Source organism: Cannabis sativa, chromosome 7 (assembly GCF_029168945.1).
Source record: "Cannabis sativa cultivar Pink pepper isolate KNU-18-1 chromosome 7, ASM2916894v1, whole genome shotgun sequence".
In the NCBI taxonomy this organism is placed as follows: Eukaryota; Viridiplantae; Streptophyta; class Magnoliopsida; order Rosales; family Cannabaceae; genus Cannabis; species Cannabis sativa.
In genome coordinates this window covers 27,355,638-27,427,417 of record NC_083607.1, presented here as the reverse complement: position 1 = coordinate 27,427,417, position 71,780 = coordinate 27,355,638, and positions in this window count along the sequence as shown.

Genomic DNA, 71,780 nt, shown 5'->3' with positions numbered 1-71,780 from the left:
AAGGCTACCGATCCTCACTGTCCGAGTCGGAGTCGTCTCCCTTCTGCCTCCGGGAGACTCGAGCAATATCTTTTCGAAGTATGGCAAGTTCCGCCATAATCCCTTCGTTTACAGTACCCGAGGAGACCACGGGCCTGTATCTTTTTTGGTCAAGGCGATCCCGGAGGTCACCTTGATTCCCATTGATTTGATTTCTCAGATCAATGGGTGGACATCTCTGTCCTCTTCTTCCTCTACCCCCTGGTTCCTGGTGCACGGAAACGCTTTTCCGGTCCCCTCGAGGGCCAAGACTCCCTCTTTGGGGCTTGCCCCTCTGCGGACCTTTCCCTTTAGGGAAATCCGAGCGGACCCTTCGCGGATCCTGCACCTTTTTCTTCCGACCAGGGGTAGAAGTAGGGTTTTTTGTTTGGTTTTCCTCAGCAAGGTGCCTTATAGGGCTAGGTTCCCTAGGCCTTTGCTGCTGGGAATTAGGCGAAGACGTCGCTGGCTCCCCATCGAGCCCAGCGGCCATCGCCTTGGGATGCACGTGAATACCAGCTGCCTCCATGGCTTTCTGCATGGCTAGCATCACTTCCTGCATTTTTTGATTGTGCGCTTTCTGAGCTTCGATCTCAGCTTCATGATCGATAGCTTTTTGTCTAAGGAGCACCAACTCCGAGTAGCTTCCTCCGTCATAGGCATACTCGTCGAGGTGTTCCTCGTAGTTTTCGTCGGGAACTATTTCTTCTTCTTCTTCCTCGGACTCCTCTGCTGCCCTTGAGGCTACATCTTCCTCATTGGGGTCTTGAGCGTCTTCTAGAGGGCGAGGATGACGTGTAGCTCTTGTCTCCACCATTGTCGTGATGTTAAATGCTTGTTGTGAAGCAGCTTTCCTCAGCTCTCAATGAAAGCACCAAAATGTTGACCGAGGTTTTCGGCAACTATTAAAATATGATTATAATAAAGAGCTGTAAGAAAGTGAGATGAAGATTTTTTACGTGGTTGGGGCGTTAATGAGCCTTAGTCCACGAGCCACAGTTATTAATGGATGTATTTAATAAAGATTCTACACTTGAGAGAATGTCTTTCTCATAAATACAGAGAATGTTCTTGGTGAGTATTTTCTCTTCTTGCTCTTTTGCAACCCAAGATTCTCGACCCCATTAAATGAGCTTTGAGGGGGTATTTATAGTGTTTTGGTGGGGTAATCCCTAGAATTGTTCTTACACATGTGTCTGTAAGTATCCATAAAGTTGGGCATTTCCGATGAATATACCATGGGTGATGCATGGTCAAATCCCTAGGTGCTGTAGGGCTTTTATGGAGAAAGTCCTTTTTGCCTTGTGATTGACGTGACTCTTCGCAGAGTAGCCGTCGCTAGACTTAAATGATCATTACTGTAGCGCTTCTGTTTGGGGGTTGTGCCGTCAGACTTTATTGCGTGTTACAGTCCCAACACGCTTCCTCCCATGCAGCATTAAATGCGACTTGATTGCTCGGGAGAGACCTGACATATCCCGGAGAGCCTTCACGCTATACTAGCTTCCTGGAGTACCTTGTACTTCGGGTGCCTCCTCCGGGACCCATGCTAACAGCGCTTCCTGGTGGCGCACAAAGACAGCAAATCTTTCCAAGTTATCTGATCCACGTGTCCCCTCTCGACTGGTCCACATATTTTGGGCGAATTCTGGAGCAACAGTAAGGTTTTCTAACTTTATATGTGTTTATTTTCATTGTTTTAGAATTCATATTAGGTTGTTAATCCAACATACTTGTTAGTAAATCTAGATCCTGGTAAAATAATTTCCAACAACTGGCACCAGAGCCAAGGTAATGATTTACTTTCATGTAATATGAATTAAAACGATGATTGCATGTTTCTGTGTTGATTTGGATGGCTTCATGTTGGTTTATGTGTTGTTTGATGAATGTTGATGTTGTACAGTTTCGTTTTCCATGAAAAATATTTTTTCAATTTTTGAAAATATTTTATTTGGATTTCTTGTGAAAAATTAAGCAATTTTGTTTCTTACGGAACTCAATTCCGATAAAAATTGAGAAAGATATGAATTTTGGAAAATCGGGAATGATGGCTGTCGAAGCTAGGTGCACACGTGCACCAGATGCTTCGGACAACCTCCCATCCGCGAGCGTACCTCGGTCAAACACCCAGGAGCACGCCCGTGCGTCTCGCCTGGGAACACTGCAGCCCGCCGAGTTTTCTCGGCAGATGGGACTGCAATTCCCCTCATCCGCGCGAGTTTTGGGTGTCATGCAACCTATTTTGGCTGCAGTTGCAGCCTACTGGCAGCAAAAACCCAAAATTGCGATTTTTGGGATTTTTTCCCAAAAATCCAATTTTTTCATGGGTTTGTTTCTCAAAAATTTATTTTTCCTTTTTTAAGTATTTCTAAATTGAAATGTTTCCAATTTTAAATATTTTTAATTTGGAATTTTTCCAATTTTTAAATATTTCTATTTTGGATTGTTTCCAATTTTAAATATTTCCTATTATGGTCAGATTTAAAAATTTGTTAACTTCTTTAATATTCATTTATTATTTAATTATAAGATTAGATATTTTGATATTTAAGATATTTTAAATTAAAAGATAACTTTGTCTTTTTATTTAAAATATTATATTAAAATTATCTTATATGACAAATTAAATAATTAATAAATTTGAAATTAACATAGATATTTTTATAGATATACTTACCATAATGTTTTTCAAATTCAAAAATTTGTTATTTTGTTAAATATTTAATTATTTATAAATTATAAGTTTAAAAATGATATTTTTTCTATATATATATATCATTTTTTCCTTATTAGAAATTTATAAATCATATCTTAAATATTTAAATAACATAGATATTTTTGTAAAGATTTGAATATTGCTTAATTTGAGATATTTTGACATATAATTATGGTAATTATTTATTCATTTATTATTTTATTCCTAAAATAATAATTATCTAACCAGATCTATTTTAAAATTGGTTTATTTTATTAAATTATAAGATCTGAAAGTGATTGAAGATTCTTTCCTTTCAAATCATTGATCTTATTAGATATTTAATTTAATTTGATTCAAATAAACCTAGATATTTTAAAATTAGTTTCCTTTATTATGTTAGTTTAAGAATAATAATTTAATTATATTAATATCTTAATTCACATCTGTTACATGGACAATGTTTGTTTATTTATATTGTTTATTCAAAAATCTTTTTAACAAACCTATTATCTATCTGATCTAAATTGCTATGATTAACTTGTTGACAGATCATGATCCAATGATCTGATTTTAATCATAGTCCAATTGACGATAGATCTTATAAATAATTTGTAACAGTTAAATTTTGTACTTCTTTCATCTGTGTAAACCAAGTAACATGATAGGGCCCATCCAAATCACTTGACCTGTGTGAGCCTATATGCTTGCTTTTGGGCTTAGATGCATATAGGAAGCCCATTTAAATTTTTACTAAGTAAATGGACTAGGTTGCTAAAATAAATTTTGACATAAGGAAATTTATTTAGGCCCAATTAGATTTGGGCTTATTCAATGAATAACAATTGTTTATTTTAAGGTTAAATTCCTCTCTTTTGGGCCTTGGGTGAGAGTTGGGGGCCATAGAAGTGGGTACGACATACTGAACCCAGCTCCCCCTCACATGAACTACCCCAATTGTGAAGGCCCATTTGCCTTATTTAAATAATTGTATTAGGTTAATTATATTAGTCTAACCTAATTAAAATTGAATTAGCAACATAATTAACTTTTAAAATATATGAAATTTATTTTTCATGTAATATTTTAAAGTTAATTTTAGAAAAACACTTAGTCAAAGATATATTCTAGATAGTTATTTCTAGTACTAGTTATTATTTCTAATATTAAATAGGAAAATATCATTGATTGTGAAATTAATTGTCTCATAATTAATTTTGGTACAATCTAAGTTTAGAATATTTTCCTAGTATTAAACTAGAATTAATAATTAAGTTTTCTCTTTACTTAATTATTTATTTCTTGAATTTAATACATTTAATTAAATTGAAAATTCCAATATCTAAGTTGATTTTTAAATCATGATACTTAAATATTGTTATTTTCATGTTATTTAATTAAAGTTGAAAATTATTTTAAGTTTGGAATCTTATTTCAGAATAACTTAAGTTTGAATAATTTTCAAAATATATTTTATTTTATTTTATTAATCATTTCCCAAAATTTCGAAATTGCATTTCTTTAATGCAGAAATTTCGAATTTTATTTGAAAAATAGATTAAAGTTGAAAATTATTTATTTAATTTTGGACCAACTTAAATCATTGTTTTTTTCATTTAATGATTAATTGAAATAAATGAACTAAAATATATTATAATTAGAAATTGAATTAATTAGTCCATGAAAGTCTAGATAGATATTATCTGTTTTGCTTGAAGTATTTTTCTAGTGTATTTAATTAAATAGAAAATTAATATTTAAGTTGATTTTTTAATCATGATACTTAAATATTTGAAATTTTTCTTAGATATTAAATTAAATAGGAAAATTATATTTTTTGTTGAAAATTAATTTTTATTAATTTTGGGCCAACATAAAATTAGAGTAATTTTCCAGGATTTATTTTATTTTATTTTAAAGCATTTTCGAAATGCAATATATATTTATAGAAAATTCAATTTGAGTTGTAAATTAATTCAAATTCATTTTGAAACAACTTAAATTGAATAATTTTCTAAATATTTATGGAAATTATTACTAAGATTGAAATAATTCACGTTATTTTTTATCCATCTAAGTATAATTTATAAATATTAAATTAAAATTTATATTTAGAATTTTTCATTCTAAATTGGAAATTTTAATTAAATAAATATATATTTAAAATAAATGGATTAAAATAAATATTAGAAGAAAATACAACCCTTCATTAAATAATGAGCTTTATTATTATAAGGATATTCATTCTCCATTGTTGGTTTTACATAGATATTGTTTTAGTGAGTAATCCTCCCTAATGGAGGAACGCTCATTAGGAAGTTAGCACCGTTTAATCTCGAAAGATAAGTAATCTTGTAAGTTTTTTTATATAGTTTATGCTCACCCTAATGGTGGCGACTGTATAAGACTTGCAAGAATATGAAACAATGGTGGAAGCTCATAAGATAGAATAGCCTTGACTCTCGCCGAAACGGGACAACGCGGATTCACATCTTGATCGAATAAAAGGTTGCTAGAATGTTTGACATTTTAGATGAGCTGACAACTCTATTCAATGGATGGTAGCTTTGACTCTCGCCTAAACGGGACACTGATATCAGTTTGTTGAAAACCTTGGAAATTATTTAGGATTGTATGTTTTAGTATTTTAACTTGTCATTCCTACTTGCTATGTGCTTCATAATTTCTGAATTGTGTATGAATTTGTATTGAACCATGTTATTTTCTGTTATTAAATTGTATTTTAATTTCGAATCTTCATTGTTGGTCTAACTTGATTTGTTTTTCTAATGAGATAAATCCCTAATGGATTTTCACCATTAGACTGACATAATAGTGTTAGATCTCGAAAGATAAATATTGTATATGCAACATCTAGCTGTTCATCAATTGATGACACCTTAGACTAGTATTTTACAATATGAAACAAGAAGATTGTATAAATAAGATTACTTTGACTCTCGCTAATTGGAGCATCGTTGGATTCTTATTTAAAACGAAATTATCCTAATTCCTCTTAGCTTATTCATTTCGAATTAGCTTAATGACATATCTTTGGATGAATGGTCTATAAATCATATAAAATCTTATTTTCTCTTAAGAAATTAGATGACACATATGATTATATTCCCGGAATTCTATCCCAAAATGATATAAATCCTCAATCTTAGATATCTCCTACTTGTATAGGCAAATCATAGAGTTAGATTAGTAGTGGTGGTCCAAGAAAGAATGACTAATTATAAAGTTACACTTTCACAAGTGTTTAATAACTATTTTCTTTCAATGGATTTAAACTATATGAGTTTAGTATTCTGTGACCAGAATCCACTTGCACTATTCTAAGTACTCTTTGATGTAACTCAAGTCATCAAAAGATACAACCACAATTTTTATAAATCTATGGCATTTGTATCTTGTTCATAGTGGTTTTGAAAAGATCATTCTCTGCAAAGAGTTAATATGCCTATATCCACTGAAATTAAGTTCATCTCATTCGCAGATGGATGTACATTCAGGGGTGGATATGAGTTTTCGTTGTATTCTTAAAACGATTACTCTAGATTTTACCTTACGCAAAAGAAATTTGAAATGTTTGAAAAATTTCATGAATTTCTAGCAATGGTAAGTGGTTAAAGATCTTGCGAACTGATAGGGGTGGAGAAAAAGTTAGTAGATATGCAGTTCAAAGATCATTAATTTGATTTTGAATTATATCCAAACTTACCTCCCCAGAAATTCGAGTTGCATATTGATGATTAGTTACTAGTCGTTGCCTAAATCCTTCTATGGAAATAAAATTTCAGAATGATGCAATGGTTGTATACTTAATGTAAATCATTACTAGATTCATGGATGACCTAATCGAAATCTTAAGAAAAGCTAGAACTGCTAACCCTGGTTTGCATGTTTGTTAGCTATTCTAAGTGATTAGGGGTGGAGCATCCCATAGTCATTAGATAAGAAAGTGTTTTGTTTAAACAAATACCACTTTTTCTAAGAAAATGACTAAGTCTGAAAGTAAAGTAGCAAATAAAGGAGATATTTTTTCTTGATTCCAAAAGTGTTCTATCATCTTATTCATTACATATGATGATCCCACTGCCTCTGTTGTCTTAACACAACCGAAGAGGTCAATACCATTTAGTTTTCTTTGACAAAGTTCACGGTACCTTGTCATAGTGGGAGAGTTTCTAGGAACTCACCTTCTTATGACTTGGAAGACACTAGTGATTAAAATCTATTGTGAGTTTAAACAAGTAATGGATTGTCAAGATAAGAAACTAAGAAGAAAGCCAAGAGAACTATGGTTTGATCCATTCACATGGAGTAACCTAAAGTTTTCTGTTACAAGGACATGAAAGGAAATTTTCGTTCATAAGTCTATTCAATGGACTTAACAAAACTTCTTGTTCCTAGTATTATAGGTTTGAGTTTATCTAAACCTATGGCTTGTGGTATACCTGGTAATTACTTACTCTAATGCAAGCATGAGATGCTGAAGCATTTTCTTTCCAATGGCAATCTATAGAAGCTTCACAACTTCTTAGATATAGATTTTATTTATCTAAGGAAAAGTCTCGACTACTCTAGAGAAGATAAAGCCATGAAAGAATATCTTGAATCAATAGTGAGATGTCTTAGGTATGCTTTTGTATGCCTTAGACCAGACACCTACTGTTGAGTGGGAGTAATGAGTAACTATCAGATTAATCCAGGAGAGGAACATTGGAAGACAATCAAGTAAATCTTAAGATTAAGAAGAGGAACTATATGTTAGTCAATAAGGGTGGTTGTTTAAAACTCTTAGACTACACCACATCAGATTTCGAGACTTGCCTGTGTGCTAGAAAGTCTGCTGATGAGATGGTGATTACTTTGGGGGTGGAGTAGCGATTTTGGAGAAGTGTAAAAACCTATCTGAAATCTCTTGGTCTACCAGAGAGAGACTGAATGTTAAAAGTTGCAGGAAAGATACTTATTCAGTCTAAGGAAAGTTCTATACATTTGTGCCACTGTTCCAACTTGCCTTAACTACTAGGGTTATTTCCTGAATAACCAAAGAGTAGTTGCCCAAAAGTATAGAATCCAGCATCCCAAGAAAGTAGACATATAGAGAGGAATTTCACATTATCAAGGATTTTGTGATTAAGGAAGAGTAATAGTGGAGAAGAGGTCGTGTGGAATTCAACCTGTCAGATCCTATTACGAGGAGTTTACTACTATTACACTTGATTGGAATATCAAGGTGTTAATGATTATTTGAAATGCATTTTTTGTTTTATATTAGTGCAAGTGGGAGTTTGTTGGGTTTTATGCCCTAAATAAAACTCATTTCATATAATCAGATTTACTTATTAATAAAGATCAGAAATAACATTTTATGTTGCATGGTTCACATGATTTATTTCATGATTATATGTATATAATGTATGAATTCTTTTTAAGTCCAGAACATATGAGTTGGTTAAAGATTATAGTGTTGTCAGCATAGTGGAATATAATCTTTATTATATGTTCAAAAGTTTATTCCCTGATTTGTCAGAACACTGGATTTAGACTGACATGGTATAATCAGCGATAGGTATTCTTACACCTTGGAAAAGTGTTATGTCCTTTCCAGGACATTGGCAGAGTTTACCAGTATCGGATGTATGGAGTATACATCGGAAGGGACCGATATTGAACTTTGATTAGATATGTTAAAACTTACCGTAATATCTATTCAATTCAATATCACCTATTGATCCTAGATCAAATGATCTCAATCCTGATATGGTTAGGCTCAATCTCAAGAGTGTTACTCGTGTTCTTTGATTTGTTAGTTAAGCCTAGTTTTGTGTCAGGGTGATATGTACATTTTGGGAACACGGTAATGAAATTGAGTGCGAGCGCTAACATAAATATGGAATCTATAGCTTCTATTTGGCAAATAGAAGTAAAGGATGATTTCCTTCGAGCTTAACCAAACGAAGATAAATGGTGGAGATCTCATTTCACTTAGGTGAAATATCATTTATACAGGGTTAAGTGTTTTAAGGATAAAATACATTGTATGGTGTTACGGTAACAGTAGTGCCTGTTCAATGTAGATCATCTATATAGAGGATCAATGATCACATTAGGGTTGTAACAATGGATAACTAATGACGTGTCTATATCGTGGAACATATAGAGCGTTTCTATATGACTGAGACTGCAATTCCAAGTTCTAAGTGTGGATTCAATGAGGAATTAATAAGTTAGGGAATTTACTTGGTAAATTCAGTTCGACTTATTGCAAGCTCGGTTATATAGACCCATGGTCCCCATACTAGTTGAGACCATACTGCTTGTAAGACTCAGTTAATTGATTTTAATTAATCAATTAAAATTCTAAAAGTTAGACTATGTCTACTTTATGAATTTTCACTAAGCAAGGGCGAAATTGTAAAAAAAAGAGATTTTAGGTTTATTTATTGATTAAGAGACTTTATATGTCTAAATTAATAAATATATTAAATGGAAATATTATTTGATAATTATTTCCAAGTTATTAAATAATTAGAATTGGCATTTAAGAGGTTAAATTGGAAAATTGGCATTTTTGAGAAAATGGGAATGGAAAATAAAAAAATGGGAAAGTTGCAAAGTGAGGCCCAATACCCTTTGTATGACCAGCCCTATGCATAGGAAATTCCATTTGTAGTTTCCATTATTTTAATGCCATGCAATTCTAACCTAAACCTAGAGGGTTTTCTATAAATAGAAAGTGTTGGCTTGAGGAAACTAAGACACACATCTTTGATCACTTTGTTTCTCTCAGCAAAAGCCTCACACGCCTCTCTCTCTTTTCATCTCTCTAAATTTCGAAACTTCGAGTGAATGAGTAGTGCCCACACACATCAAGTGGTATCTCAATATAGTATGGAAGACTATGGAATTTCTGCATCAAAGAAGGAGAAAAGAAGATCCAGGTTCAGATCTTGGTGATGCTCTGCTACAGAAAGGAATCAAGGGCTAGAGATCTGAACGGAAGGAGTCATATTATTCCCCTGCACCCACTGTAAGGTTTTCTAACTTTATATGTGTTTATTTTCATTGTTTTATAATTCATATTAGGTTGTTAATCCAACATACTTCTTAGTAAATCTAGATCCTGGTAAAATAATTTCCAACACTCTCTTCTTCAGAGCATCGAGCATCTTTTGAGACATGTCTGCACGAAACAAAAACAGCATGGTTAGAGGAAAAAGACATCAGAAGCATAAAGCATAGAGCTACTTTTTGTTGATGGGCTATCAACTTTAAGTTTGCAGTGGCTCATTTTTCTTCGATTTCATCAAGTGATTCTGCTAGGAGTGTGTGATTGGTACCTTGATTGTACGTCAATCTTCTATGGGATAATGGCTCAAGTTTGACGGGCAGCATAGCTTCATATCCGTACGCCATTGCGAATGGTGTCTGTCCGGTTGCCGTTTTCTCAGTTGTACGGTATGTTGGAAATTATTTTACCAAGATCTAGATTTACCAATAAGTAAATTCCCTAACTTATTAATTCCTCATTGAATCCACACTTAGAACTTGGAATTGCACTCTCAGTCATATAGAACGCTCTATATGTTCCACGATATAGACACGTCATTAGTTATCCATTGTTACAACCCTAATGTGATCATTGATCCTCTATATAGATGATCTACATTGAACAGTGTAACACCCTAACTATCTTAGGCGTATTACGTGATTTTTAAACGTACTGTGCAGCTCGTTGCTAATCAACGAGGTTTATGGAAAAACGTGATTAATTAAAATTTTGCTTTTTAATTAAACTTATAAACCATATTATAAAAGTCTCGGGATCCCGATTTATAAAATCATTTACAAACGTTTAAACTGTTTAACTTTTACATCAAAATGAAAGTCGTCTAACGACAGTTACAAAAATCTCAGCCTTGCTGTCCCGAGGATCGTACGCTCCAGGCCTAACCGCCCCGACATGTACAATCTCATAAGCTCGCTCACGGTCCATCAGCTACAGCCTTGCCTTTACCTACACATGAACATAAACTGTGAGTCGACAGACTCAGTAAGAAAAGCATAATAATATCATACATAATACTAACTGTCGTGTCCAACACGATACTGAGTCCCGCTACTGCCATGTCCAACATGGTACTGAGCCACTACTGCCATGTCCAACATGGTACTGAGTTTTGAACGTTCAGGGGACGGTACTATTGACAAGTATCCTCCTGATCGGTCGAACCTGTCATACTCCGGCTGCTGGTCATACTCCAGCCTGTACCGACGGGATAGGTCAATAGCACTGAACCACCAACCAAGTGTCGGCTGATCGGTCGAGCCGGTCATACTCATTCTTGGTCATACTCCAGCCTGTACCGACGTGACAGGGTTGGATGGTTCGAAGCCTAAATACATAACTAATGTAATCTAGCAGGCTTCCTACATGCACGCTAAACATGTAATCTACATATGCATACTGTTATACTAATCTTACTTGGATTCCGATTTCAGGTGTGCTTAGGTCAACTGGCCGGCCCGAAGCCGACGGCGGATTACTGGCTCCTAAACCATAAAAATCACAACGCTATAAGTGACACGCTAAATCACTTCCCGGGGACTAAAACTTGAAACTAAAAGTTTCCCTATCGATAAAAAGCATGGCAATACCCCTAAAAACCTAAAAACGAGAAAAACTAGGGTTCGGAAAAATTCCCCAACCGTGACAGGTTGCCCAACCGGAATTCCGATTCTGGGAATTACTGGACACCCATCCGGAATTCCGGTTGCACAACCGGAATTCCGGTTCCTCGCAGGAATTTTTCAAAAATTCATAACTCGATCAAATCTAACCCAAATCATGCAAGACCTTCCAGACCTGATCTATATACCCCAAATAACCATTCAAAGGCAACAAAATCACCCAGAACTCACAGAATCACAAAATGCCATTAAAGACCAAGCTTTGAGTTCCAAAACTCAAACTTGATTAAAATCCACTAACATGCAATCAAGCTAGATCAAACCTACATAAATATGCATAACTAAGCCTCTGAAAATGAAAATGATCAACCACAGCCAGCAATTTACAGATTCACATACATTTTCAAAAATCATGCTCTTGAACTAAAAACTCCCAAAACATAATTCCAAGTAATCAACATGCATACACTAGCTCTAAATTACTTAAAACATAGCAAGATAAACTTTAGAAAACAACAACAATTCACAGCAGCAAGAACTTCAAATAAAAATGCATTTACTCATAATTTCACCATTTTTATTCAAGAAAATAAAGGGAAAGAGTTAGAATCACCTACCACAATCAAGAGCTCACAAATTAAGGTTGAATCAAGCTTGAAATTCAAAGAAAAACCCAGCCCTTGAACCCCAAGCAACAGTAGAAAGAGAGAAAAAAAGAGAGAGAGTGCTTTGAAAATTCTAATTTTTCTCTAAGTGTTGAAAAATGAAGGAAATTAAAAGAGTAAGGCCACTTAACCCAAAACCATTTCAGCCAACAATTAACAATTAAAATAAACATTTAACATTTATTTTCCATTAATAATTTCACTAGAAAACAAAATACTAATGGGGCAAAAAGACCATTTTGCCCCTCCACCATAAAACCACATAAATCAAACTAAAAGGGTATTTTTGGGAAACTCTAAATTCCCGGCCATTCCCGACATTCCCAATGTCTAAAACCCGTCCCCAAATTACTAACATACTAAGTTGTGATTTCTACTGAGCCAAACGCCGAGTTCCAAAATACCGGACACCGGAAATGCGAAATATAAAAACTACTGATGACATAATCATGCATTTCTGAATTCCATAAATAACAGTAATAAATTATTTAAATAGCTATAAATAATTTCATAATTAAACATAAACAACTGCTAATTTCCAAATTAACTAAGCGGGCTTTACAACTATCCCCCCCTTAAAAGGATTTCGTCCCCGAAATCTAACCTGAATAACTCTGGATATTGAGCTCTCATATCTGACTCTAGCTCCCAGGTGGCTTCCTCCACCTTGCTGTTTCTCCAGAGAACCTTGACCAATGCTATGGTCTTATTCCGAAGGACTTTATCCTTTCTATCTAGGATCTGCACTGGTTGTTCTTCATATGACATGTCTGGCTGAAGCTGAAGACTCTCATAACTGAGTATATGAGAGGGGTCTGAAACGTATTTTCTCAACATTGAGACATGGAATACGTTGTGCACTGCTGATAAGGCTGGAGGCAATGCTAACCGATATGCCACTTGACCTATCTTCTCGAGAATCTCGAAAGGTCCTGTAAATCTAGGGCATAACTTGCCTCTTTTCCCGAAACGTTTAATCCCCTTCATCGGAGATACTCGCAAAAACACATGGTCCCCTACTCGGAACTCAACATCTCTACGTTTCGGATCTGCGTAACTCTTCTGTCTGCTCTGTGAGGCAAGCATTCTAGCTTTTATCTTTTCTATTGCCTCATTGGTCCGCTGAACTGACTCTGGACCTAGGTATTTCCTCTCCCCCGTCTCATCCCAGTGGATAGGGGATCTACATTTCTTACCGTACAACAGTTCATAGGGAGCCATCCCTATCGTACTCTGATAACTGTTGTTGTACGAAAATTCTATCAACGGTAGATATTTACTCCATGAACCCTCAAAGTCCATAACACAGGCTCTCAACATATCCTCCAATATCTGAATTGTCCTTTCGGACTGACCATCTGTCTGAGGATGGAATGCTGTACTGAATTTTAGCTTTGTACCCATTGCCCGTTGCAAACCTTGCCAAAATTTGGAGGTGAATTTCGGATCCCTGTCCGAAACTATAGACTTCGGTACCCCGTGAAGTCTCACTATCTCCCTGACATATAACTCTGCCAACTGATCCACCGTAAATGTTGTTCTGACCGGCAGAAAATGAGCAGATTTCGTAAATCGGTCCACCACTACCCAGATGGAATCATACATACCCGTGGTCCTAGGTAACCCGACCACAAAATCCATCGTAATATCCTCCCATTTCCATTCTGGTAGGGTTAGAGGCTGCAACAACCCTGCTGGTCTCTGATGTTCAGCCTTGATCTGCTGACAAGTGAGGCATCTCGATACGAATTCTACCAAATTCTTCTTCATACCGTTCCACCAGAAGTACGGTTTCAAATCTTGGTACATCTTGGTGGTACCGGGATGCAGAGAATATGGAGTAGAATGAGCCTCCTTAAAGATCTCATTTCTAAGTTCCGCACTGTCCGGAACACAAACCCTGGCTTTATACAAAAGCATCCCACTATCTGACATCGAAAAGTCTTTGGCTTGACCAGCCAATACCTCATCTCGGATCTTCACTAACTCCGGATCTGTCATCTGAGCGACTTTTATTCTTTCTAACAGATCAGATTGCAGCGTTAAGTTGTGAAGCTGACCTACCACAAACTCAATGCTGGATCTAACCATATCCTCTGCTGGGCGAGGTGAGATGCGAACCATGCTAGCTACTTGCCGGGACCCTTCGCTCGGGGCATCGGCCACTACATTGGCTTTTCCGGGATGATAGAGGATCTCGCAATCGTAGTCCTTCACTAATTCCAACCAACGCCTTTGTCTCATGTTCAAATCTTTCTGAGTAAAGAAATACTTGAGACTCTTATGGTCGGTATAGATCTCACACTTCTCTCCATACAGGTAATGCCGCCAAATCTTCAGTGCAAAAACCACTGCGGCTAATTCTAAATCATGAGTCGAGTATCGCTGTTCATAATCCTTTAACTGACGGGAGGCATAAGCGATGACCCGATCGGCTTGCATCAATACACACCCCAAACCCTGTTTGGATGCGTCACAGTAGACTACGAACTTTTCCTTGTCCGAAGGCAAAGCTAGTACCGGTGCAGTAATCAATCTCTGCTTCAGCTCCTGAAAACTAGCTTCGCATTTATCTGACCAGATAAATCGCTGATTCTTCTTTGTAAGCTCGGTTAGGGGCATTGAAATTTTGGAGAACCCCTCCACAAACCTACGGTAGTACCCAGCTAATCCCAAGAAGCTTCTGATCTCTGTCACTGTCTTCGGTCTCGGCCAATCCCTGACGGATTCAATCTTCCCGGGATCCACCTTGATCCCATCCTTACTCACAATGTGCCCTAGGAAGGACACCTGAGACAACCAGAACTCACATTTCTTGAACTTGGCGTAGAGCTTATGTTCTCGAAGTCGTTGCAGTACCATCTGAAGATGTAACTCATGCTCCTCTTCTGACTGAGAGTACACGAGGATGTCGTCGATAAACACAATCACACAGATATCGAGGAAATCCTTGAATACTCTATTCATCAGGTCCATGAATGCTGCAGGAGCATTGGTTAGTCCAAATGACATAACCAGAAACTCGTAGTGTCCATACCTAGTGCGGAAAGCCGTCTTTGGAATGTCCTCCTCTCGGATTCTCAACTGATGATAACCCGAGCGGAGATCAATCTTAGAAAAGACCGTCTTCCCCTGAAGCTGATCGAACAAGTCATCGATCCTAGGTAATGGATATTTATTCTTCACCGTCAACTTGTTCAACTCTCTGTAGTCAATGCACATCCTCATAGATCCATCCTTCTTCTTGACGAACAAAACCGGGGCTCCCCAAGGTGACACACTGGGCCGAATGAACCCTATGTCAAGCAACCCTTGGAGCTGAATCTTTAATTCCTTAAGTTCAGCTGGAGCCATCCTATACGGGGCTTTGGAAACCGGATCCACCCCTGGTGCTAAGTGAATCACAAAGTCAATCTCCCGCTGAGGTGGTAACCCTGGAAGTTCTTCGGGAAAAACGTCCAAAAATTCCCGAACCACACTGATGTCCTCTGGCCGAATGGTGTCTGGCCGAGTGGTGTCCACCACCACGGCCAGAAACCCTAAGCACCCGCCGTGCAATAATTCTCTCACTGACATAGCCGAGATCACCGGGATCCGAGATCCCTGAACCGAACCCACAAATACAAATGGTTCTTCACTTTCCGGTTGGAAGACCACCATCTTCCTCTTACAGTCAATGCTCGCCGAATATTTAGATAGGAAATCCATTCCTAAAATAATATCAAATTCGACTAAGCTCATCTCTATCAGATCAGCGCTTAACTCTCTACCATCTATCCTGATCGGCATAGACCTAATCCACCTATTGGAGATAACCAATTCTCCGCCAGGTAACAGGGTTCCAAACCCTGATTCATATCTATCAAAGGGTCTACCCAATTTACTAAAGACTCTGGCCGCCACATAAGAATGTGTAGCCCCAGAATCAAACAACACTGAATAAAGCGAGTTGTTAATAAAAAGCTGACCTGTAACAACTGATGGGCTGGCATCTGCATCAGCCTGCATGATAGCGAACACCCTGGCTGGAGTGGGTATCGCTGGAGCTCTCGGTGCCTCAGGTCGGAGCTGGGGACATTCCCTCTTGAAGTGTCCGGGCATGCCACAATGGAAGCACCCCTGACCTTTGCACTCACCCCGATGGTGCCTCTTGCAGCTAGGGCACTCGGGGTAGGAGAATCGGGTCTCAGTACCACCAGGACGACTCCCTCTGTTCTGGTTCCCCCGGAACCTCTTGTTCTGACTCGAGCCGCCGTGCTGTGCTGGGTGCCCTCTTCCTCTGATCAATGGCCGAACCACTACTCCCCCTGCTATAGCCTGATGCAGGAGGGGTAGGAGCTCCGCCACTCACCGGAGTACTGGCTGATTCTGACATACACCCCACTGCACCCTCAGCTCGCAGTGCCTTCTCCACCATCTGAGCGTAGGTGGTGCTGTCGTCGGTGGTGATCATCAGGTCATGCCTGATCTTGGGATTCAACCCGTCCAGATACTTCTCCTTTTTGCTGAAGTCGGTCGGCACAATTCCCGAGGCTAACCTCGCCAACCGATCAAACTGAGTAGTATACTCAGTGACGCTCATGTTCTCCCGCTAGGTCAGGTGAACGAACTCTTTCCTCTTGGCGCTTCTAACCGCCTCATTGTAGTACTTTGCATTAAAGAGTTCCTGAAACCTTTCCCAGGTCATGGTGGTGACATCATGGATCTGAGACACCATGTCCCACCATACCAGGGCATCCTCCTGGAACTGAAACGTGGCGCACACCACTCTGTCGTTACCGGTGACACCCATGAAATTCAGAATCCTGGTGATCACCGTCAGCCACTGCTCGGCTTTCATTACATCCGGACCTCCCAGGAATACCGGAGGTGCCTGCTTCCGGAACCGCTCATACAATGGTTCCAATCTATGAGCCGCCACCACTATCTCGGCCTGGGCAGCAGGGGCAGGTGCCACTGGAACTACGGGCACAGGAACTGCAGGAGCACCCTGCTGTCTCAACCTCTGAATCTCGAGGTCATGTTCTTCGATCCGGGCTTGCATCTCCGCAAACCGTAACTCCCAATTCGGGGCTCCCTGATCGGCTGGGGGAGCCTGGGCAGCCTGTGGCGGGTTCTCATCACCCCGGCCACGAGCCCTGCCTCGGGGACCTCTGCCTCGGCCCCTAGCAGGTGGGGGAAACTGAGCTCCCTCTCCCTGATTCGACCCTACGGAGTTGCCCTGACTCCTGGTAGTCCGCCTGGCGTCCATCTAGTTAGAACCGCCTGCGAAACCAAGAGTTTGCATATCAGGTCGCATTCAAGGCGAGCTTACTAATGCCGCTTAATTTGGAAATTAGAAATGAAACATGCGCCTATTCTACTATCAGGCTACTAACATGCTTCCTAACAGGCTTTTCTTTTTTTTTTTTTATAACTGAATAAAATAAACTACTAAAGCAATAAAGGCTTACTGAACCGTGAACCGAGCTAACTGCTGATGATGATTGTACATGTCGTGACGATCTTCGGAAGACAACCTGGCGGCTCTGATACCAAATTGTAACACCCTAACTATCTTAGGCGTATTACGTGATTTTTAAACGTACTGTGCAGCTCGTTGCTAATCAACGAGGTTTATGGAAAAACGTGATTAATTAAAATTTTTCTTTTTAATTAAACTTATAAACCATATTATAAAAGTCTCGGGATCCCGATTTATAAAATCATTTACAAACGTTTAAACTGTTTAACTTTTACAACAAAATGAAAGTCGTCTAACGACAGTTACAAAAATCTCAGCCTTACTGTCCCGAGGATCGTACGCTCCAGGCCTAACCGCCCCGACATGTACAATCTCATAAGCTCGCTCACGGTCCATCAGCTACAGCCTTGCCTTTACCTACACATGAACATAAACTGTGAGTCGACAGACTCAGTAAGAAAAGCATAATAATATCATACATAATACTAACTGCCGTGTCCAACACGATACTGAGTCCCGCTACTGCCATGTCCAACATGGTACTGAGCCACTACTGCCATGTCCAACATGGTACTGAGTTTTGAACGTTCAGGGGACGGTACTATTGACAAGTATCCTCCTGATCGGTCGAACCGGTCATACTCCGGTTGCTGGTCATACTCCAGCCTGTACCGACGGGATAGGTCAATAGCACTGAACCACCAACCAAGTGTCAGCCTGATCGGTCGAACCGGTCATACTCCGGCTGCTGGTCATACTCCAGCCTGTACCGACGTGACAGGGTTGGATGGTTCGAAGCCTAAATACATAACTAATGTAATCTAGCAGGCTTCCTACATGCACGCTAAACATGTAATCTACATATGCATACTGTTATACTAATCTTACCTGGATTCCGATTTCAGGTGTGCCGGTCAACCTGACTGGAACTGAAGCTGAGCGGCGGATTACTGGCTCCTAAACCATAAAAATCACAACGTTATAAGTGACACGCTAAATCACTTCCCGGGGACTAAAACTTGAAACTAAAAGTTTCCCTATCGATAAAAAGCATGGCAATACCCCTAAAAACCTAAAAACGAGAAAAACTAGGGTTTGGAAAAATTCCCCAACCGGCAGACCGGTTGCCCAACCGGAATTCCGGTTCTGGGAATTACTGGACACCCATCCGGAATTCCGGTTGCACAACCGGAATTCCGGTTCCTCGCAGGAATTTTTCAAAAATTCATAACTCGATCAAATCTAACCCAAATCATGCAAGACCTTCCAGACCTGATCTATATACCCCAAATAACCATTCAAAGGCAACAAAATCACCCAGAACTCACAGAATCACAAAATGCCATTAAAGACCAAGCTTTGAGTTCCAAAACTCAAACTTGATTAAAATCGACTAACATGCAATCAAGCTAGATCAAACATACATAAATATGCATAACTAAGCCTCTGAAAATGAAAATGATCAACCACAGCCAGCAATTTACAGATTCACATACATTTTTAAAAATCATGCTCTTGAACTAAAAACTCCCAAAACATAATTCCAAGTAATCAACATGCATACACTAGCTCTAAATTACTTAAAACATAGCAAGATAAACTTTAGAAAACAACAACAATTCACAGCAGCAAGAACTTCAAATAAACATGCATTTACTCATAATTTCACCATTTTTATTCAAGAAAATAAAGGGAAAGAGTTAGAATCACCTACCACAATCAAGAGCTCACAAATTAAGGTTGAATCAAGCTTGAAATTCAAAGAAAAACCCAGCCCTTGAACCCCAAGCAGCCAGCCGAAAAGAGATAAAAAAAGAGAGAGAGTGCTTTGAAAATTCTAATTTTTCTCTAAGTGTTGAAAAATGAAGGAAATTAAAAGAGTAAGGCCACTTAACCCAAAACCATTTTAGCCAACAATTAACAATTAAAATAAACATTTAACATTTATTTTCCATTAATAATTTCACTAGAAAACAAAATACTAATGGGGCAAAAAGACCATTTTGCCCCTCCACCATAAAACCACATAAATCAAACTAAAAGGGTATTTTTGGGAAACTCTAAATTCCCGGCCATTCCCGAAATTCCCAATGTCTAAAACCCGTCCCCAAATTTCTAACATACTAAGTTGTGATTTCTACTGAGCCAAACGCCGAGTTCCAAAATACCGGACACCGGAAATGCGAAATATAAAAACTACTGATGACATAATCATGCATTTCTGAATTCCATAAATAACAGTAATAAATTATTTAAATAGCTATAAATAATTTCATAATTAAACATAAACAACTGCTAATTTCCAAATTAACTAAGCGGGCTTTACAAACAGGCCCTACTGTTACCGCTACACCTTCAATGTATTTTCTCCTTAAAACACTTAACCCTGTATAAATGATATTTCACCTAAGTGAAATGAGATCTCAACCATTTATCTTCGTTTGGTTAAGCTCGAAGGATATCATCCTTTACTTCTATTTGCCAAATAGAAGCTATAGATTCCATATTTATGTTAGCGCTCCCACTCAATTGCACTACCGTGTTCCCAAAATGTAAGTATCACCCTAACCCAAAAGTAAGCTTAACTTACAAATCAAAGAACACGAATAACACTCTTGAGATTGAACCTAACCATATCAGGATTGAGATTATTTGATCTAGGATCAATAGGTGATATTGAATTGAATAGATATTACGGTAAATTTTAATATATCTAATCAAAGTTCAATATCGGTCCCTTCCGATGTATACTCCATACATCCGATACTGGTAAACTTTGCCAATGTGCTGGAAAGGACATAACACTTTTCCAAGGTGTAAGAATACCTATCGTTGATTATACCATGTCAGTCTAAATCCAGTGTTCTGACAAATCAGGGAATAAACTTTTGAACATATAATTAAGATTATATTCCACTGTGCTGACAACACTATAATCTTTAGCCAACTCATATATCTGGGCTTAAAAAGAATTCATACATTATATACACATATAATCATGAAATAAATCATGTGAACCATGCAACATAAAATGTTATTTCTGATCTTTATTAATAAGTAAATCTGATTATATGAAATGAGTTTTATTTAGGGCATAAAACCCAACACGGTATGACCATAGAACTTCAGGAAGCTCTTCTGGCCAGTTTCCTTTGGCATCTTCAAGTTTTTTCTTCAGTATATCCTTCAAGGTTTTGAAAATCTCTGGCATTTGTCACACTTCTTAACATGGGCTTTTGAATCTTCAATCATCGTAGGCCAGAAGTAACATTGCCTTAGAATTTTCTTAGATAAGCTCTGTTTGGCAGCATGATTTCCAGAGAATCTGTTGTGAACTTCAGATTAGAGTCGTGCACCTTCGTCTTGAGTGACACATTTGAGGAATGGCATCGAGAATCCTCTTTTGTACATAATTCCCTCTACTATGATATACTGTGCAGCTTTTCTCCTCATTTTCCGAGCTTCATATTGGTTATCTGGGAGTTTCCTAGATTCGAGGTAGGATGCTATTGGTGTCATGCAGTTTGGGGATGTATCAATCATTTCGATTTCTTCTGTGCCGGTGATGCTAGGCTCTTCAAGGAATTGGATAGGAACCAAGTTTGCTTTGTCACTTACATTGCTGCTTGCCAATCGAGATAACGCATTTGTAGTTGTATTTTCTTCTCTTGGATTTGACGAGCATATCATCCATATTTTGCCCGATTTGATCTTTAAACATTTTGTTTACCAATCTTTGGTATGTAGCTCCAGCGTTTTCCAGACCAAACGACATTACTTTGTAGCAATATAGACCCATATCTGTTCAGAAACTTCTATGTTCTTGCTCTGGTGGATGCATTTTGATTTGATTGTAGCCTGAGTAAGTGTCCATGAGGCTTAGTATTTCATGCCCTGCTGTTGCATCTACGAGATGATCGATTCCTTGGAAGTGGAAAACAGTCATTAGAGCATGCTTTGTTGAAGTCTGTGAAATCAATACAGACTCGCCATTTCTTGTTTGGCTTAGATACTAGTACGGGATTCGCGACCAAGCTGGGTAGAAAGCTTCAATTATTAAGTTGTTGCTGCGCGCCTTTTCAACTTCATCCTTCAGGGCTACTGCTCGTTCTTTGTTCAACAACCTTCGTTTTTGTTGACCTGACCGAAAGTTAAGATCGATATTCAGAACATGTGAGATGATACAAGCATTGATTCTGACCATATCCGCATGTGACCATGAAAAAACGTCTAGGTTTGATTCTGACCATACCATTGCTGAGCGGCTGATTTGCTGAGCAATGGTATTTCAAGTTGGCCCCTCGAAAGTTTAGTTCATGGAAAACCTTCTCTTCGGATTTCCATGCACAATTCTCCTCCTCACGCCAACTTCCATTGCATCTAGGAGACTTGGTCAAAGTTAAGCAAAGACCAGGCGAGCCTCTCCGGGAATATATCAGTAGATTCATGACGGAAGCGACCAAAGTTTTCTGAGAGCAAACCTAGACGTTTTTTCCTGGTCACATGTGGATATGGTTGGAATTGATCCTTCTATCATTTCACATGTTCTGAATATCGATCCCAACTTTCGGCCAGTTCAACAAAAAGAAGGTTGTTGGACAAAGAACGAGCAGTAGCCCTGAAGGAAGAAGTTGAAAAGCTACGCAACAATAACTTTATAATTGAAGCTTTCTACCTGGCTTGGGTCGCGAATCCCGTATTAGTGCCCAAGACGAACAAGAAATGGCGAGTTTGTATTGATTTCACAGACCTCAACAAAGCATGTCCTCAAGACTCTTTTCCACTACCAAGGATCGATCACCTCGTAGATGCAACAGCAGGGCATGAAATACTAAGCTTCATGGATGCTTACTCAGGCTACAATCAAATCAAAATGCATCCACCAGACGAAGAACATACAAGTTTTCGAATAGATATGGGTCTATATTGCTACAAAGTAATGTCGTTTGGTATGAAAAATGCTGGAGCTACATACAAAAGATTGGTAAACAAAATGATTAAAGACCAGATCGGGCAAAATATGGAAGTGTACGTGGATGATATGCTCGTCAAATCCAGAAAGGATGGGGGGCACATAGACGACCTGGACGAATGCTTCAAAGTCCTCAGAAAGTACAATATGAAACTAAATCGCTTAAAGTGTGCCTTTAGAGTTAGCTCGGGAAAGTTTCTAAACTTCATCGTCAATGCCCGAGGAATTGAAGCTAATCCAGAGAAGATTCAAGCATTCCAAGATATGAACTCGCCAACAAAAACCAAAGAAGTGCAAAGCTTGACTCGTTGGATAGCCGAGCTCAGCAGATTTGTTTCAAAATCAACAAATAAGTGTGTCCCATTCTTCAACATCCTGCAAGGAAACAAGCAGTTCGAGTGGACGGAGGAGTGTGAAAAAGCTTTCCAAGAGCTAAAAGTAGAACTTGCAAAACCTCCCGTAATCTCAAAACCTCTGGACGGAGAAGAACTTGGAATATACTTAGCTGTCACGGAACATGTCGTGAGTGCCGTGCTAATCAGAGAAGAGAACACCGTACAACACCTAGTCTATTAATTCAGTAAAAGACTGATTGAGGCCGAGTGCCGATACCCATTGATAAAGAAACTCGCTTACTGCCTTATTCTAGCAACAAGGAAGTTGAGGCCTTATTTTCAAGCTCATCCTGTTCTAGGCTCCTGGTTCGGCGATTCTTGTTCAGGTTCTAATTTTGGGTCCCATGTCTAGGTCTGGGTTCGAGCTTAGTTCTATGTCTGGGTTCTGGTCCTAGTCTGAGTCCCAGATCTAGACATCGACTACTAGTCTGTTCCAGGCCCCGTTACCCGAATCCCGAGTCAAGATCTAGATCACTGTCGCGGGTCTAAGACTGCTTCTGATTCAGCTCCCAGGTCCCATTTCTAAATTTGGGTTTGGCATCGAGACTGGGGTGCGGTTCTAGGTCTCAACCCTGGTTTTGTGTCCCTAGTCTGGTTCCATGTTTGGGTGTGAGTTCAGGTTCGGGTTCGCGTCCCGAGTCAAAGTTTGGGTGGGGATCCAGGTCCGGCTCCCAATTCGGGTCTAGGTTCGATTTGGAGTCTGGGTCCTGGTCTGGTTACGGTTCTGGATCTAGGTCAAGTTTCAGTTATGATTCCAAGTCCAAGTCCTAGTTCTAGTCCCGGTCAACTTCTGGTTTTGGTTCCAATTTTGGGTCACAGGGTACGGGTTCGGGTCCAATTTTGGGTTTGAGACTGGGTTCAAGTCTGGGTGTGGGTTCGGGTCCTTGTCAGGGTTCGGGTCCAGAGCTGGGTCCCAAATCCAGACACCGAGTACGGGTTTTGTCCAAGCCCTGGGTCCAGATGTGGATCCCAATCTCAGGTCCAAGTCTTGTTCCGTTTCTGGTGCCGGGTCACGAGCTGGGTCCCAGGTTCAAGTTCGGGTTTGGGTCAGGTACTAGGTCCTGATCCTTGTTTTGTTTCCCAGGTCCCTATCCTTATTCTGGGTCCATTTCTCGGTTATTGTGTGGGTCTGGGTCACGGTCTATGTTCGGGTTTGAGTCCTAGTCTCGTTCGGGTTTAGGTCTCTGTCTTGGTTTTGATTTGGGTTCGGGTTTGGGTTTAGGTCCTTGTCCTAGTCCTAGTTCGGTTCTAGTTCCATTCGCGATTCTGAGTTCGAGGTTGGGTTTGAGTTCGGGTCGGAATTCGAGTCCCTGTCTGAGTTTGGGTTTGGGTCTGGATTTCAGTCTAGGTTTTGATCAGGTTACGAGTGTGGGTTCGCCTCCTTGGGTCTTTGTTATGGTTGGGTCCGAGTCCCAAGTTCCAATCCCGATCTGAGTGTGGATTCAGTTCTAGGTCTAAGTCGTTAGTTCTGATCCTGCTCTGGGTTCGAGTTTGGGTCCGTGTCCGAGTCTAGCTTTGGGTCTGCTTCTAGGTGTGGGGGTTTGAGTTCGCGTCCGAGTTTGTGTCCAGGTTTGTGTCCAGGTCTGGACCCCGATCTAGGTCTAGGTTCAGGTCCAGGTCCAAGTTCGGGTCCTGAGTGCGGGTCGAAGTTTGGGTCTGGGTCAGGATCTCGGTCCAAATCTAGGTTCAGCATTTCCATCACAGTGTGGGTCTTGGTCCGAGTCCAGGTTCGTATGCGGATCCCTATCTAGGTCCAAGTCTCTATTTGGGATCGGGTCCTAGATTTAGGTCCAGGTCCGAGTCTCAGTTTCGGTCTGTGTACACGACCGTGTCAGGGCACGAGTTTCAGTCTCAGTTTAGGTCTGAGGCAAGGTCTGTATTCGGTTCTAGGTCTGGGTCCAAGTCCTACTCACGGTCCTCGTCTTGTTCTAGGGTCCTGGTTCAATGATTCTTGTTCAGGTTCTAATTTTGGGTCCCAAGTCTAGGTCTGGGTTTGGGTTTGGTTCATCGTCTGGGTTCTGGTCCTAGTCTGATTCCCAGATCTAGACACCGACTACTGGTCTGTTCCAGGCCTAGTTACTCGAATCCCAAGTCAAGATCTCGATCACTGTCACGGGTCTCGGTCTGGTTCTGGTTCAGGTCCAAAGTCCCATTTCTGAGTTTGGGTTCGCGATCGAGACTGGGGTGCAGTTCTAGGTCCCGAACCTGGTTCTGTGTCCCTACTCTGGTTCCATGTTTGGGTCTGAGTTCAGGTTCGGGTTCGGGTCCCGAGTCCAGGTTTGGTTTAAGATCAGGGTCTTGCTCCCAATTCGGGTCAAGGTTTGATTTGGAGTCCGGGTCCTGGTCCGTTTACGGTTCTGGATCTAGGTCCAATTTCAGTTATGATTCCAAGTCCAAGTCCTAGTTCCAGTCCCGGTTAACTTCTGGTTTTGGTTCCAATTTTGGGTCAAACGGTACGGGTTCGGGTCCACTTTTGGGTTTGGGACTTGGTTCAGGTCTGGGTGTGGGTTTAGATCATTGTTACAGTTCGGGTCCAGGGCTGGATCCCAATCTGAAGTCCCATTCTTGCTCCATTTCATGTGCCGGGTCACGAGCTGGGTCCTAGGTTCAAGTTCGGGTCTGGGTTAGGTACTAGGTCCCGATCCTAGTTCTGTTTCCCAGGTCCCTATCCTGATTCTGGGTCTAGGTCCTGATTATTGTGTGTGTTTGGGTCCCAGTCTAGGTTTGGGTTCGAGTCCTAGTCTCGGTTCGGGTTTAGGTCTCTGTCTATGTTTTGATCTGGGTTCGGGTTTAGGTTTAGGTCCTTGTTCTGGTCCTAGTCCTAGTTCGGTTCTAGTTCCATTTGCGATTCTGAGTTCGAGTTTCGGTTTGAGTTCGGGTTGAAGTTCGAGTTTTGGTCTGAGTTAGGTCCAGATCAGGTTCTGGGTGTGGGTTCGCGTCCTGGGTCTTGGTCTAGGTTGGGTCCAAGAACCCAGTTCCAATCCTGATATGAGTCTGGATATAGTTCTGGGTCTAAGTCCTTGCTTCTGATCCTGGTCTGGGTTCGAGTTTGGGTCTGATTCTAGGTGTGGGTGTTTTAGTTCGTGTCTGAGTCTGTGTCCGGGTTTGTGTCGAGGTCTAAACCCCGATCTCGGTCTAGGTTGGAGTTTAGGTCCATGTTCGGGTCCCAAGTTCGGGTCCAAGTTTGGGTCTTGGTCAGGATCTCGGTCCAGATCTATGTAAAGAATTTCCATCTTAGTCTGGGTCTTAGTCCGAGTCTAGGTGTATCTGGATCCTTATCTAGGTCCAAGTCTCTGTTTGGGATCGGGCCCGAGATTGAGGTCCAGGTCCGGATCTTAGTTCCGGTCTGGTACACGACCGTGTCCGGGCAAGAATTCATGTCTCAGTTTGGGTCTGAGGCTAGGTCTGTGTTAGGTTCTAGGTCTGGGTTTGGGTCATGGTCACGGTCCTAGTCTTATTCTAGGTTCCTAGTTTGGCGATTCTTGTCCAGATTCTAATTTTGGGTCCCATGTCTAAGTCTGGGTTCGGGTTTGGTTCTTTGTCTGGGTTCGGGTCCTAGTCTGAGTCCCATATCTCGACACCGACTATTGGTCTGTTCCGATCCCCGTTATCCGAATCCCAGTCAAGATCTGGATCACTGTCACGGTTCTCGGTCTGGTTCTGGTTTAGGTCCAGGTCCCATTTTGTGAGTTTGGGGTCAGGATCAAGACTGGGGTGCGGTTCTAGGTCCTGACCCTGGTTTCGTGTCCCTAGTCTGGTTCCATATTTTTGTCTGAGTTCAAGTTCGGGTTCGCGTCCCGGTCTAGGTTTGGGTTGGGATCCAAGTCCGGCTCTTGATTCGGGGCTAGGTTTGATTTGGAGTCCGCGTCCTGGTCCGGTTACGGTTCTGGATCTAGGTCCAATTTCAGTTATGATTCCAAGTCAAAGTCCTAGTTCCAATCCCGGTCAACTTCCAGTTTTGGTTCCAATTTTGGGTCACAGGGTACGGGTTTGGGTCCACTTTTAGGTTTGGGACTGGGTTCAGTTCCAGGTGTGGGTTCGGGTCCAAGGCTGGGTCCCAAATCAAGAAAACGACCACGGGTTTTGTCCAAGCCCTGGGTCGAGATCCGGATCCCAATCTCGGGTCCTTCTCTGGTTCCATTTCTGGTGCTGGGTCACGAGCTGGGTCCTTGGTTCAGGTTCGGGTCTGCGTCGGGTACTAGGTCATGGTCCTAGTAGTTGTTTCCCAGGGCCCTATCCTAATTCTGGTTCCAGGTCCTGGTTATTGTGTGGGTTTGGGTCCCGGTATGGGTTCGAGTTCGAGTCCTAGTCTCGGTTCGGGTTTAGGTCTCTGTCTGGGTTTTGATCTGGGTTCGGGTTTGGGTTTAGTTCCTTGTCCTCGTCCTAGTCCTAGTTCGGTTCTAGTTACATTTGTGATTCTGAGTTCGAGTTTCGGTTTGAGTTCGGGTCGGAGTTTGAGTCCTGGTCTGAGTTTAGGTTCTGCTCCGGATTTGAGTCTAGTTCCAGATCAGTGGCTGGGTGTGGGTTCACGTCCTGGGTCTTGGTCTAGGTTGGGTTCGAGTCCTATGTTCCAATCCCAATCTGAGTCTGGATTCAGTTCTGGGTCTAAGTTTGGGTTCGAGTTTTGGTACGGGTTTGTGTCGAGGTCTAAACCCCCATCTGGGTCTAGGTTCGAGTCTAGGTCCACGTTCGGGTCCTGAGTGCGGGTCCAAGTTTGGGTCTTGGTCAGGATTTGGTCCAAATCTAGGTCCAGCATTTCCATCCTAGTCTTGGTCCTTTTCCGAGTCCACGTTCGTATCTGGATCCCTATCTAGGTCCAAGTCTATGTTTGGGATCGGGTCCCAGATTTAGGTCCAGGTCCGGGTCTTAGTTCCGGTCTGGGTACACGACTGTGTCCGGGCACGAGTTCCAGTCTCAGTTTGGGTCTGAGGCTACGTCTGTGTTCGGTTCTAGGTCTGGGTCCGGGTCCTGGTCACGGTCCTAGTCTTGTTCTAGGGTCCTGGTTCGGCGATTCTTGTTCAGGTTCTAATTTTTGGTCCTAGGTCTAGGTCTGGTTCGGGTTTGGTTCTTCGTCTAGGTTCTGGTCCTAGTCTGAGTCCCAGATCTAGACACTGACTACTGGTCTGTTTTAGGCCCTGTTACCCGAATCCCGAGTAAAGATCTAGATCACTATCACGGGTCTCGGTCTGGTTCTAGTTCAAGTCCCAGGTCCCATTTAGGAGTTTGGGTTCGGGATCGAGACTGGGGGTGCAGTTCTAGGTCCCGACCCTGGTTCTATGACCCTAGTCTGTTTCCATGTTTGGGTCTGAGTTTAGGTTCGGGTTCGGGTCCCGAGTCTAGGTTTGGGTTGGGATCTAGGTCCGGCTCCCGATTCGGGTCTAGGTTTTATTTGGAGTCCAGGTCCTAGTCCGGTTACGGTTCTGGATCAAGCTCTATTGTGGACATTGTCCCACATAGAATAAATGGTAGAGAAGTGAGCCATATATAAGAACATGGGCTACTCAACTCATTGCCAATTTGTTTTGAGATGGAACCCCATGATTCTCAACATGGTGTTAGAGCCATATCCCTTGCGGGCAAGTGATCATATCTGATCCGCACCTATACAGATAATGACCATGTCCACTGTGATACGGTTCAAGATTGGTGAGCAAAAACATAGCCACCATCTTGAGGGGGAATATTGTGGACATTGTCCCACATAGAATAAATGGTAGAGAAGTGAGCCATATATAAGAACATGGCTACTCCACTCATTGCCAATTGGTTTTGAGATGGAACCCCATGATTCTCAACAACGTCCTATTTCAGTTATGATTCCAAGTCCAAGTCCTAGTTCAAGTCCCGATCAACTTCCGATTTTTATTCCAATTTTGGGTCACAGGGTAGGGGTTCAGGTCCACTTTTGGGTTTGGGACTGGGTTGAGGTCCTGGTGTGGGTTCGGGTCCTTGTCAGGGTTTGGGTCCAGGGGTGGGTCCCAAATCCAGACACCGACTATAGGTTTTGTCCTAGCCCTGGGTCCATATCCGAATTCCAATCTCGGGCCCCAGTTTGGTTCCAATTCTGGTGCCGGGTCACGAGCTGGGTCCTAGGTTCTAGTACGGGTCTGGGTCGGGTATTAGGTCCCGGTCCTAGTTCTGTTTCCCAGGTCCCTATCCTGATTCTTGGTCCAGGTCCCGGTTATTGTGTGGGTTTTTGTCCCGGTCTAAGTTCAGGTTCGAGTCTTAGTCTCAGTTCGTGTTAAGGTCTCTGTCTCGGTTTTGATCTGGGTTTGGGTTTGGGTTTAGGTCCTTGTCCTGGTCCTAGTCCTAGTTTTTTTGAAAAGGTCCTAGTCCTAATTCGGCTCTTGTTCCATTTGTGATTCTGAGTTTGAGTTTGGGTTTGAGTTCGGGTCAGAGTTCGAGTACTGGTCTGAGTTTGGGTTCGGGTCCGGATTTCAGTCTAGGTCCAGATCAAGCTCTGAGTGTGGGTGCGTGTCCTTGGTCTTGGTCTTGGTCTTGGTCTAAGTCCTTGGTTTTGATTGTGGTCTGGGTTCGAGTTTGGGTCCGTGTCTGGGTCTAGCTTTAGGTCTCATTCTAGGTGTGGGTGTTTGAGTTCGGGCCCGAGTCTGCGTCCGGGTTTGTGTCCAGGTCTGGACCCTGATCTAGGTCTAGGTTCGGGCCTACGTCCAAAGTGCTGGTCTATGTTTGGGTCTGGGTCAGGATCTCGATCCAAATCTAGGTCTAGCATTTTGATCCCAGTGTGGGTCTTGGTCCTAGTCTAGGTTCGTATTTGGATCCTTATCTAACTCCAAGTCTGTGTTTGGGATCGGGTCCCAGATTTAGGTCCAGGTTCAGGTCTCAGTTCTGGTCTGGGTACACGACCGTGTCCGGGCCCGAGTTCCAGTCTCAGTTTGGGTCTAAGGCTAGGTCTGTGTTCGGTTCTAGGTCTGGGTGCGGGTCCTGGTGACGGTCCTAGTCTTGTTCTAGGGTCTTGGTTCGACTATTCTTATTCAGGTTATAATTTTGGGTCCCAAGTCTAGGTCTGGTTCGGGTTTCATTCTGTTTCTAATTCAGGTCCCAGGTCCCATTTCTGAGTTTGGGTTCGGCATCGAGACTGGGGTGCGGTTCAAGGTCCCGACCCTAGTTTTGTGAACCTAGTCTGGTTCCATGTTTGGGTCTGAGTTTAGGTTCGGGTTCGGGTCCCGAGTCCAAGTTTGGGTTGGGATCCGGGTTCGGCTCCCAATTCGGGTCTAGGTCTGATTTGGAGTCCGGGTACTTGTACGGTTACGGTTCTGGATCTAGGTCCAATTTCAATTATGCTTCCAAGTCCAAGTCCTAGTTCCAGTACCGGTCAACTTTCGGTTTTGGTTCCAAATTTGGGTCACAAGGTACTAGTTCGGGTCCACTTTTGGGTTTGGGACTGGGTTCAGGTCCGGGTGTCAGTTCGGGTCCTTGTCATGGTTCGGGTCCAGGGCTGGGTCCCAAATCCAGACACTGACTACGGGTTTCGTCCAAGCCCTGGGTCCACATCCGGATCCCAATCTCGGGTCCCAGTTTTGTTCCATTTCTGGTGCCGGGTCACGAGCTGGGTCTTCGTTCTATTTCCCAGGTCCCTATCCTGATTCTTGGTCTGGGTCTGGATTCAGTTATCGGTCTAAGTCCGTGGTTCTGATCCTGGTCTGGGTTCTAGTTTTGGCCCGGGTGCGGCTCTAGCTTTGGGTCTGATTCTAGGTTTGGGTGTTTGAGTTCGAGTCCGAGTCTGTGTTTGGGTTTATGTCTAGGTATGGATCCCGATCTGGGTCTAGGTTCGGTTCCAGGTCCAGATTTAGTTACAGCATTTCCATCCTAGTCTGGGTCTTGGTCCGCGTCGAGCTTCGTATTTGGATCCCTATCAAGGTCTGGGTCTGAGTTCCGGTCTGGGTACACGACTATGTCTGGGCCCGAGTTCCAGTCTCAGTTTGGGTATGAGGATAGGCCTGTGTTCGGTTCTAGGTCTGGCTCCGGGTTCTGGTTAGGGTCCTAGTCCTGTTCTAGGGTCCTGGTTTGGCGATTCTTGTTCAGGTTCTAATTTTGAGTCCGAGGTCTAGGTCTGTGTTCGAGTTTGGTTCTTCGTCTGAGTTCTGGTCCTATTCTGAGTCCCAAATCTAGACACCGACTACTGGTCTGTTCCAGGCCCAGCTACCCGAATCCTGAGTCAAGATCTGGATCACTGTCACCGGTCTCGGTCTGGTTCTCGTTCAGGTCCCAGGTCCCATTTCTGAATTTGTGTTCGGGATCGAGACTGGGGTGCGGTTCTAGGTCACGACCCTGGTTTTGTGTCCCTAGTCTGGTTCCTTGTTTGCGTCTGAGTTCAGGTTCGGGTTTGGTTTTCGAGTCCTTGTTTGGGTTGGGATCCGGGTCCAACTCCCCATTCGTGTCTAGGACTGATTTGTAGTCCGGGTCCTGGTCCGGTTACGGTTTCTGATCTAGGTCCAATTTAAGTTATGATTCCAAGTCCAAGTCCTAGTTCTAGTCCCAGTCAACTTTAGGTTTTGTTTCCAATTTTCGGTGACAGGGTACGGGTTAGGGTCCACTTTTGGGTTTGGGACTGGGTTCAGGTCCGGGTGACGGTTCGGGCCCTTGTCAGGGTTCGAGTCCAGGGCTGGGTCCCAAATCGAGACACCGACTACAAGTTTTGTCCAAGCCTTGGGTCAAGATCCGGACCCCAATCTCGGGTCCCAGTCTGGTTACATTTTTGGTGCCGAGTCTCGAGCTGGGTCCTAAGTTCATGTTCGGGTCTGGGTTGGGTACTAGGTCCCGATCCTAGTTCTATTTCCCAGGTCCCTATCACATTCTGGGTCCAGGTACCGGTTATTGTGTGGGTTTAGGTCTCGGTCTAGGTTCGGGTTCAAGTCTTAGTCTCGATTTGGGTTTAGGTCTCTGCTTGAGTTTTGATCTGGGTTCGAGTTTGGGTTTAGGTCCTTGTCCTGGTCCTAGTCCTATTTCGGTTCTAGTTCCATTTGCCATTCTGAGTTCAAGTTTGGGTTTGAGTTCGGGTCGGACTTCGAGTACTGGTCTGAGTTAGGGTTCGGGTTTGGATTTCAGTCTAGGTCCAGATTAGGCTCTGGGTGTGGGTTCGCGTCCTGGGTGTTGGTCTAGGTTTGGTCTGAGTCCTAAGTTCCAATCCCGATCATAGTTTGGATTCAGTTCTTGGTCGAAGTCCTTGGTTCTGATCCTGGTTTGGGTTCGAGTTTGGGTCCAGGTTCGAGTCTAGTTTTTGATCTGATTCTAGGTGTGGGTGTTTGAGTTCGGATCCGAGTCTGTGTCCGGGTTTGTGTCGAGGTCTAAACCCCGATCTCGGTCTAGGTTGGAGTCCAGGTCCATGTTCGGGTCCCAAGTTCGGGACCAAGTTTGGGTCTTGGTCAGGATCTCGGTCCAGATCTATGTCCAGAATTTCCATCCCAGTCTTTGTCTTGGTCCGAGTCCAGGTTCGTATCTGGATCCCTATCTAGGTCCAAGTATATGTTTTAGATTGGGTCCCAAATTTAGGTCCAGGTCTGGATCCCAGTTCCGGTCTGCGAGACGACCGTGTCCGAGCACGAGTTCCACTCTCAGTTTGGGTCTGAGGCCAGGTCTGTGTTCGGTTCTAGGTCTCGGTCCTTGTCCTTGTCCTGGTCACGGTCCTGGTCTTGTTCTAGGGTCTTGGTTCGGAGATTCTTGTTCAGGTTCTCATTTTGGGTCCCAGGTCTAGGTCTGGGTTCAGGTTTGGTTCTTCGTCTGGGTTCTGGTCCTAGTTTGAGTCCCTGATCTAGACACCGACTACTGGTCTATTATAGGCCACGTTACCTGAATCTCGAGTCAAGATCTGTATCACTGTCACCGGTCTCGGTCTGGTTCTGGTTCAGGTGCTAGGTCCCATTTCGGAGTTTGGGTTAGGGATCGAGACTGGGGTGTGGTTCTAGGTCTCGACCCTGGTTCTATGTCCCTAGTCTGGTTCCATGTTTGGGTCTAAGTTCATGTTCGGGTTCGGGTCCCGAGTCTAGGTTTGGGTTGGGATCCAGGTTCGGCTCCCAATTCGGGTCTAGGTTTTATTGGGAGTCCAAGTCCTGGTCCGGTTACGTTTTTGGATCTAGGTCTATTGAGGACATTGTCCAACATAGAATAAGTGGTAGAGAAGAGAGCCATATATAAGAACATGGGCTACTACACTCATTGCCAATTGGTTTTGAGATGGAACCCCATGATTCTCAACATGGTATTAGAGCCATATCCCTTGCGGGCAAGTGATCATATCTGATCCGCACCTATACAGATGGTGACCATGTCCACTCTGATACGGTTCAAGATTGGTGTGCAAAAAAATAGCCACCATCTTGAGGGGGAATATTGTGGACATTGTCCCACATAGAATAAATGGTATAGAAGTGAGCCATATATAAGAACATGGGCTACTCCACTCATTGCCAATTGGTTTTGAGATGGAACCCCATGATTCTCAACAATGTCCAATTTCAATTATGATTCCAAGTCCAAGTCCTATTTCCAGTCCCGGTCAACTTCTGGTTTTTGTTCCAGTTTTAGGTCACAGGGTATGGGTTCGGGTCCACTTTTGGGTTTGGGACTAGGTTCAGGGCCGGGTGTGGGTTCGGGTCCTTGTCAGGGCTCGGGTCCACTTTAGGGTTTGGGACTAGGTTCAGGTCCAGGTGTGCGTTCGGGTCCTTGTCAGGTTTTTTCCAAACACCGACTATAGGTTTTTTCCACGCCCTAGGTCCAGATCCAGATCCTAATCTTGGGTCCCAGCCTGGTTCCATTTCTTGTGCCGGGTCACGAGCTGGGTCCTAAGTTCAGGTTCGGGTCTGGGTCGGGTACTAGGTCCCGGTCCTAGTTCTTTTTCCTAGGTTCCTATCCTAATTCTGGGTCCAGGTCCCAGTTATTGTGTGGGTTTGGATTTAGGTCCTCGTCCTAGTCCTAGTCCTAGTTCGGTTCTAGTTTCATTTGCGATTCTGAGTTTGAGTTTGGGTTTGAGTTCGGGTCAGAGTTCGAGTCCTTCTCTGACTTTGGGTTCGGGTCCGGATTTCAGTCTAGGTCCAGATCACGCTTCGGGTTTGGGTTCACGTCCTGGGTCTTCGCCTAGGTTCGGTCTGAGTCCCAAGTTCCAATCCCGATCTGAGTCTGGATTCAGTTCTGGGTCTAAGTCCTTGGTTCTGATCCTCGTCTGGGTTCGAGTTTGGGTCCGGGTCCGGGTCTAGCTTTGGGTCTGATTCTAGGTGTGTGTTTTTGAGTTCGAGTCTGAGTCTGTGTCCGGTTTTGTGTCTAGGTCTGGACCCCGATCTGGGTATAGGTTCGGGTCCAGGTTTAAGTTCGGGTCCTGAGTGAGGGTCCAAGTTTGGGTTTGGGTCAAGATCTCGGTCAAGATCTATGTCCAGCATTTTTCGATCCCAGTCTGGGTCTTGGTCTGAGTCCAGGTTCGTATCCGAATACCTATCTAGGTCCAAGTCTGTATTTGGGACGGGTCCCAAATATAGGTCCAGGTCCGGTTCTCAGTTCCAGTCTGGGTAAACGACCGTGTCCGGGCCCGAGTTCCAGTCTCAGTTTTCGTTTGAGGATAGGTCTGTGCTCGGTTCTAGGTCTGGGTCCGCTTCCTGGTCACGGTCCTAGTCTTTTTCAAGGGTCCTGATTCGGCTATTCTTGTTCAGGTTCTAATTTTGGGTCCCAGGTCTAGGTCTGGGTTCGAGTTTGGTTCTTTGTCTGGGTTCTGGTCCTAGTTTTTGTCCCAAATCTAGACACCGACTACTGGTCTGTTCCAGGCCCCGTTACCCGAATCCCGAGTCAAGATCTGAATCACTGTCACCGTTCTCGGTCTGATTCTGGTTCAGGTCCTAGGTCCCATTTCAGAGTTTGGATTCGGGATCGAGACTGGGGTGCGGTTCTAGGTCCCGACCCTGGTTCTGTGTCCCTAGTCTGGTTCCATGTTTGGGTCTGAGTTCAGGTTCAGGTTTGGGTCCCGAGTCCAGGTTTAGGTTGGGATTCGAGTCTGGCTCCCAATTCGGGTCTAGGTCTGATTTGGAGTCCGGGTCCTGGTTCGGTTACGGTTCTGGATCTAGGTCCAATTTCAGGTATGATTCCAAGTCCAACTCCTAGTTCTAGTCCCGGTCAACTTCCGGTTTTCGTTCCAATTTTTGGTCACAGGGTACGGGTTCGGGTCCACTTTTGGGTTTAGGACTGGGTTCAGGTCCGTGTGTGGGTTCGAGTCCTTATCAGGGTTCGGGTCCGGGGCTGGGTCCCAAATCATGAAACCGACAATGGGTTTTGTCCAAGCCCTGGGTCCAGATCCGAATCCAAATCTCGGGTCCAAGTGTTGTTCCATTTCTAGTGGCGGGTCACGAGCTGGTTCCTAGGTTCAAGTTCAGGTCTGGATTGGGTACTAGGTCCCGGTCCTATTTCTATTTCCCAGGTCCCTATCCTGATTCATGGTCCAGATTCCAGTTATTGTGTGGGTTTTAGTCCCGGTCTTGGTTCTGGTTTGAGTCCTAGTCTCGGTTCGGGATTAGGTCTCTGTTGGGGTTTTTATCTGGGTTCGGGTTTGGGTTTAGGTCCTCGCACTAGTCCAAGTCCTAGTTCGGTTCTAGTTCCATTTGCGATTCTTATTCGAGTTTGGGTCTGAGTCCGGGTCGTAGTTCGAGTCTTGGTCTAAGTTTCGGTTCTGGTACGGATTTTAGTCTAGGTCCAAATTAGGCTCCCAGTGTGGGTTCGCGTCGTCGGTCTTTGTCTAGGTTGGGTCTGAGTCCCAAATTCTAATTCCGATCTGAGTTTGGATTCAGTTATGGGTCTAAGTCCTTGGTTCTGATCCTGGTCTGGGTTCGAGTTTGGGTTTGGGTCTTGGTCTAGCTTTGGGTCTAATTTTTGTCAGGATCTCGGTCCAGATCTAGGTCCAGCATTCGATCCCAGTCTGGGTCTTGGTTCGAGTCCAGGTTCCTATCCGGATCACTATCTAGGTCCAAGTGTGTGTTTGGGATGGGGTCCCAGATTTAGGTTCAGGTCTGCGTCTCAGTTCTGGTCTGGGTACACGAACGTGTCTGGGCACGAGTTCAAGTCTCAGGTTGGGTCTGAGGCTAGGTCTTTGCTCGATTCTAGGTCTGGGTCCGTGTCCTGGTCACGGTCCTAGTCTTGTTCTAGGGTCCTGGTTCGGTGATTCTTGTTCAGGTTCTAATTTTGGGTCCCACGTCGAGGTCTCCATTAAGGTTTGGTTCTTCGTCTGGGTTCTTGTCCTATTCTAAGTCCCAAATCTAGACATCACTGTCACGGGTCTCGGTCTTGTTCTGGTTCAGGTCCCATGTCCCATTTCTGAGGTTGTGTTCGGGATCGAGACTGGGGTGCGGTTCTAGGTCTGGACCTTGGTTCTGTGTCCCTAGTCTGGTTCCATGTTTGGGTCTGAGTTTAGGTTCGGGTTCGGGTCCCGAGTCCAGGTTTTGGTTGGGATCCAGTTCCGGCTCCGAATTCGGGTCTAGGTCTGATTTGGAGTCCGGGTCCTGGTCTGGTTACGGTTCTGGATCTAGGTCCAATTTTAGTTACGGTTTCAAGTCCAAGTCCTTGTTCCAGTCCCGGTCAACTTCCGGTTTTGGTTCAAATTTTGGGACACAAGGTAAGGGTTTCGGGTCCACTTTTGGGTTTGGGACTGGGTTCAGGTCTGGGTGTGGGTTCGGGTCCTTGTCACAGTTTGGGTCCAGGGCAGGGTCCCAAATCCAGACACCGACTACGGGTTTTGTCCAAGCCTTGGGTCCAGATCCGGATCCCAATCTCGGGTCCCAGTCTGTTCCCATTTCTGGTGCCGGGTCACGAGCTGTGTTCTAGGTTAAAGTTTGGGTCTGGGTCAGGTACTAGGTCCCTATCCTAGTTCTGTTTCCAAGGTCCCTATCCTGATTCTTGGTCCACTTCCCAGTTATTGTGTGGGTTTGGGTCCCGTTCTAGGTTGGGGTTCCAGTCCTATTCTTGGTTCGGGTTTAGGTATCTGTTTGGGTTTTGATCTGGGTTCGGGTTCGGAGTTTGAGTCCTGGTGGGAGTTTGAGTTCGGGTCTGGATTTCATTCTAGGTCCAGATCATGCTCTGGGTGTGGGTTCGCGCCCTGGGAGGTCTAGGTTGGGTCCAAGTCCCAAGTTCCAATCCCGATCTGTGTTTGGATTCAGTTCTTCGTCTAAGTCCTTGGTTTTTATCGTGTTCTGGGTTCGAGTTTGTGTCCGGGTCCGGGTCTAGCTTTGGGTCTGATTCTAGGTGTGGGTGTTTGAGTTCGGGTCCGAGTCTGTGTCTGGGTTTGTGTCCAGGTCTGGACCCTGATCTGGGTCTAGGTTTGGGTCCAGGTCAAAGTTCGTGTCCCGAGTGCGGTTCCAAGTTTTGGTCTGGGTCAGGATCTCGGTCCAGATGTAGGTCTAGCATTTCCATCCCAGTTTGGGTGTTTGTCCAAGTCTGTGTTTGGGATCGGGTCCTAAATTTAGGTCCAGCTCCGGTTCTCCGTTCCGGTCTGGGTACACGACCGTGTCTGGGAACGAGTTCCAATCTCAGTTTGGGTCTGGGTCCTTGTCACGGTCCTAGTCTTGTTCTAGGGTCCTGGTTCGGCAATTCTTGTTTAGGTTCTAATTTTGGGTTCCAGGTCTAGGTTTGGGTTCGGGTTTGGTTCTTCGTCTGGGTTCTAGTCCTAGTCTAAGTCTTAGATCTATACAATGATTACCGGTCTGTTCCGGGCCCCGTTACTCGAATCTCGAGTCAAAACCTGGATCACTGTCATGGGTCTTGGTCTTGTTGTGGTTCAGGTCCCAGGTCCCATTTCTGAATTTGGGTTCAGGATCGAGACTGGGTGTTTTTCTAGGTCCCGACCCTGGTTCTGTGTCCTAGTGTGGTTCCATGTTTGGGTCTGAGTTCAGGTTCGGGTTCGCGTCCCGAGTCTAGGTTTGGGTTGGGATCCAGGTCCTTCTCCCAATTTGGGTCTAGGTATGATTTGGAGTCCGGGTCCAGATACGGTTACGGTTCTTGATATAGGTCGAATTTAAGTTATTATTCCGAGTCCAAGTCCTAGTTCCATTCCCGGTCAACTTCTTGTTTTGGTTCTAATTTCGGGTCACAGGGTACGGGTTCGGGTCCACTTTTGGGTTTGGTGCTAGGTTCAGGTCCGGGTGTGGGTTCGGGTCCTTCACAGGGTTCGAGTCCACGGCTAGGTCTGAAATCCAGACACCGACTACGGGTATTGTCCAAGCCTTCGGTCCAGATCCGGATCCCAATCTCGGGGCCCAGTCTTGTTCCATTTCTGGTGCCAGGTCACGAGCTGGGTCATATGTTCAAGTTTGGGTCTGGGTAGGGTACTAGTACATGTCCTAGTTCTGTTTCGCATGTCCCTATCCTGATTCTGGATCCAGGGACCGGTTATTGTGTGGACTTGGGTCCGGGTATAATTTCGGGTTCGAGTCCTAGTCTCCGTTCGGGTTTAGGTCTCTGTCTGGGTTTTGATCTAGGTTCGGGTTTGGCTTTAGGTCCTTGTCCTGGTCTTAGTTCTAGTTCCATTTGCAATTCTGAGTTTGAGTTTGGGTTTTAGTTCGAGTCGGTGTTTGAGTCCTGGTCTGAGTTTGGCTTCAGGTCCGCATTTCAGTCTCGGTCCAGATGAGGCTCCGGGTGTGGGTTCGCGTCCTGGGTCTTGGTCTAGGTTGGGTCCGAGTCCCAAGTTCCAATCTCGATCTTAGTCTGGATTCAGTTCTTGGTCTAAGTCCTTGGTTCTGATCTTGGTCTGGGTTCGAGTTTGGGTCCAGGTCTGAGTCTAGTTTTTGATCATATTCTAGGTGTGGGTGTTTAAGTTCAAGTCTGAGTCTGTGTCCAGGTTTGTGTATAGGTCTAGAACCCGATCTGGGTCTAGGTTCAGGTCCAGGTCCAAGTTCGGGTCCCGCGTGCGGGTCCAAGTTTCGATCTGGGTCAGGATCTCGGTCCAGATCCAGGTCCAGCATTTCGATCCCAGTCTGGGTCTTTGTCCGAGTCCAGGTTCGTATCCGGATCCCTATCTAGGTCCAAATCTGTGTTTGGGATCGGGTCCAAGATTTAGGTTCAGGACCGCGTCTCAATTTTTGTCTAGGTACACGACCATGTCCAGGTTCGAGTTCCAGTCTCAGTTTGGGTCTGAGGCTAGGTCTGTGTTCGGTTCTAGGTCTGGGTCCGAGTCTTGGTCACGGTCCTAATCTTGTTCTAGGGTCCTGGTTGGGTGATTCTTATTCAAGTTCCAATTTTGGCTCCCAGATCTTAGTCTGGGTTCGGGTTTTGTTCTTCGTCTGGGTTCTGGTCCTAGTGTGAGTCCAAGATCTAGACATCGACTACTGTTTTGTTGCAGGCCCCGTTACCCGAATCCCGAGTGAAGATCTGGATCACTTTCACGAGTCTCGGTTCTATTCCGGTTCAGGTCCCAGGTCCAATTTTTGAGTTTGGGTTCGGGAGCGAGACTAGGGTGCGGTTCTAGGTCCCGACCCTGGTTCTGTGTCCTTAGTCTGGTTCCATGTTTGGGTCTGAGTTCAGGTTCGGGTTCGGGTCCCGAGTGCAGGTTTGGGTTGGGATCCGGGTCCGGCTCCCAATTCGGGTCTAGGTCTGATTTGGAGTCCAGGTCCTGGTCCGGTTACGGTTCTGGATCTACGTCCAATTTCAGTTATGATTCCAAGTCCAAGTCCTAGTTCCAGTCCCGGTCGACTTCCGGTTTTGGTTCCAATTTGGGGTCACAGGGTACGGGTTCGAGTTTACTTTTGGGTTTCGGACTTGGTTCAGGTCCGGGTGTGGGTTCGGGTCCTTGTCAGGGTTCGGGTGCTTGTCAGGGTTCGGTCCATAGCTGGGTCCTAAATCCAAACACCGACTACGAGTTTTGTCCATGCCCTCGGTTCAGATCCAGATCCCATTCTCGGGTCCCAGTCTGGTTCCATTTCTTGTGTCGGGTCACGAGCTGGGTCTTAGGTTCAAGTTCGGGTCTGGGTCGGGTACTAGGTCCGGGTCCTAGTTCTGTTTCCCAGGTCCCCATCCTGATTCTTGATCCAAGTCCCGGTAATTGAGTGGGTTTGGGTCCCAGTCTAGGTTCGAGTTTGTGTCCTAGTCTCGGTTTGAGTTTAGGTCTCTCTCTGGGTTTTGATCTGGGTTCGGGTTTTGCTTTACGTCCTTGTCCCAGTCCTAGTCCTAGTTCGGTTGTAGTTCCATTTGCGATTCTGAGTTCGAGTTTGGGTTTGAGTTCAGGTCGGAGTTTGAGTCCTGGTATGAGTTCGGGTTCGGGTCCTGATTTCAGTCTAGCTCCAGATCAGGCTCCGGGTCATGGTTCGCGTCCTGGGTCTTGGTCTAGGTTGGGTCCGAGTCCCATGTTCCAATCCCGATCTGAGTCTTGATTCAGTGCTTGGTCTAAGTCCTTGGTTCTGATCCTGGTCTGGGTTCGAGTTTGGGGTCCAGGTCTGAGTCTAGTTTTTGATCATATTCTAGGTGTGGGTGTTTAAGTTCGGGTCCGAGTCTGTGTCCAGGTTTGTGTATAGGTCTAGAACCCGATCTGGGTCTAGGTTCAGGTCCATGTCCAAGTTCGGGTCCCGTGTGCAGGTCCAAGTTTCGGTCTGGGTCAGGATCTCGGTCAAGATCCAGGTCCAGCATTTCGATCCCTGTCTGGGTCTTGGTCCGAGTCCAGGTTCGTATCCGGATCCCTATCTAGGTCCAAGTCTATGTTTGGGATCGGGTTCAAGATTTAGGTCCAGGACCGCGTCTCAATTCTTGTCTGGGTACACGACCTTGTCCAGGCTCGAGTTCCAGTCTCAGTTTGGGTATGAGGCTAGGTCTGTGTTTGGTTCTAGGTCTGGGTCCGAGTCTTGGTCACGGTCCTAATCTTGTTCTAGGGTCCTGGTTGGGTGATTCTTATTCAAGTTCCAATTTTGGCTCCCAGGTCTTAGTCTGGGTTCGGGTTTGGTTCTTCGTCTAGGTTCTGGTCCTAGTGTGAGTCCAAGATCTAGACATCGACTACTGTTCTGTTCCAGGCCCCGTTAGCCGAATCCCGAGTAAAGATCTGGATCACTTTCACGAGTCTCTGTTCTATTCCGGTTCAGGTCCCAGGTCCAATTTCAGAGTTTGGGTTCGGGAGCTAGACTAGGGTGCAGTTCTCGGTCCCGACCCTGGTTCTGTGTCCTTAGTCTGGTTCCATGTTTGGGTCTGAGTTCAGGTTCGGGTTCGGGTCCCGAGTGCAGGTTTGGGTTGGGATCCGGGTCCGGCTCCCAATTCGGGTCTAGGTCTGATTTGGAGTCCAGGTCCTGGTCCGGTTACGGTTCTGGATCTACGTCCAATTTCAGTTATGATTCCAAGTCCAAGTCTTAGTTCCAGTCCCGGTCGACTTCCGGTTTTGGTTCCAATTTTGGGTCACAGGGTACGGGTTCAAGTCCACTTTTGGGTTTCGGACTTGGTTCAGGTCCGGGTGTGGGTTCGGGTCCTTGTCAGGGTTCGGTCCAGGGCTGGGTCCCAAATCCAAACATCGACTATGGGTTTTGTCCAAGCCCTCGGTTCAGATTCGGATCCCAATCTCGAGTCCCAGTCTGGTTCCATTTCTTGTGTCGGGTCACGAGCTGGGTCTTAGGTTCAAGTTCGGGTCTGGGTCGGGTACTAGGTCCGGGTCCTAGTTCTGTTTCCCAGGTCCTTATCCTAATTCTTGGTCCAAGTTCCGGTAATTGAGTGGGTTTGGGTCCCGGTCTAGGTTCGAGTTTGTGTCCTAGTCTCGGTTTGGGTTTAGGTCTCTGTCTGGGTTTTGATCTGGGTTCGGGTTTGGCTTTACGTCCTTGTCCCAGCCCTAGTCCTAGTTCGGTTGTAGTTCCATTTGCGATTCTAAGTTCGAGTTTGGGTTTGAGTTTGGGTCCAAGTTTGAGTCCTGGTATGAGTTTGGGTTCGCGTCCTGATTTCAGTCTAGCTCCAGATCAGGCTCCGGGTCTTGGTTCGCGTCCTGGGTCTTGGTCTAGGTTGGGTCCGATTCCCAAGTTCCAATCCCGATCTGAGTCTGGATTCAGTGCTTGGTCTAAGTCCTTGGTTCTGATCCTGGTTTGGGTTCGAGTTTGGGTACGGGTCCGAGTTTGTGTCAGGGTTTGTGTCTAGGTCTAGACCGCGATCTGGGTCTAGGTTTGGGTCCAGGTCCAAGTTCGGGTCCCGCGTGTGGGTCCAAGTTTTGGTCTGGGTTAGGATCTGGGTCCAGATCTAGGTCTAGCATTTCGATCCCAGTCTGGATCTTGGTCCGAGTCCAGGTTCGTATCCAGATTCCTATCTAGGTCCAAGTCTGTGTTTGGGATCGGGTCCAAGATTTAGGTCCATGTCCGCGTCTCAATTCCGGTCTAGGTACACGACCGTGTCCGGGCCCGAGTTCCAGTCTCAGTTTGGGTCTCACGCTAGGTCTGTGTTCGGTTCTAGGTCTGGCTCTGGGTCCTGGTCACGGTCCTAGTCTTGTTCTAGGGTCCTGGTTTGGCGATTCTTGTTCAGGTTCTAATTTTGGGTCCCAGGTCTAGGTTTGGGTTCGGGTTTGGTTCTTCATCTGGGTTCTGGTCCTAGTCTGAGTCCCAGATCTAGACACCGACTAATGGTCTGTTCCAGGCCCCGTTACCCAAATCTCGATTCAAGATATGGATCATCGTCTATTTCTGGTTCAAGTCCCAGCTCAAATTTCTGAGTTTGGGTTCGGGATCGAGACTTGGGTGCGGTTCTAGGTCCCGACCTTGGTTATGTGTCCCTAGTCTGGTTGCATGTTTTTGTGTGAGTTCAGGTTCGGGTTCGGGTCCCGAGTCTAGGTTTGGGTTGGTATACAAGTCCGGCTCCCCATTCGGGTCTAGGTCTGGTTTAGAGTCCGGGTCCTAGTCCGGTTACAGTTTTGGATCTAGGTCCAATTTGAGTTATGATTCCAAGTCCAAGTCCTTGTTCCAGTCCCGGTCAACTTCCGGTTTTGGTTCCAATTTTGGGTCACAGGGTACGAGTTCGGGTCCACTTTTGGGTTTTTGACTGGGTTCAGGTCTGGGTGTGCGTTCGGGTCCTTGTCAAGGTTCGGGACCAGGGCTTGGTCCCAAATCCAGACACCGACTACGGGTTTTGTCCAATCCCTTTGTCCAGATCCGGATCCCAATCTCGAGTACCAGTCTAGTTACATTTCTGGTGCCGAGTCACAACCTGGGTCCTAGGTTCAAGTTTTGGTTTGGGTCGTGTACTAGGTCTCAGTCCTAGTTCTGTTTCCCAGGTCCCTATCCTCATTCTTGGTCCAGGTCCCGGTTATTGTGTGGGCTTTGGTACTGGTCTAGGTTCGGGTTGGAGTCCTAGTCTCAGTTTGGGTTTAGGACTCTGTCTGGGTTTTGATCGGGTTTGGGTTTTGATTTGGGTTTTCATTTGGGTTCGGGTTCGGGTTGGAGTCCTAGTCCTAGTTTGGTTCAAGTTCCATTTGCGAGTCTGAGTTCGAGTTTGGGTTTTAGTTCGGGTCAGAGTTCGATTCCTGGTCTGAGTTTGGGTTCTGGTCCGAATTTCAGTCTATGTCCAGATTACGCTTCGGGTGTGGGTTCACGTCCTGGGTCTTGGTCTAGGTGGGGTCCTAGTCCCAAGTTCCAAGCCCATTTTTAGTCTGGATTCAGTTCTAGGTCTAAGTCCTTGGTTCTGATCCTGGTCTGGGTTCGAGTTTGGGTAAAGGTCCGGGTCTAGCTTTGGGTCTAATTCGAGGTGTGGGTGTTTGAGTTCGACTCGGAGTCCGTGTCTGGGTGTAGGTTCGGGTCCAGGTCCAAGATTTGGTCCCGAGTGCGGGTCAAAGTTTTGATCTGTGTCAGGATCTCGGTCCAGATCTAGGTCCAGCATTTCCATCCAAGTCTGGGTCTTGGTCCGAGTCCAGGTTCGTATCTGGATCCCTATCTAGGTCCAAGTCTGTGTATGGGATCGTGTCCCAGATTTAGGTCCAGGTCCGGGTCTCAGTTCCGGTCTGGGTACAGGCTTGTGTTCGGGCCGGAGTTCCAATCTTAATTTGGGTCTGAGGCTAGGTCTGTGTTCGATTCTATGTCTGGGTCCGGGTCTTGGTCACGGTCCTAGTCTTGTTCTATGGTCTTGGTTCGCTGATTCTTTTTCAGGTTCTAATTTTGAGTCCCAGATCTAGGTCTGGGTTCCGATTCGGTTCTTCGTCTGGGTTCTGGTCCTAGTCTGAGTCCCAGATCTAGACACCGACTACTGGTCTGTTCTAGGCCCCATTACCCGAATCTCGAGTCAAGATCTGGATCACTGTCCCGGGTCTCGGTCTTGCTCTAGTTCAGGTCCCAGGTCCCATTTATGAGTTTGTGTTCGGGATCGAGAATGGGGTGCGGTTCTAGGTGCCAACCCTGGTTCTGTGTCCCTAGTCTAGTTCCATATTTTGTTCTGAGTTCAGGTTCAAGTTCGGGTCCCAAGTCCAGGTTTGGGTTGGGATTCGGGTCCGGCTCTCCATTGGGGTCTAGGTCTGATTTGGAGTTCGCGTCCTGGTCCGGTTACGATTCTGGATCTATGTCCAATTTCAGTTTTTATTCCATGTCCAAGTCCTCGTTCCAGTCCCGGTCAACTTCGGATTTTGGTTCCAATTTTGGGTCACAGGGTACAGGTTCGGTTCCACTTTTGAGTTCGGGATTGAGTTCAAGTTCTGGTCTGAGTTTGGGTTCGGGTTCGGATTTCAGTCTAGGTCCAGATCAAGCTCCGGGTGTGGGTTCGCGTCCTGGGTCTTGGTCTAGGTTGGGTCCGAGTCCATGGTTCCAATCCCGATCTAAGTATGGATTCAGTTATGGGTTCTAGGTTAAAGTTTGGGTTTGGGTCGGGTGCTAGGTCCCGTTCTAGTTCTGTTTCCAAGGTCCCTATCCTGATTCTGGGTCCACTTCCCATTTATTCTGTGGGTTTGGGTCCCGTTCTAGGTTGGGGTTCGAGTCCTAGTCTCGGTTCGGGTTTAGGTCTCTGTGTGTGTTTTGATCTGGGTTGGGGTTTGGCTTTAGGTCCTTGTCCTGGTCCTAGTCCTAGTTCGGTTCTCGTTCCATTTGCGATTCTGAGTTCGAGTTTGTGTTTGAGTTCGGGTCGGAGTTCGAGTCCTGGTATTAGTTAGGGTTCGGGTCCTAATTTCAGTCTAGGTCCAGATTAGGCTCCGGGTGTGGGTTCGCATCCTGGGTCATTGTCTAGGTCGGGTCCGAGTCCCAAGTTCCAATCCCGATCTGAGTTTGGATTCAATTCTGGGTCTAAGTCCTTGGTTCGAGTTTAGGTCCGGGTCCGCGTCTAGCTTTGGGTATGATTCTAAGTGTGGGTTTGAGTTCGGGTACGAGTTTGTGTTTGGGTTTGTGTCAAGGTCTTGACCCCGATCTGGGTGTAGGTTTGGGTCCAGGTCCAAGTTCGGGTCCCGAGTACGGGTACAAGTTTGGGTCTGGGTGAGGATCTCTGTCAAGATCTAGGTCCAGCATTTCGATCCCAGTCTGGTTGTTGGTCTGTGTCAAAGTTCGTATCCGGATACCTATGTAGGTCCAAGTCTGTGTTTGGGATCGGGTCCCAGATTTAGGACCAGGTCCGGGTCTCAGTTCCGGTCTGGGTACACGATCGTGTCCGGGCCTGAGTTCCAGTCTTAGTTTGGGCATGAGGCTAGGTCTGTGTTCGGTTTTAGGTCTGGGTCTGGGTCCTAGTCCCGGTCCTAGTCTTGTTCTAGGGTCCTGGTTCGGCGATTCTTGTTCAGGTTCTAATTTTGGGTCCCAGGTCTAGGTCAGGGTTCGGGTTTGGTTCTTCGTCTGGGTTCTGGTCCTACTCTGAGTCGCAGATCTAGACACCGACTACTTGTCTGTTACAGGCACCGTTACCCGAAACTCGAGTGAAGATCTGGATCTTTGTCACGGGTCTCGGTCTGGTTCTTGTTCAGGTCCAAGGTCCCATTTCAGAGTTTGGGTTCGGGATCGAGACTGGGGTGCGGTTCTAGGTCGTGACCCTAGTTCTTTGTCCCTAGTCTGGTTCCATTTTTGGGTCTGAGTTCAGGTTTGGGTTCGGGTCCCGAGTCCATGTTTGGGTTTGGGTTTCGGGTCCGGCTCCCAATTCGGGTCTAGGTCTTATTTGGAGTCCGGGACCTGGTCCAGTTACGGTTCTGGATTTAGGTCCAATTTCAATTATTATTCCAAGTCCAAGTCCTAGTTCAAGTCCCGGTCAACTTTTGGTTTTGGTTTCAATTTTGGGTCACAGGGTACGGGTTCGGGTCCACTGTTGGGATTGGGACTGGCTTCAGGTCCAGGTGTGGGTTCGGGTTCTTGTTAGGGTTCCGGTACAAGGCTGGGTCCCAAATCCAGACACTGACTACGAGTTTTGTCCAAGCCCTGGGTCCTGATCCGGATCCCACTTTCGGGTCCAAGTCTGGTTCCATTTCTCGTGCCGGGTCACGAGCTGGGTCCTATGTTAAAGCCCGGGTCCTGGTCTAGCTTTGGGTCTTATTCTAGGTGTGGGTGTTTGAGTTTGGGTCCGAGTCTATGTTTGGGTTTGTGTCCAGGTCTGTACCCCGATCTGGGTCTAGGTTCGTTTCCACCTCCAAGTTTGGGTCCCTAGTGCGTGTCCAAGTTTGGGTATGGGTCAGGATCTCGGTTCAGATCTAGGTCCAGCATTTAGATCCTTGTCTTGGTCTTTGTCCGAGTCCAGGTTCGTATCCGGATCCCTACCTAGGTCCAAGTCTGTGTTTGGGATCGGGTCCCAAATTTAGGTCCAAGTCTACGTCTGTGTTCCGGTCAGGGTTCGGGTTCGGTTCTTCGTCTCGGTTCTGGTCCTAGTCTGAGTCCCAGATCTAGACACCGACTACTGGTCTGTTCCAGGCCTTGTTACCCAAATCCCGAGTAAAGATCTAGATCACAGTCACGGGTCTTGGTCTGGCTCTGGTTCAGGTCCTAGGTCCCGTTTCTGAGTTTGGCTTCGGGATCGAGATTGGGGTGCGGTTCTATGTCCCGACCCTGGTATCGTATCCCTAGTGTGGTTCCAAGTTTTTGTCTGAGTTCAAGTTCCAGTTCGGTTCCTGAGTCCAGGTTTGGGTCGGGATACGGGTTTGGGTCCTGGTCCGGTTACGGTTCTTGATTTAAGTCCAATTTAAGTTATGATTCCAAGTCCATGTCCTAGTTCCAGTCCCGGTCAACTTCCGGTTTTGGTTCCAATTTTTTGTCACAGCATACGGTTTCGGGTCCACTTTTGGGTTTGGGACTGGGTTCAGGTTTGGGTATGGGTTCAGGTCCTTGTAAGGGTTCGGGTCCAGGGCTGGGTACCAAATCAAGACACGACTACGGGTTTTTTCCAAGCCCTGGGTCCAGATCTGGATCCCAATCTCTAATCCCAGTCTGGTTGAACTTCTGGTGCCGGGTCACGAGCTAGGTCCTAGGTTCAAGTTCGGGTCTTGGTCGGGTCCTAGTTTTGTTTCCCAGGTCCCCATCCTCATTCTGGGTCCACGTTCGTGTTCGAGTCCTAGCCTCGGTTCACCGACTACTGGTCTGTTCCAAGCCCCGTTACCCGAATCCCGAGTCAAGATCTGGATCACTCTCACGGGTCTCGGTCTACTTCAGGTTCAGGTCCCAGGTCCCATTTCTGAGTTTGGGTTCGGGATCGAGACTGGGGTGCGGTTCTAGGTCTCGACCCTTGTTTTGTATCCCTAGTTTGGTTCAATGTTTGGGTCTTAGTTCAGGTTCGGGTTTGGGTCCCGAGTCCAAGTTTGGGTTGGGATACGGGTCCGGCGCCCAATTCGGGTCTAGGTTTGATTTGGAGTTTGGGTGTTGGTCCGGTTACGAATCTGGATCTAGGTCCAATTTCAGTTATGATTCCAAGTCCAAGTCCTAGTTCCAGTCCCGATCAACTTCTAGTTTTGGTTCCAATTCTGGGTCATAGGGTACGGGTTCGGGTCCACTTTTGGGTTTGGGAATGGGTGCAGGTTCGGGTGTGTGTTCGGGTCCTTGTAAGGGTTTGGGTCTACGGCTGGGTCCCAAATCCAGACACCGACTACGAGTTTTTTCCAAGCCCTTGGTCAAGATTAGAATCCCAATCTCAGGTCCAAGTCTTGTTCCGTTTTTGGTACCGGGTCACGAGTTGGGTCCCAGTTTCATGTTCGGGTCTGGGTCGGGTACTAGGTCCCGGTCCTAGTTCTGTTTCCCAGGTCGCTACACTGATTCAGAGTCTAGGTCCCGGTTATTGTGTGGTTTGGGTCTCGGTCTAGGTTCGGGTTCGAGTCCTAGTCTCACTTCGGGTTTAGGTCTCTGTCTGGGTTTTGATTTGGGTTCAGGTTTGGGTTTAGGTCCTTGTCCTGGTCCTAGTCCTAGTTCGGTTCTCGTTATATTCGAGATTCCGAGTTCGAGTTTGGGTTTGAGTTTGGGTCGGACTTCGAGTCCTGGTCTGAGTTTGGGTTCGGGTTTGGATTTAAGTCTAGGTCTAGATCAGGCTCCGGGTGTGGGTTCGCCTCCTGGGTCTTGGTCTAGGTTGGGTCTGAGTCCCAGGTTCCAATCCCGATCTGAGTCTGGATTCAGTTCTGTGTCTAAGTCCATAGTTTTGATCCTGGTCTGGGTTCCTGTTTGGGTCCCCGGTCCGAGTCTAGCTTTGTGTCTGCTTTCTAAGTGTGGGTGATTGAGTTCGGGTTCAAGTTTGTGTCCGGGTTTGTGTCCAGGTCTGGACCCCGATCTGGGTCCAGGTTCGGGTCCAAGTCCATGTTCGGGTCCCGAGTGTGGGTCCAAGTTTGAGTCTGAGTCAGGATCTCGATTCAGATCTAGGTCCTGCATTTCGATCCCAGTCTGGGTCTTGGACCGAGTCCTCGTTCGTATCCGGATCCCTATCTAGGTCCAAGTCTATGTTTGGGATTGGGTCCCAGATTTAGGTCCAGGTCCGTGTCTCAGTTCTGGTCTGGGTACGACCGTGTCCGGGCTCGAGTTCTAGTCTCAGTTTGGATTTGAGGCAAGGTCTGTGTTCGGTTCTGTGTTTGGGTTCGCGTCCTGGTCACGGTCCTTGTCTTGTTCTATGGTCCTGGTTCGGCGATTCTTGTTCAGGTTCTAATTTTGTGTAGCAGGTCTAGGTCTAGGTTCAGGTTTGGTTCTTTGTTTTTGTTCTGGTCCTAGTCTGAGTCCCAGATCTAGACACCGACTACTGGTCTGTTCCAGGCCACGTTACGCGAATCCCAAGTCAAGATCTGGATCACTGTCACGGCACTCGGTCTGGTTCTAGTTCAGGTCCCAGGTCCCATTTCTGAGTTTGGGTTCGGGATCGAGACTGGGGTGCGGTTATGAGTCCGTAGTGTGGTTCCATGTTTTTGCCTGAGTTAACGTTCGGGTTCGGGTCCCGAGTCCAGGTTTGGGTTGGGATCCGGGTCTGGCTCCCAATTCGGGTCAAGGTCCGATTTGGAGTCCGGGTCCTGGTCCGGTTACGGTTCTCGATCTAGGTCCAATTTTAGTTATGATTCCAAGTCCAAGTCCTAGTTCCAGTCCTGGTCAACTTCCAGTTTTGGTTCCAATTTTGGGTCACAAGGTACGGGTTCGGGTCCAGTTTTGGGTTTGGGACTGGGTTCAGGTCATTGTCAGGGTTCGGGTCCAGGGCGGGGTCCTAAATCCAGACACCGACTACGAGTTTTGTCCAAGCCATGGGTCAAGATCCAGATCCCACTCTTGGGTCCTTGTCTGGCTCCATTTCATGTGCCGCGTCAGAAGCTGGGTCCCAGGTTCAAGTTTGGGTCTGGGTTGGGTACTAGGTCCCGGTCCTTGTTCTGTTTCCCAGGTCCCTATCCTAATTCTGGGTCCAGGTCCCAATTATTGTGTGGGTTTGGGTCCCGGTCTAGGTTCGGGTTCGGGGTCCTAGTCTGGGTTCGGGTTTAGGTCTCTGTCTGGGTTTTTATCTGGGTTTGGGTTTGGGTTTAGGTCCTTGTCCTGGTCCTAGTCCTAGTTCGGTTCTAGTTCCATTTGCGATTCTGAGTTCGAGTTTGGGTTTGAGTTCGGGTCGGAGTTCAAGTCCTGGTCTGAGTTAGGGTTCGGGTCTAGATTTCAGTCTAGGTCCAGATCAGGTTCCCGCTGTGGGTTCGCGTCCTGGGTCTTGGTCTAGGTTGCGTCCGAGTCCCAAGTTGCAATCCCGATCTAAGTCTAGATTCAGTTCTGGGTCTAAGTCCTTGGCTCTGATCCTGGTCTGGGTTCGAGTTTGGGTCCTGGTCCGGGTCTAGCTTTGGGTCTGACTCTAGGTGTGGGTGTTTGAGTTTGGGTCCGAGTCTGTGTCTGGGTTTGTGTCCAGGTATGGACCCCGATCTGGGTCTAAGTTTGGGTCCAGGTCCAAGTTTGGGGCCCGAGTGCGGGTCCAAGTTTGGGTCTTGGTTAGGATCTCGGTCCAAATCTAAATACAGCATTTCGATCCCAGTCTGGGTCTAAGTCCTTGTTCGAGTCCAGGTTCGTATCCGGATCCCTATCTAGGTCCAAGTCTGTGTTTGGGATCGGGTCCAAGATTTAGGTCCAGGTCCGCGTCTCATTCCCAGTCTGGGTACACGACCGTGTCCGGGCCCGAGTTCCAGTCTCAATTTCGGTCTGAGGCTAGGTCTGTGTTCGGTTCTTGGTCTGGGTCTGTGTCCTGGTCACGGTCCTAGTCTTATTCTAGGCTCCTGGTTCGGCGATTCTTGTTAAGGTTCTAATTTTGGGTGCGAGGTCTAGGTCTGGGTTCGAGCTTAGTGCTTTGTTTGGGTTCTAGTCCTAGTCTGAGTCCCAGATCTAGACATCGACTACTAGTCTGTTCTAGTCCCCGTTACCTGAATCCCGAGTCAAGATCTGGATCACTGTCGCGGGTCTCAGACGGCTTCTGGTTCAGGTCCCAGGTCCCATTTCTAAGTTTGGGTTTGGGATCGAGACTTGGGTGCGGTTCTAGGTCTTAACCCTGGTTTTGTGTCCCTAGTCTGGTTCCATGTTTGGGTCTGAGTTCAGGTTCAGGTTCGGGTCCCGAGTCCAAGTTTGGGTGGGGATCCAGGTCCGGCTGCCAATTCGGTTCTAGGTTCGATTTGGAGTCTGGGTCCTGGTCTGGTTACGGTTCTGGATCTAGGTCCAGTTTCAGTTAGGATTCCAAGTCCAATCGTAGTTCTAGTCCAAGTCAACTTCTTATTTTGGTTCCAATTTTGGGTCACAGGGTACGGGTTTGGGTCCACTTTTGGGTTTGGGACTGGGTTCAAGTCTTGGTGTGGGTTCGGTTCCTTGTCATGGTTCGGGTCTAGGGCTGGGTCCCAAATCCAGACACCGACTACGGGTTTTGTCCAAGCTGTGGGTCCAGATCTGGATCCCAATCTCGAGTCCAAGTCTTGTTCCGTTTCTGGTGCCGGGTCACGAGCTGGGTCCCAGGTTCAAGTTCGGGTCTGGGTCAGGTACTAGGTCCCGGTCCTTGTTCTGTTTCCCATGTCCCTATCCTTATTCTGGGTCCATTTCCCGGTTATTGTGTGGGTTTGGGTCCCAGTCTATGTTCGGGTTCGAGTCCTAGTCTCGGTTCGGGTTTAGGTCTCTGTCTTGGTTTTGATTTGTTTTCGGGTTTGGGTTTAGGTCCTTGTCCTAGTCCTAGTTCGGTTCTAGTTCCATTCGCGATTCTGAGTTTGAGGTTGGGTTTGAGTTCGGGTCGGAATTCGAGTCCTTGTCTGAGTTTGGGTTCAGGTCTGGATTTCAGTCTAGGTTTAGATCAGGCTACGGGTGTGGGTTTGCCTCCTGGGTCTTGGTATAGGTTGGGTCCGAGTCTCAAGTTCCAATCCCGATCTAAGTCCTTGTCTGGGTTCGATTTTGGGTCCGTGTCTGAGTCAAGCTTTGCGTCTGCTTCTAGGTGTGGGGGTTTGAGTTCGCGTCCGAGTTTGTGTCCGGGTTTGTGTCCAGGTTTGGACCCCGATCTGGGTTTAGGTTTGGGTCCATGTCCAAGTTTGGGTCCCGAGTGCGGGTCGAAGTTTGGGTCTGGGTCAGGATCTCGGTCCAAATCTACGTCCAACATTTCCATCCCCGTCTGGGACTTGGTCCGAGTCCAAGTTCGTATGCGGATCCCTATCTAGGACCAAGTCTGTGTTTGGGATCGGGTCCTAGATTTAGGTCCAAGTCCGAGTCTCAGTTTCCGTCTGTGTACACGACCGTGTCCGGGCACGAGTTCCAGTCTCAGTTTGGGTCTGAGGCTAGGTCTATGTTCGGTTCTAGGTCTGGGTCTGGGTCCTTGTCATGGTCCTCGTCTTGTTCTAGGGTCCTGATTCGACGATTCATGTTCAGGTTCTAATTTTGGATCCCAAGTTTAGGTCTTGGTTCGGGTTCGGTTCATCGTTTGGGTTTTGTTCCTTGTCTGGGTCCCTGATCTAGACACCGACTACTGGTCTGTTCCAGGCCTCGTTACTCGAATCCCAAGTCAAGATCTGGATCACTATCACGGGTCTCGGTCTGGTTCTCGTTCAGGTCCAAAGTCCCATTTCTGAGTTTGGGTTCGGGATCGAGACTTGGGTGCGGTTCTAGGTCCCGAACGTGGTTCTGTGTCCCCACTCTGGTTCCATGTTTGGGTCTGAGTTTAGGTTCGGGTTCAGGTCCCGAGTCCAGGTTTGGTTTGGGATCCGGGTCTGGCTCCCAATTCGAGTCAAGGTCTGATTTGGAGTCCGGGTCCTGGTCTGGTTACGGTTCTAGATCTAGTTCCCATTTCAGTTATGATTCCACGTCCAAGTCCTAGTTCCAGTCCCGGTCAACTTCCGGTTTTGGTTCCAATTTTGGGTCACACGGTACAGGTTCGGGTCCACTTTTGGGTTTGGGACTTTGTTCAGGTCCGGGTGTGGGTTCAGGTCATTGTCAGGGTTCGGGTCCAGGGCTGGATCCCAATATCAGGTCCCAGTCTGGCTCCATTTCATGTGCCGGGTCACGAGCTGGGTCCTAGGTTCAAGTTCGGGTCTGGGTTAGGTACTAGGTCTCGATCCTAGTTCTGTTTCCCAGGTCCCTATCCTTATTCTAGGTCCAGGTCCTGATTATTGTGTGGGTTTGGGTCCCGGTCTAGGTTGGGTTCGAGTCCTAGTCTCGGTTCGGGTTTAGGTCTCTGTCTGTGTTTTGATCTGGGTTTGGGTTTGGGTTTAAGTCCTTATCCTGGTCCTAGTCGAACCTTGACAAGGACCCGAACCAACACCCGGACCTCAACCCAGTCCCAAACAAAAAAGTGGACCCGAACCCGTACCCTGTGACCCAAAATTGGAAACAAAACCAGAAGTTGACTGGGACTGGAACTAGGACTTGGACTTGGCATAATAACTGAAATCGAACCTAGATCTAGAACCATAACCGGACCAGGACCCGGACTCCAAATCAGACCTAGACCCGAATTTGGAGTCGGATCCGGATCGAAACCCTAACCTGGACTCGGGACCCGAACTCGAACCTTAACTCAGACCCAAACATGCAACCAAACTAGGGACACATAAGCAGGGTCTGGACCTAGAACCGCACCCCAGTCTCGATCGCGAACCCAAACTCAAAAATGGGACCTGGGACCTGAACCATAACAAGATCGAGACCTGTGAAAGTGATCCAGATCTTGACTCGGGATTCGGGTAACAAGGCCTGGAACAGACCAGTAGTCGGTGTCTAGATCTTTGACTCAGACTAGGACAAGAACCTAGACGAACAACCAAACCCGAACCAAGACCTAGACCTGGGACCCAAAATTATAACCTCAACAAGAATCGCCGAACCAGGACCCTAGAACAAGACTAGGTACATGACCAGGACCCGGACCCAGACTCAGAACTGAACACAGACCTAGCCTCAGACCCAAACTGAGACTGGAACTCGGGCCCGGACACGTTGTGTGCCCAGACCGAAACTGAGACCCGGACTTGGACCTAAATCTAGGACCCGATCCCAAACACAGACTTGGACCAAGATAGGGATCCGGATACGACCCTGGACTCGAACCAAGACCCAGACTGTGATCGATATGCTGGACCTAGATCTAGACAGAGATCTTGACCCAGACCTAAACTTCGACCTACACTCCGGACCCGAACTTGGACTTGGACCTGAACCTACACCTAGATCCGTGTCCAGACGTGGAGACCAACCCAGACACAGACTCGGACCCGAACTCAAACCCACACCTACAATCAGACCCATAGCTAGTCCCGGAGCCTGACCCAAACTTGAACCCAGACCAAGATGAGAACCAAGGACTTAGACCAAGAGTTGAATTCAAACTCAGATCGGGATTTGAACTTGGGACTCGGACCCAACCTATACCAAGACCCAGGACGCGAACCCACAACCGGAGCCTGATTCTGACCTAGACTGAAATCAGGACCCGAACCCGAACTCAGACCAGGACTCGAACTCAGAATCGCAAATGGAACAAGAACCAACCTAGGACTAGGACCAGGACCAGCTCGTGACCCGGCACCAGAAATGGAACCTGTTGATCGAGATTTTCGGCAACTATTAAAATATGATTATAATATTGAGCGTAAGAAAGTGAGATAAGGATTTTTACGTGGTTGGGGCGTTAATGAGCCTTAGTCCACGAGTCTTTGTTATTAATGGATGTATTTAATACAGATTCCACACTTGAGGGAATGTTACCCTTATAAATACAGAGAATGTTCTTGGTGAGTATTTTCTCTTCTTGCTCATATGCAACCCAAGATTCTCGATCCCCTTAAATGAGTTTTGAGGGGGTATTTATAGTGTTTTTGGTGGGGTAATCCCTAGAATTGTTCTTACAAACGTATCTGTAAGTATCCATAAAGTTGGGTATTCCCAATGAATATGCCATGGGTAATGCATGGTCAAATCCCTAGGTGTTGTAGGGTTTTTATGAGGAATGTCCTTTTTGCCTTGTGATTGATGTGACTCTTCGCAGAGTAGCCGTCGCTAGACTTAAATGATTATTACTGTGGCGCTGCTGTTTGGAGGTCGTGCCGTCAGACTTTATTGCGTGTTGCAGTCCCAACACGCTTCCTCCCATGCAGCATCAAATGCGACTTGATTGCTCAGGAGAGGCCTGACACTTCCCGGAGAGGCTTTATGCTATGCGAGCTTCCGGGAGCACCTTGCACTCCGGGTGCCTCCTCCGGGACCTATGCCCACGGCGCTTCATTGTGGCAAACAAAGACTTATCAAATATTTACAAGTTATCTGATCCACGTGTCCCTGTTTGATTGGTCCACGTATATTGGGCGAAATTAGGGGCAATATTTACCCCCCAAGCCTTGTTTACTTGGAAAGTAAACCAAGGCTTGCTCAGGTGCCTCCGGTTGACTCCTCGGTTCCCTGGCTCAAGCTCAGAGCGCGTGGGGGCACATTTAATGATGACATTTAATGCGGCGATTCGCTTTTTGCAGAGGCGTCTCTGGCCGCCTCCTCGGTTTCTCGGCACGAGCTTGGGGCGCGTGAGGGTGCGTCTAATGATGGCATTAAATGCAGCGACTCGCTTTTTTGCAGAGGTCGATTCGTTTCACGCCCTTTGATTGATGCGGCGCATTAATGGTATCAAACGGATACTCAAACGTTTCCACCGCCTTTATGGCAACTCAATCTGACCCGTTGATCTTTGGGTATTTGAATCGTGCGTTTCCCCCACCGTACGATTGGTAGGTGGTGACGCCTGTTCCTCATGCACTTTTGCCTATAAAAGCCACCATCATTCCTTCATTTCGGTTACTTTCCATTCCTTGCCATTTTTGCTCGAATTTCCCAGAGAGAAAATTCTTCAAAAACAGCACGAACCTTCTGAACACTTCGCCATTTTTTCCCAGTTTCTCCTTGTTCGCCATCATCAGTCCTTCTCGTCTTTACTCGACTAAACTCAGGACCCCCCAGTTCAACACTTTACTGTAAGTTTCTTGCATCCTTTGGTAATGACATGCTTTTACTTGCTTTGTTTGTTTTTTCTGGGTTCGCATTTTGAGATTTCTGGGCATGCAAGTGTTTAGGTTCTCCATGTGTTCTGTTTTGTGTTTACCGCTTTAGTTGTAGGATCGCCATTATTATGCCTCTGTTATTATCGTGCATTTTTGTTGAAGAAGACCATACGTTCTTCGTTCGACAGTTGCTTAGGGCATAGAATGGGGTCTTTTTCTTTCTGTTTCCCTTACTGTGTAAAACCACCTTCTGCGATTTTACTGCACCCGACACTTGTTTAGGGAATCTTTCTAGGGTTTCCCATGTGACACGTGTCCGGAGGGGGCCTCTTTCCAGCGGTTAGGGGACCCCCACTCCCTTTTTCTTGACTTAGGGTTTGGTATGGGACCTAACTGCTGGAATTTTCTCTTTCTTTTTTTTTTGTTTTTCACAGAATACAAAATGTCTGCCTCTGGTTCGAAGTCTTCGAAGAAGAGCGGGAAACGCATGGCCACTCTGGAGGAGGTTTCCCTGGGACCCGTTGCCCAGGATGGGTGTAATATCCCAGAAAATAAATAATATTTAAATGGACATATTTTATTAAATATGTAATTACTTGGGAAATGAAGTAGGATTATGATCTTACTTAGGTAAATTGTTGAGAAATTATTTAATGAAATACATTATTTTTGGACCCGGCAATTGTGGAAATTTAGCTATGAGGTTAGTAATGTCACGACATTAAATGAAAGAATTTTTTTTGAGAATATCCCGGATTAAGTTAGAATTTTATTAGAATGTCGGATTGGGGAACTAGTAAAATTACCAAAATGCCCCTAGGGTTTTTTTTTTAAAAGAAATATTGTGAGAGGGGTAAATTAGGAAATTCAAAGGGACTTTTTTTGACTTTTCTTCTTTTATTTTCTGCTGCCTATTGCTTATTTAAGGAGTGGAATTTAAAAAAAAAAAACAAACACTTCACTTAAGTTAGAAAGAAACCTTCCAAGGCAAGGAAGCTTCACACCTCTTCCTCTCCTTCTCGTGCAAGTGAGCACCAGCCAGCAAAGGGAATTTTCTTCACATTTCTTCTTTGAGTTTGAGTTGATTCTTCAATCTAAGATCAACCCTAACTACTGTCCTAATCTTTAAAGTAAGTTCTTGCTATTTTCCTTCTTGATTTCTAGTGGTTTTGAGTGAATTTTTGTTAGGGACTTAGGTATTTTTGGGGCTGTGAGATTAATTGGGATTAAAATAAGTTTTTAGGTTGTTTCCTAAGCTTGATGAGTTTGAATTGATTAGAAGTAAGGGCTGTTCAGTTTGTTTTGGATTGAATGAAGCTTCATTTTCATTTGGATATATGATTTTGAGTACATGATTGAGTTATGATTAAATGATGCATGAGATAAGTTGGAATAGTGGTATTGAACTGTTCTGGAAGTGCAAATTAGGTCTGTTATGGTTTTGGTTCGAGTTTGGGAGAAAAACCAGAAATTTTCTGTACGACGACAACAGGTCGGCCGGTTGGTTCTGTTGTATCGTAACCGGTCGACCGATTACGAGGGGAAAATTTCTCGGGTTTTTCTCTGAACCGTGTTTAGCTCGGGGTTGAACCTAGTACCTGCCTTTGAATAATTTTGAGTTATTTGAATAATTATATAGATGGTGAAGGTTAAGTCTAATCGGTTTTAAATTAGGGTTTTAATCCGGAATATTATGTTAAAGTATTTATTGTGTTTCAATTGTCGTGACATAGGACCGGGATTGCCTAGCTTGTTTTTCGACCCAGGTCGGCCATATTCTTGACTTCTGAATTAAGGTAAGAAAAGTGGTAAGCACCGTATGTGGTTAAAAAAAAATCAATGAATGAATGGAGGTGACCTTAATTAATATCATGATGTTGATTAGAGCTTATTAAGCCTAGGTTATGACCTAGGGTTGGAAACGGTTATTACCGTTATGAGTAATTACTCTTGAAACCGCGGTTAGGTTTCTTACTTATCGTTTGCTTTATCGGGCAACGATAGTGACATATTCAGCTCGTATGTAACGAGTGGTAAAAAGTGGTACTTTATTAAGTACCAGGAATGTGTGATGTTTAAAGGAATGCTTGTTATTATCGAATAGTGAGTAAACATAATGGCATAAGAATAAGTTGATAATCATTTTCTTACAATTGTTGTTTTGATCACTTTCTTGCTGAGTCTCTGTGACTCACTGGTGCTTTATGGTGCAGGTAAAGGAAAGGCTAAAGTCGAGCAACCATGAGTTTATGGTCGCAGCAGCAATGTACATACCGGTAGTAGGCGAAATTACAGGATGCTCTATTTTGATTGTATTTTTTAAAATATAAAGCATATGTTGTAAAATACTTTGAAACCAGTTTGTAAATATTTTGAAAACAGGGGAACCCCATAAATCATGTTACTTATCTTTTGTTAAATAGTTTAAAGGTTGAGTTTTAACTATCAAAAAATTTAATTACCCACACTTTTAGTATAATTACATCTTATATAAGTATCGGTACTTTAAATAAAGTGCACACACGTGGCGTCCCTGTTGGACAGGGCGTTACGACATGGTATCAGAGCACCAAGGTTTTTAGATCCTGAAGACTGGTTTGATATGTACATTGGCTGCAAGGACCTGATCGACTCATGGTTTAGTAAGCTTTAAGTTAAAAGATAGCTTGTTAATTTTCTGATTACCTGATTATTTGAATTATGTGGATATCAGAATGTTGTGGAAAGAATTATAATATATGGAAATACTTATCAGCATTGTTATTACTTGGAATGTGATCGCAGGTGTATAGTTATGCACCCAAGGCGGATTGGTCGGGGTACCCGCGAGCTAGCTGGGCTCGGGGCTGCCGGTGAGGGTGAGAACCCTTTACCACCACCTAATTGGGAAGAGTTATATGCTGCTATGCAAGAAACTATTCGGCAGCAGGGTGAGCAAATCAGAGAATTAAGAGAGCAGCGAGCTCAGCCTGCTCTAAATCTTAATCCTGATCCTCCGACACCTCTAGTAGTGCCACCGGATGCAGGTAATCGTTTGGAACCATTGTATGAACGGTTCAGGAAGCAGAATCCGCCAGTGTTTGAGGGTGGTGCTGATCCACTCAAAGCGGAGCAATGGATGAGTATGATAACATCCATTTTCGATTTTATGCGAGTTGAAGATAATGACCGGGTCAGGTGTGCTACCTATATGTTACGAGATGATGCCCGTATTTGGTGGGAGATTGTATCTCAGGGCCATGATCTGAATAATATGACCTGGGAAACTTTTCGGGCCTTATTTTTTGAGAAGTATTATAATGAGTCTATTAAGGCAGCAAAGGCAGAAGAGTTTATACGGTTAACTTAGGGTAGTATGACTGTGACAGAATATGCTACTAAGTTTGATCGATTAGCAAAGTTTGCCTCAGATGAGGTGGCCACTGAAGCTGCTAGAAAAGCAAAGTTTATACGAGGGCTGGATGAACACATCGCCCGGGATGTGATTGTTGCTTCTAAACAACCGGGGGTTGCCCGAACTTATGCTCAAATAGTTGAGTTGGCCTTAGTTTCTGAGGGTGCAGAAGCTGAGATACGAAAGAAAAATATTGCCAGAAGAGATTCATGGAAGCAAACAGCGAGTCTTGGTTCGGGTAGGGTGCCGATCCGGTGACCGCAAGAAAAGACCTAGTGAATCATCAGCGGCAGGCCCAAACAAAAGATTCCAGGGTAACCAAGGTTTCCGTTGTAGTGGGAACGAAAACTGGCGGACTTTTCCTGAATGTCCGAGGTGTAAAAAGCATCACCTGGGCGAGTGTCAGGCTAGGGCCTGTTTCCACTGTGGAATGGTGGGTCATATGAAGAGAAATTGTCCACAATTGCTACGGCTAGAGCAAAAGAAGGATGATACACCTGCTCCTGCCCGAGTATTTGCCTTGACTCAAGCTGAGGCTGATGCTGGTCCCTCTACTGTGACAGGTCAGCTTTCTGTTGCTGGTACTTTATTGAATGTGTTAATTGATTCTGGTGCGACGCATTCTTATATTTCAAGTAGAATAATTGAGAAGCTGAATAAACCTAGTGATGTGCTTTCTAGAGGTTTTGGAACCTTGTTGCCTACTGGGGAGTTGGTTATCTCCAGCAGGTGGGTTCGATCCCTTCCAGTGTTTGTGGAAGGAAGAGAGTTATCAGTTGATCTGATAGAATTAAATCTGGAGGATTTTGATGTTATTTTGGGGATGGATTGGCTTGCTAAATACAATGCCACCATTGATTGTAAAAGAAAGATGGTAACTTTTCAGCCTGAGGGCGAGGACCCCTTTGTATATGTGGGTAAGATGCAAGGATCTCGGATTCCCTTAATTTCAGCTCTTAAGGCAAGGGATTTGTTGTGTGAGGGGTGCATTGGTTTCTTGGCGAGTGTTGTGGATATTTCCAGGGAACCACTAGCGGGACCGGAGCATGTCCCAGTGGTTCGAGAATTTCTGGATGTGTTCCCAGAAGAGTTACCAGGGTTGCCACCAAAACGTGAAATTGATTTTGAGATTGATTTAATACCAGGAGCTGAGCTCGTATCGATAGCTCCCTACAGGATGGCACCTACGTAGTGAAAGAGTTAAAAGTTCAATTACAGGGGATGATGGATTTAAAATTTACTAGACCTAGTACTTCACCTTGGGGTGCACCAGTTTTGTTTGTGAAAAAGAAAGATGGAACATTACGAATGTGTATAGATTATCGGGAGTTAAACAAATTAACAGTGAAGAACAAGTACCCTCTGCCAAGAATAGATGATTTATTTGATCAGTTGCGGGTGGTAAAGCTGTCTTTTCTAAGATTGATCTTCGATCCGGTTATCACCAACCGAGGATTCGAGAGGAGGATATTCCCAATACGGCTTTTCGGACCGGTATGGTCATTATGAATTCTGGTAATGTCCTTTCGGATTAACAAATGCCCCTACAAAGCATTTATAGACTTGATGAACCGAGTGTTCAAAGATTTTCTGGATGATTTTGTTATTGTCTTTATCGATGATATTCTAATTTATTCAGACTCGGAAGAGACTCACGAAAGACATCTTCGAATGGTATTACAACGTCTCAGGGAGCATAAGTTGTATGCCAAGTTTAAGAAATGTGAATTTTGGTTACCTCAGGTTAGTTTCTTGGGGCATGTGGTGAGTAAAAATGGTATTTTAGTGGATCCAGTAAAGATTGAAGCAGTTCGTGACTGGCCTCGACCTAAGTCAGCAACTGAAGTTAGAAGTTTCCTGGGGTTAGCAGGGTATTACCGAAGATTTGTTGAGGGCTTTGCAAAGATTTCTACGCCTTTAACTGAGTTGACCCGAAAGAATTGTAAGTTTGTTTGGAGTGACAAGTGTGAAGGTAGTTTCCAGGAATTGAAGCAAAGGTTGATTACCGCTCCTGTGCTAACCTTACCAAAAGGTGATGAAAAGTTTGTGATTTATTGTGATGCATCCAAGCAAGGGTTAGGTTGTGTTCTTATGCAGTCAGGGAAAGTGATTGCTTATGCATCCAGGCAATTGAAGGAATATGAACAACGATATCCTACCCATGATATTGAATTAGCAGCGGTTGTCTTTGCACTAAAAGTTTGGCGTCACTATCTATACGTTGAGAAGTGTGAAATTTATACAGATCACAAAAGCCTCAAGTACTTTTTCACTCAGAAGGATTTAAATATGAGGCAACGACGATGGTTAGAGCGGTCAAAGATTATGACTGCGAGATTCTCTACCACCCCGGTAAAGCAAATGTGGTAGCGGATGCTCTAAGTCGGAAAGGACCGGTGGCAAGTTTGTGAACTAAAGGAAATCTCAGCAAAGTTGGCTGAGGATATGACGAGAGCGGGAATTGAATTTGTAATTGGAAAACTTGCTAATATCACCATTCAGTCTAACCTATTGGAAAGAATTAGAGTAGCCCAACAAGGTGACCTTGAGCTACAGGGACATAAAGAAAAATTAGAGGCTGGGATGGCAAGAGACTTTTCGTGCTTATCTGATGGGTTGTTGCGATACAAAAACAGAATACGTAATGTAGGTTGATAAAGAAATCAGACAAGAGATTCTTGATGAATCTCATACTACACCGTACTCCTTACACCCGGGAACAACCAAGATGTATCATGATGTGAAAGCTTTATACTGGTGTCCGGGTATGAAGAAGGATATTGTTGAATATGTGTCAAAATGCTTAACCTGTCAACAAATTAAAGCAGAACATCAAAGGCCGGCAGGTTTGCTTCAACCTCTAAAGATTCCTGAATGGAAATGGGAAGACATCACCATGGATTTTGTGGTAGGGTTGCCCAGAACAGTAGGGTATTATGATTCTATTTGGGTGATAGTGGATCGATATACGAAGTACGCTCACTTTCTCCCGGTGTGGACAACGTATACAGTGGATCAATATGCTGATTTGTATATTAAGGAGATAGTTCGACTTCATGGTGCCCCAAAGTCGATAGTTTCAGATCGAGATCCAAAATTTACATCCAAATTCTGGGAAAGTTTACAGCAAGCAATGGGTACTAAGTTGAAATTCAGTACAGCTTTTCATCCTCAAACCGATGGTCAATCTGAAAGGACTATCGAGATACTTGAGGATATGTTGAGGGCATGTGTAATGGACTTTGAAGGTTCTTGGAACAAGTACCTACCTCTGATTGAGTTTTCTTATAACAATAGTTATCAGAGTACCATTGGCATGGCTCCGTATGAGATGCTTTATGGAAGGAAATGTCGATCACCTATTCACTGGGATGAGGCTGGTGAACGTAGGTACCTTGGACCTGAAGCTGTCCAAAGAACGAGCGAGGCTATTGAGAAGATTCGAGCTCGTATGCTTGCTTCCCAAAGTAGACAGAAAAGCTACGCAGATCCAAAGCGTAGAGATGTTGAATTCCAAGTTGGGGATTTTGTTTTTCTTCAGGTGTCCCCAATGAAGGGAATTCGAAGGTTCGGAAAGAAGGGAAAGTTGAGTCCCAGATTTATTGGTCCATTTGAGATTCTTGAGAAAGTAGGCCAGGTAGCTTATCGGTTGGCTCTACCTCCTGCTTTATCTGGGGTTCATAACGTGTTTCATGTCTCGATGCTTCGGAAATATGTATCTGATACAACTCATATCTTAAGTTATGAAGACATTGAGCTTCAAACCGACCTGTCATATGAAGAACAACCAGTACAGATCTTAGACAGGAAAGAAAAGGTGTTGCGGAACAAGACTATTCCACTAGTTAAAGTGCTGTGGCGGAATAGTAAAGTTGAAGAAGCGACTTGGGAATTAGAGTCGCAGATGCGGGAGTTGTATCCTGAGCTTTTCAGGTAAATTTCGAGGAAGAAATTCCTATAAGTGGGGGATAGTTGTAATATCCCAGAAAATAAATAATATTTAAATGGACATATTTTATTAAATATGTAATTACTTGGGAAATGAAGTAGGATTATGATCTTACTTAGGTAAATTGTTGAGAAATTATTTAATGAAATACGTTATTTTTGGACCCGGCAATTGTGGAAATTTAGCTATGAGGTTAGTAATGTCACGACATTAAATGAAAGAATTTTTTTTGAGAATATCCCGGATTAAGTTAGAATTTTATTAGAATGTCGGATTGGGGAACTAGTAAAATTACCAAAATGCCCCTAGGGTTTTTTTTTAAAAAAAAATATTGTGAGAGGGGTAAATTAGGAAATTCAAAGGGACTTTTTTTGACTTTTCTTCTTTTATTTTCTGCTGCCTATTGTTTATTTAAGGAGTGGAATTTAAAAAAAAAAACAAACACTTCACTTAAGTTAGAAAGAAACCTTCCAAGGCAAGGAAGCTTCACACCTCTTCCTCTCCTTCTCGTGCAAGTGAGCACCAGCCAGCAAAGGGAATTTTCTTCACATTTCTTCTTTGAGTTTGAGTTGATTCTTCAATCTAAGATCAACCCTAACTACTGTCCTAATCTTTAAAGTAAGTTCTTGCTATTTTCCTTCTTGATTTCTAGTGGTTTTGAGTGAATTTTTGTTAGGGACTTAGGTATTTTTGGGGCTGTGAGATTAATTGGGATTAAAATAAGTTTTTAGGTTGTTTCCTAAGCTTGATGAATTTGAATTGATTAGAAGTAAGGGCTGTTCAGTTTGTTTTGGATTGAATGAAGCTTCATTTTCATTTGGATATATGATTTTGAGTACATGATTGAGTTATGATTAAATGATGCATGAGATAAGTTGGAATAGTGGTATTGAGCTACGGAAGTGCAAATTAGGTACGTTATGGTTTTGGTTCTGGGGAGAAAAACCAGAAATTTTACGGTACGACGACAGCCGGTCGACGGTTGGTTCTTGTATCGAAGCCGGTCGACCGGTTACAGCAGGGGAAAATTTCTCGGGTTTTTCTCTGAACCGTGTTTAGCTCGGGGTTGAACCTAGTACCTGCCTTTGAATAATTTTGAGTTATTTGAATAATTATATAGATGGTGAAGGCTAAGTCTAATCGGTTTTAAATTAGGGTTTTAATCCGGAATATTATGTTAAAGTATTTATTGTGTTTCAATTGTCGTGACATAGGACCGGGATTGCCTAGCTTGTTTTTCCACCCAGGTCGGCCATATTCTTGACTTCTGAATTAAGGTAAGAAAAGTGGTAAGCACCGTATGTGGTTAAAAAAAAATCAATGAATGAATGGAGGTGACCTTAATTAATATCATGATGTTGATTAGAGCTTATTAAGCCTAGGTTATGACCTAGGGTTGGAAACGGTTATTACCGTTATGAGTAATTACTCTTGAAACAGCGGTTAGGTTTCTTACTTATCGTTTGCTTTATCGGGCAACGATAGTGACATATTCAGCTCGTATGTAACGAGTGGTAAAAAGTGGTACTTTATTAAGTACCAGGAATGTGTGATGTTTAAAGGAATGCTTGTTATTATCGAATAGTGAGTAAACATAATGGCATAAGAATAAGTTGATAATCATTTTCTTACAATTGTTGTTTTGATCACTTTCTTGCTGAGTCTCTGTGACTCACTGGTGCTTTATGGTGCAGGTAAAGGAAAGGCTAAAGTCGAGCAACCATGAGTTTATGGTCGCAGCAGCAATGTACATACCAGCCGTAGGCAGCCCAGTTTACAGGATGCTCTATTTTGGTTGTATTTTGGAAAATATAAAGCTTATGTTGTAAAATACTTTGAAACCAGTTTGTAAATATTTTCAAAACAGGGGAACCCCATAAATCATGTTACTTATCTTTTGTTAAATAGTTTAAAGGTTGAGTTTTAACTATCAAAAAATTTAATTACCCACACTTTTAGTATAATTACATCTTATATAAGTATCGGTACTTTAAATAAAGTGCACACACGTGGCGTCCCTGTTGGACAGGGCGTTACAATGGGTATAAATCCCGAGGGACCGGGTGGGAAGCGGCTGAGCTTCATTCCACCCTAACCTGTCCTCATCAGCTGGAGAATATTATGGACGTTTCTGGGATCAAACCTTCCACTTCGGGGACCTATCACCGGCCACCTCGCGACTCGGAGACGCCTAACCACAATTACGGCGGCTTCGGAGCCTGGAGCCAGACACACCTGATGGCCGGTGCTATGCTCCCACTTCAAGACTATTTTGTTAATTTCCTTGTATTTGTCGGCCTTGCGCCATACCAACTCATTCCTCAAGCTTATCGCCTGCTTTCAGGCATATTTATTTTTTATGCCGCCCGCGGATGGGGATCTCCCAGCCCGGCGGAAATTTTGTATTTTTATGAACTTGTATCCGTCCCCAAGAAAGGGGACAAACTTAAGGACGGTTTCTATGGGTTCCGGATCCATCCCGCTAACGAGGGGGTGGTTCCGTATAATAGGCAGACTCACGTCAAGGAGTATCGCCATCGCTTTTTCTTTTCCTCCGGGTTCAAGGCAGTGGATCACCCGGAGCTCCTTACTGAGTGGGTGAGGATCCCACCTTATCAGCGGACGGCCCCTACTCAGACCTTCCTCCGGAGGGCCCAAGCCTTTGCCTCCTATGACCGCGCCGATCTCGATGTCGGGGGTTTGGTCACCACGGAGAACTGCAGGAAGGCCAAACTTATCCTTCCGCATCAATCCGTGGAGGACTCTAACCTCTCACGGGTCATCTGTCCCAATGTAAGGGCGCCGGTCGCGGAGAAGGCCTTCCGGGACGAGCTTATTGCCACGGCAGAGAAAAAATATCAAGACTATCTCTACCGGAAGGCCCAGGAGAAGGCATACTCTCAGGCTCAGGCTGCCTCTGGGAGGGGACTTCGCGTGGGGAGCCCGGTGGTGCGGAGGAGCCAGGCGATTGCCGGGAAGTCCGAAGCTAAATTTTTTGACAAGATTCTTCAAGAAGAGATTGGGGATCGTCCTGCCAGGAGGCCCCTTCGTATTGAGGATTCTTCGGAGAGGCAAACCCCCCGGCAGCTGCCTTCGGTCCCAAAGCCAAACTCGGGGGCTCCTGGTGCTAGCACCTCCGGTGCCGGCGGTAAGTCTCCTTTGATAATTCGTTATGTTCCTTCCGTTGGTGAATATGCCAGCCATAGGCCTGTAGGGTTCGACGAGCGTCTTCATAGGTTTAGGATGCCATCAACCCGGTGGGGGGATCGTTTGAAGGAATTTTATTTTTCAAACTTAGGAGATTTCCTAGGTCGGTCCCGGATGGGTTCTGGCCCTTCGGAACCTATTCCCTTAGGTCCTTCAGCTTAGATAACGTCCAGCTGGTTCCGGCCTTCGGACAGTTATCTCGGAGATGATGCTGCCAGCATTAAAGTTCAGGACTTTGCTAGGGCCGAATTAGGAAGTTCGGGTAGGAGTAGCTTATTTGTTGTATCTTGTATAAGTGGTTCCCCACGGATACCTAACACTTGCTTATTTTTGTGAAACAGGCGTCTCCATGGATGCCATCTTGGAGCAGCTTGCCGGAGTTCACACGCCCGTGGCTCCTCCAGCCTTTACCTCCTCTTCCGTGGCCCCTTCCCTGAAGGTCTCTTCCAGCGCTCCCCCTGACACTATTGATTTAGTGGACGACGAGGAGGTGCTTCCGGGAGAGGGCCAAGGGAAGCAGTGGGACTTCTCTGAGGAAGTCGCTGAGGGTGCGGGAGAGCTCCGAGCCCTTCCGTAGGAGGCTGAGGAAGGCAAAGAGGAGCCTGAGGTGGCTCTGATTCGTAAGCGCAAGGGCAAGATGATTGCACAGGACGAGCCCAAGAAGCCTCGGAGGGCCGACACTCCTGCTCATGGTCTTGACAGCGGGGTCTCCCCCATGGAAGAAAATCCTGCTCCTCCCAACATCGTGCTTACTCCGGTCCCGGGGGACGAGGTGAGGCAAGAGCTTCGGATAGCCAAGCATAACTATGCCATGGACGAGTACTCCCGGGGGTACGCCGAGGTGGAAGCCCTTAGGAGGGTTTTGCGGGCTGAGGTAGAGGCGAGTATCAACCACCCGGAGTACCAGGATCCATGGGACCTTAATCTGGACCCCCTATCGGACTGGTTCCGTCGCTTCCTTTGGCCCACCTTGGCTCCTTTTGCCGCGGAGATGACCGGCGAGTTTGCTTCTCAGCTTACTCGATGCGCGCCTAAGCGGTTCGCCACTTGCGCCTCCCTGAACTCCATCTTCCAGGTCCAGGACCTCAGTCATTCCCTCACCGTGGTAAGTACTTCGCAATTTTTGCTTTTCCTTTTATTTTTCTTCTTGGGAAATTTTTCTTTCTTACACTTGTGTTATTGTTCAGCTTGCTGTTGAGGCTGGCCGCCTCTCCAAGAACATCATAAACGACGGCTTCGTTCTGTCCGACTTTGGGGACATGAACGATGTCAGGAAGGTCCTTCAGGACCTTACAGCGGAGAGGCAGATCTACTAGGAGGCTGCCGAACGCCAGGAGGCGGCTGCCAAGGCCAAGGAAGAGGAGGCCAAACGGAGGGAGGCTCAGGCGGAAGCCATGATCCGGGACGAGGCCTAGCGGAGGGACAGGATGGAGGCCCAACACCAGGAGGAGCTGAGGGCTCAAATCCAGGATGCTGATAAGGCCAGGCGGGACCTCCGGGAGGCCAGGGAGGCTTTGGACGAGATGGTTGCTAAGGTGAGATCCTTAGTGGAAACTCACCAGGCGAACATAGAGTCTAAGGCCGCTCTAGCTGCGGAGCTGAAGGAGCACAGGGACTTCAAGGAGCAATCCATCAAGAAGGCAAAAAGAGCCGAGCTCCTTTCTCTTGTTTCCTGCGCCCGGTGTCCGAAGCGCTTTGACGATGGGGTCTACATGGCTTGGTCCACCAACGACCAAAATATCAAGCTTACTTTTTATCCCAAACCCGAGGAAATGATTGCCAAATTCCGGGAAAAGAAGAAGAAGCTTGATGCCTTGTTAGAGGCACGTATCGGACCTCGCCTTCCTCCGCGCGCTGACTGAGCTGCTGTACAACCGACCCAGTATAACCAAGATTCCACCTGCTTCTTTTATTATGCTTTCTTTTTTTTTCTTTTGTACATATTTGCTGCTGCCTTAGAACAATATATGTAGGTAGCAGTTTTTATTCGAAGGGGAGACAATTATATTTTAAGGCCTATCCCCGGGCCATTTATATGTATATGACCTGCCCTTTGGGCCAGGATATTTTATATGTGATCTTTCTTTTGCCACATACTTCTTTTTAACCTGTCCTATGGATCAGGGTTTTTATACTTATGCTTTTTACTTTTGCGCATACTTTTTGACCTGCCCTTTGGGTCAGGATATTTTACTTAGTTTGTTTTTTCTGTTTGTCCGTGTGGTATACCCTAGTACCCCCCTGAGTGGCATAGAAACTTTGTTTTTAAGGCACTCAGTTTTATTTAACATATAGAGGAGGTATACATTTGGACGGTACAAACCCTTTGAACAAAGTCTAAGTTTTGTTTCGCTACTGGTAATATCTTCTGAGGTGATCGGCATTCCAGGCTCTTGGGACGGTGGTTCCGTCCATCCTTTTTAGTTTGTAAGTGCCGGAACCGATCTCGTCCTCGATTTCATATGGTCCTTCCCAATTTGGCCCAAGTACCCCCACTCCGGGTTCTTGGGTAGCTGGGAAAACCCTTCTTAGGACAATATCCCCAATAGAGAATTTTCTGTTTTTAACCTTAGAGTTAAAATACTTGGTCACCTTCTTTTGATAAGCAGCCATCCGTATTTGAGACTCATCCCGGAGTTCTTCGACTAGATCCAAAGCTTCTTGGAGCAGTGCCTGATTTGTGGCAGGATCGTAAGTCGTCCTCCTGTGGGATGGGAATAATGTTTCCACCGGGACCATTGCTTCACAACCGTACGCCATTGAGAAAGGCGAGTGACTGGTTGTGGTTCTGGGGGTCGTCCGGTAGGCCCATAATACCCTTGGCAATTCTTCAGACCAGTTATTTTTGCAGGCCAGCAACTTCTTCTTCAAGGTGACCTTTAGGATTTTATTGACCGCTTCCGCCTGGCCGTTTGTTTGAGGCCTGGCTACCGTAGAGAAGCTCTTCACTACTCCGTGTTGGTTGCAGAAGTCAGTAAATTCCTCGCAATCAAATTGCTTTCCATTGTCGTAGACTATTTTGTGAGGCAGGCCGTATCGACACACTATGTTTTTGATAACAAAGTCCAATGCCTTCTTGGCAGTTATTGTCTTCATAGGCTCAGCCTCTGTCCATTTGGTGAAGTAGTCTACTGCTACTATTGCATACTTTACCCCTCCTTTTCCTGTTGGTAGAGACCCGATGAGATCTATTCCCCAGACCGCGAAGGGCCAGGGACTGGTCATCAGGGTGATCTCGTTTGGAGGGGCTCTCGGTATGTTCGCGTACCTTTGGCACGAGTCACACTTTTGGACGTAGTCTATACAATCTTTTTTCATTGTTGGCCAGAAGTACCCTTGCCTCAATATTTTCTTTGAGAGGCTGGGTCCTCCCGTATGATCTCCACAGAACCCTTCGTGGACCTCTAGCATGATTTGTCTAGCTTCAGGGTCCGATACACACCTCAAATAAGGCATGCTGAGTCCTCGCCGGTAGAGAATTTGATCCATCATTACATAACGATGAGCCTGATACTGAATCTTTCGAGACAGTGCCTTCTCTTGGGGCAACTCACCTGTTGTTATGTATTTTATGATGGGGACCATCCAGCTGGGTTCTTGCCCAACTGTTAGTGTGGTCTCTTTTATTTTGATGCTTGGCTCTGCCAAGCGTTCCACTGGTACTACCCCCAGCTCTTCGATTTCGCTATTCTAGGCTAATTTAGCCAGACAGTCCGCGTGAGCGTTCTTTTCTCGGGGGATTCTTTCTATTTTATAGTTCGTGAACTCGTGGAGCAGTTCTCGGACTATTGTTACGTATGCGGCCATCCGCTCACCGCGAGTTTGGTATTCTCCGGATACCTGGTTTACGACTAGTTGAGAGTCACTGTAGACTTCCACTCTTTTGGCTCCTACAGCTTTTGCCAATTTCAGCCCTGCTATCAGGGCTTCATATTCGGCCTCATTGTTTGAAGCTGTGAAGTCAAATCGGAGGGCTGCCTGGAGCCGCAGTCCAGTTGGTGATATCATAGCCACTCCGGCTCCTGAGCCGTTCTCATTAGCAGCTCCGTCTACAAATACCCTCCAGGTGGGGATTGGTGGTACCGGCGTATTTGCTGTTGCCTCAGCTTCGTTGCATTCGGTAATGAAGTCTGCCAAGGCTTGGCCTTTTATGGAAATCCAGGGGATGTAGTGCAAGTCGAATTGACTTAGTTCCATCGCCCAATTGAGAAGTCTTCCGGACGCTTCAGGCTTCTGGAGAACTTGCCGGAGCGGATGATTGGTTAGGATCTTGATCGGATGGGCTTGGAAGTAGGGCCTTAACTTCCTTGACGCCATCAGGAGGCAAAATACTAATTTTTCGATGACCGGGTACCTTGTCTCGGCCCCTATCATGCGCTTACTAACATAGTACACGGGATGCTGAGTTTTCTCTTCCTCCCGGACCAGGGCAGCACTGACCGCGTGCTCGGAGACGGCTAAGTAAAGAAACAAGTCTTCTCCAAGGACGGGTTTCGATAGGATAGGAGGTTTGGCCATGTGATCTTTTAGCCTCTTGAATGCCTCCTCGCATTCGTCCGACCATTCGAACTTTTGGCATTTCTTTAGCACGTTGAAGAAGGGTATGCACTTGTCCGTGGATCGTGAGATAAAACGACTCAATGCGGCTACCTTTCCGGTCAAGCTCTGCACGTCTTTATGCTTCTTGGGGGATGGCATATCCAGGAGAGCCTGGATTTTTTCCGGGTTTGCTTCAATCCCCCTTTGGCTGACTATGAAACCCAGGAATTTTCCTGATTTGACCCCAAAGGTGCACTTCTTTGGGTTGAGTTTCATACCGTATCTCCGGACAACTTCGAAACATTCTTCTAAGTCGCTTGCATGGCTGTTGCATGCTTTGGATTTGACGAGCATGTCGTCCACGTATACCTCCATGTTACGCCCCAGGAGGCTCTTAAACATCCGGTTAACCATTGTTTGATAGGTTGCTCCGGCGTTTTTCAGTCTGAAAGGCATGACTAGGTAGCAGTATACCCCCTTATCGGTCCTGAAGCAAGTGCATTCCTGGTCTGCCGTATGCATTTTTATTTGATTGTACCCAGCATAGGCATCCATGAAAGATAACAGTTTAAATCCGGAAGTGGCGTCTACCATTTGGTCGATCCTGGGTAGCGGGAAGCAGTCCTTTGGACAGGCTTTGTTTAGATCAGTGAAGTCTATTCAAACTCGCCAAGTCCCGTTCGGCTTGGGCATCAGGACCGGATTGGCCAGCCATTCCGGATAGTACACGTCGCGGATCATGCCGCTGGTCAAAAGTTTGTCCACCTCTTTCTCTAGAGCCTCGGCCTTCACCGAGTCGAGCGGGCGTCTCTTTTGCTGTACAGGAGGCATGTCCGGGTTGACATTGAGTACATGGGTGATGACGTGAGGGCTTATGCCTGTCATGTCTTCTTGGCGCCATGCAAAGATGTCGATGGCGACCTTCAGTGTTTTTATTATTTTGTCCTTTTCCGCCGGGTCCAGGTTCTTCCCTATC